General features: G+C 43.7%; 3 protein-coding genes across 3 annotated transcripts in view; all 3 read left to right on the top strand.

The window, feature by feature from the left end:
- Positions 1-22,699, top strand: part of LOC130116871 (dual specificity protein kinase CLK4-like) — a 27,974-nt gene extending 5,275 nt beyond the window's left edge. The window contains exons 6-13 of the mRNA XM_056284956.1: positions 4,046-4,162; positions 7,040-7,206; positions 7,810-7,904; positions 8,637-8,766; positions 14,278-14,360; positions 14,555-14,634; positions 14,918-15,008; positions 22,550-22,699. Coding sequence (XP_056140931.1) covers positions 4,046-4,162; positions 7,040-7,206; positions 7,810-7,904; positions 8,637-8,766; positions 14,278-14,360; positions 14,555-14,634; positions 14,918-15,008; positions 22,550-22,699 — 913 coding nt within the window. The remainder of the gene's footprint in view (positions 1-4,045; positions 4,163-7,039; positions 7,207-7,809; positions 7,905-8,636; positions 8,767-14,277; positions 14,361-14,554; positions 14,635-14,917; positions 15,009-22,549) is intronic.
- Positions 22,700-33,715: 11,016 nt separating this feature from the next.
- On the top strand, positions 33,716-49,030 carry LOC130117287 (collagen alpha-1(XXV) chain-like). The gene is made up of 12 exons (XM_056285495.1): positions 33,716-33,953; positions 34,840-34,866; positions 35,281-35,307; positions 37,549-37,665; positions 42,527-42,592; positions 44,181-44,225; positions 44,695-44,763; positions 44,871-44,897; positions 45,128-45,181; positions 45,563-45,928; positions 48,412-48,450; positions 48,564-49,030. The coding sequence occupies exons 1-10, from the start codon at positions 33,915-33,917 to the stop codon at positions 45,617-45,619; spliced, it is 528 nt and encodes a 175-aa protein (XP_056141470.1). The 5' UTR covers positions 33,716-33,914; the 3' UTR covers positions 45,620-45,928; positions 48,412-48,450; positions 48,564-49,030.
- Positions 49,031-51,398: 2,368 nt separating this feature from the next.
- On the top strand, positions 51,399-55,876 carry btg4 (B-cell translocation gene 4). The gene is made up of 4 exons (XM_056285463.1): positions 51,399-51,571; positions 53,776-53,913; positions 55,130-55,400; positions 55,661-55,876. The coding sequence occupies exons 1-4, from the start codon at positions 51,399-51,401 to the stop codon at positions 55,874-55,876; spliced, it is 798 nt and encodes a 265-aa protein (XP_056141438.1).
- The last annotated feature ends 16,213 nt before the right edge of the window (positions 55,877-72,089 follow it).

Raw genomic sequence — 72,089 nt, 5'->3', positions numbered from 1 at the left:
CTTACGTGACCGATTGTTCAGCCAATCAACAGCAGCGCTAGGTCTGCGGTTGAAACTGTTGTGGTTGCATTCCGTTGTGTTATGGCTCGCCCACCCCGCGCCGTGGCCCGCCCACCCCGCGCCGGCAGCCGGGCTTAGTCATCAGGGCTGGGCTTAAGTTTGGTGGCCTCCCACGCGCCCGTGGTCAGTTCGTCTTGTAACCTCCTTGCAGTAGCGGTTATTCTCCCCGCACGGTCCTTTTGTCTCCGAACTCACCCCAGCCCTTGGTTCATGTTTTTCCCTTGCAAAGTTTCCCCGTGGAGGTATCCTGTCGTGTTCCCGTTTGAATTACCTGCGAGTTTTTCCCCTTGGACTTTCCGTTTTTTGCTTGTCGCTCATTGCCTTCCGATGTTTGACTATTTGTGCGCGTAACGAATAAAGTACGCCAGTTTTCGGCTAACCCCATCTCTGTCTGGTGTTGTGCGCTTGGGGTCTTCCACAAACCCTAACAGTACGAACTGACCATGACGACCCCAGCCGACACAGAGAGTGTACCGGCCAGCCCGCTTCGAGCGGCTCTCATCGGACAGATCCAACTGACTAACTCGCACACCCAGCAGCTAGAGGCGGCCTCCGCCGCGGTGAGAGATCTTCAGACTCGGGTCCCGCCCCTCCAGGCCTGTGTGGGTAACCTAACGAGGCAGCAGGCGGCGTTGGCGAGCCAACAAGTAGAGATCCTGCGGCAGTTGCAAACCATCACGGCGGCTCTCACCATGCGGCCGCCGGGCCAGCCTGCCCCTGGAGTCGTGGGTAACCCGCCCCCTGGGCCCGCGGCCCCGGTTAGCCATGTGGGGCTCAACCCAATCCCCCGGGAGCCCTGCCTCTCCAGCCCACGACCGTTTGATGGCGACTTTGAGAACTGTTAGGGTTTGTGGAAGACCCCAAGTGCACGACACCAGACAGAGATGGGGTTAGCCGAAAACTGGCGTACTTTATTCGTTACGCGTACAAATAGTCAAACATCGGAAGGCAATGAGCGACAAGGAAAAATGGAAAGTCCAAGGGGAAAAACTCGCGGGTAATCCAAACGGGAACACGGCAGGATACTTCCACGGGGAAACTTTGCAAGGGAAAAACATGAACCAAGGGCTGGGGTGAGTTCGGAGACAAAAGGACCGTGCGGGGAGGTTACAAGACGAACTGACAATGGGCGCGTGGGAGGCCACCAAACTTAAGCCCAGCCCTGATGACTAAGCCCGGCCCTGACGAGCCGATTGGCTGCCGGCACGGGGTGGGCGGGCCACGGCGCGGGGTGGGCGAGCCATAACAAGTTGGTTGCTAATGCTAGTGTTTGTGTTTTTGATGTAGTTAGCTAAGGTAGCTAGCCGTGAAAGAGAATAATGTCCCAAGGAGAACTCGTGTATGATGTGGGGGCAGATTTATTAGTCACACCGTTTTCAAGACGTATGTGCGGCATTTCACTTGTTTAGCTGTGACAGCCCCGGTTTCCACGGCATCTGTTGAAAGGACATTTTCAGCACTTAAAAGAATAAGAACGTATTCCGGGAATACAAGGGACAGACACGACTCACAGCATTGGCCTCCATTGCAAAATGACATTCTGATGGATTTAAAAGCCAAAGGAGCGCTCTATGTGATCGACCGTTTCATCCAGAAAGAAAGGAGAGTGGATTTTGTCTTCAAATAGACAACACTGGTGAGTCAAATGTTTTTGGGGTTTTTGTACAGCTAGTTTGATTGTTTTTATGCTCAGCGGCCCGGCTGGGATGTGTTTGTTGAGTTTCTTGATAGCATATTTATATGCCCAGCGGGATTACTTCCAGTAAGGCTGTACGTTACACCATAAAGCCACACGATGTCGTTGTTGTGAAAGTGAAAAGTCAAATAACTTGATGATGGTGATGATTGTGATGATAACCACTTTTGCGACTAAAACATTGTAGCATGGTGATATGATGGCTGTCTTTGGGTAATTATGAGGAGGTGACATCTCACCAAAGGCCTAGGTCTGAAATGCATGGTCCGCTACTGATTCTGCAATGGTTGCTCAGCCGTCTCGCAACTCCTCACTACCACCCAGTGCCTGTCTTAACTCCTCCCTGAACGCCACACAACAGTCTTCCTTCTTCAACTTCTGCCATTTGATCCTTGGCTCTGCCTTAACTCTCTTCCTCTTCTTGGTCTCTAAAGTCATCCTACAGACCACCATCCGATGCTGCCTGACTATGTTCTCCTCTGTCACCACCTTAGAGTCTCCAATACCTTTCTGATCGTGTCTCTTACATAAGATATAGTCCACCTGTGTGCACTTGCCTCCGCTCTTATATGTCACCCTGTATATCTCCCTCTTCGTGAAATATGTATTCACCCCAGCCATTTCCATGCTTTTCGCAAAATCCATCACCATCTGTCCTTCCACATTCCTTTCCTTGACACCATACCTGCCCATCACCTCCTCATCACCTCTGTTCCCTTCAACTTGCCCATTGAAGTCTGCTCCAATCACTACTTTCTCCTTGGAGTACACTGTCCACCACTTCATCCAACTCACTCCAACATTCAGAGTTCCACACTCTTACCCTTCCTCCTCTCCCACTGCCTCTAGACATGCCTTCCCCATCTCCTTCTCCTTCGCCCAACAGTAGCATAGTTTCCCCGGCACCCTGCTGGCTAACAGTACCAGTGGTGGTCATTGGTAACCCAGGCCTCGACTGATCTAGTATGGAAATCTGATTTATAATCCGCATATTTGATTTGGCAAAGGTTTTATGCCAGATGCCTTTCCTGACACAACCCTCCCGAGCTTGGGACCTGCACTAAGAATGCACTGGCTTGTGCATCCTCAGTGGCTGGGTTTCTCTGAAGAGCTAGCCCTATTGTTCACATTCTCATATTCACTTGTAATTATTCTCAATGACAAGGTCAGTCTGTGACTGGTAGGAAAAGTCAGGCCAATGCTAATGATTTGAACATCACAACAACAGGACCTGAGGACAAACTCTTTGGCTCCCTGCTCATCGTGGTTTTTTTCAAAATTTACCGCAATCTCCATTCCCAAATTGTCTTTAAATGACCTCAGGCCAAAATCAAAACAATTATATAATTAATTACTATTATATAATACTTATACATAATTAGCAAATAATATATAGGCAGTCCCAGATTACGATCAGTTCCATTTTTGAGTCTGTTCGTAAATCGACTTTGTATGTAAGTTGGAACAGTTACGTACAATTCACATCTAGCGTCAATTAGTCAAATGTTTGTCTTAGTATATGGTATATGTTTTACCTAAAACATCATAAATATAATAGTGCAGTAAAAATAATAACTGTAACTACTGTACAGTATTTATAATTGAGAGAAAGAATGTGAGTATAGGTATAAGAAACATTTCTTACATTTCAAACTCGCCACCTGCCACTGTCCCCGGAGTGGGTCACGACTGGCGGAGGTCCCCCGTTTTACGCCTCGCTCACCAGGTAAGTGAAAAAACAATAAGAGCATTTCACCTCTCTCCGATCGCTTTATTATTTCCACCTTGTTTCAATCATGATCGTTTTCCTTTTCTTTGATGCATCACCATCACTTGCATCAGATTTACACTGTGAAGCCATGATTGCGGGGGTAAACACATAAAAACTTTAGTCAAAACACAATGCACACAACAATGTTTACGCGATCCGACTTAAAATGGCAATTATGGCGTGGTCCCTCAGGCCGACGAACCGTCTAAAATGCACAGTTGTTTTCAGCTTTGCACAAAGTAGTCTGTCCATTCATTAGTACGAACCATTGTGTGTAATGTGATTTTTTAAAATAATAGGCTTTACAAGAGGTCAGTTCGTAAGTACGGGCATCCATAAGTCGACCATTCGCAACCCGGGGACTACCTGTAGTGTAAAAACTACAAACATTTACCTGATATGCTTTAGTACAAAGACATATTTTGTCTATTTTTGTATGCGTGGGCCTGTCTTTCTGCCTGCCTGTCTTTCTTGCTGGCTGTCTATGTCGCTGTCCAACTATATGTCTGTGTATCCAGGAATATTGACCATGTAGCTGTGAAAATAATGAAGAACCTCAAGCGATATCGTGAGGTGGCCATGTCTGAGATCAGGGTCCTGGAGGAGATCAACAGCCTGGACGATGAGAACATTTTGTGAGTGACAATAAGGCCTGTCAGGTTCCTACACTATCTAAGAATTAGATTAAATCATGAGCCATACATTGATCATGGGAATTAGAAATGTAGTGTCAAACTAAAGATTCTGTGCACTGTTAAAATTCTTGGAGATTTACTTAGATATGTAAACTATGTTATTGAAACGCTATACTAAACTGTATTCCCTATATATACAATATCTGAAAACCATACTAAACTATGATCCACATATTAAAGTGTAACATGCTTTAAGTCTCTGTCTGTGAAACCTTATTCAGTCCAGAAAGATTCAGATACAGGGGGGTGAACATAGAGGGACTGCCCTCTTTCACTGAGCTGATTTTAGTTTATTTATGAGCATCAGTTTTACAGTTCTCATATAAAAACAGTGTTGAACATGGAGATGGTCATGGAGAGAGACTACGGCGCTAGAGGGACTTTTCCAAATTGTTGTAAATGTAGGCCACCTGAAACAATAAAAACAAACGTTGTCAGCACATAAGTAAAGTGATGATAATTGTTTATATTCTTAGTATGTACAGCATGGGAATATTAACTCTGACCACTGTCTAAACAGGCAGGTTGTATTTAAGTGTCATTTTCCCACACCGCTTCCAGTGTTCACGTTTACAACGGCCTCACCCAGTACTGGTGTGGGAAGATGGCAGCGCGAATTCACGTTTGCGACAGCCTCACCCAGTACTGTCCATGCAGTGTCTTTGTCCACATCTGCGTTTAAGTTTTGCCTTTGTATGATGGCTGGGAGAACTTGGTCTGCTTCATGTTGTGGGCCCAGGGACCGTGGCCCTGCCTGGAGCTGCAACTGAGGCAGTAACACTGAGGGTGGTCTGACAGGACGCGGAAGTGGGGCAGGTTAAGCTAACTGCTAGCCCATGTAGACTGGCAGTTCCAATAACACTGAGGGCGGTCTGGCGGCAGCCTCACCTGGCGTTGACTGTGGTGTTTTTGGTGTCGTCATGTGGAGTGCGGGGAGGTGTGTCAAGGGTGTCTGGCTGGGAGAGGTGGTGCTGGATCGGCTGGGGAGGCCTGTTCTGCTTCTTCCGGTGGGCCCAAAGACCACGGCCCCTGTCTGGAGCTGCGCCCGAGGAGGAAGCACCGAGCGGGGCAGGTTAAGCTAACTGCCAGCCCATACAGACTGGCAGTCCCGACAGTCATCCTAACTGGTGTTCGTTCCCTTGGACAGTGATTGTCTTTTTTTTTTTAGTTTGTAGTTTGGATATGTGTGTTAGTTTAGATATCTGTGTTAGTAAGTGTGTTCTTTAAATTATTGTAGTTTTTGGATGTTTTTTTTTGTCTTTGTGTTGCACTGCTGGGGGAAATTATATTTCATATGAAACGACAAATAAAGTGTTCCTGATTCCTGTTTCTTCCTGATTCCTCAAGTCCTTAAACACCAATCAGCCAAAACATTAAAACCACTGACAGGTGAAGTGAAAAACATTGATTATCTTGTTACAATGGCACCTGTGGGTGACCTGTGTTACCTGTGGGTGGGGTATTTCAGGCAGCAAGTGAACAGTCAATTCTTGAAGTTGATGTGTTGGAAGAAGAAAAAAGGGCAAGCATAAGGGTCTGAATGACTTTGATAAGGGCCAATTGTGATAGCTAGACGACTGAGTCAGAACATCTCCAAAACAGCAGGTCTTGTGGGGTGTTCCCAGTATGCAGTGGTCAGTACCTACCAAAATTGGTCCAAGGAAGGGCAACTGGTGGACTGGTGATGGGGTCATGGGTTTCCAAGGCTCACTGATACGTGTAGGGAGTGAAGGCTAGTCCATCTGGTCTGATCCCACAGAAGAACTACTGTAGCTAAAATTGCTGAAAAAGTTAATGCTGGCTATGATTGACAGGTGTCAGAACACACAGTGCATCACAGCTTGCTGCGTCTGGGGCTGCGTAGCTGCAGACTGGTCAGTGTGCCCATGATGACCCCTGACCACCGCTGAAAGCACCTACAATGGGCACGTGAGCATCAGAACTGGACCATGGAGCAATGGAAGAAGTTGACCTGGTCTGATGGCTCACCTGGCCATCCATATGATGTAAAAGAAATATTTTACATCATGTGGACGGCCGGGTGCGTGTGCGTCGTTTACTTTGGGAAGAGATGGCACCAGGATGCATTATGGTAAGAAGACAAGCCAGCGGATGCAGTGTGATGCTCTGGACAATGTTCTGCTGGGAAACCTTGGGTCCTGGCATTCATATGGGTGTTACTTTGATACGAACAGCCTACCTAAACATTGTTGCAGACAAAGTACACCCCTTCATGGCAACGGTATTCCCTGATGGCAGTGGCCTCTTTCAGCAGGATGATGTACCCTGCCATGCTCCAAAAATCGTTCAGGAATGGTTTGAGGAACATGACAGAGAGTTCAAGGTGTTGCCTTGCCCCCAAATTCTCCAGATCTCAATCCGATTGAGCATATGTGGGATGTGCTGGATAAACAAGTCCAATCCATGGCAGATCCACCTTGCAATTTATAGGACTTAAAGGATCTGTTGCTAATATCTTGGTGCCAGATACCACAGGACATCTTCAGAGGTCTTCTGAAGTCCAGACCTTGATGGCTTAGAGCTATTTTGGCAGCATGAGGGGGACCTACACAATATTAAGCAGGTGGTTTTAATGTTTTGGCTGATTGGTGTATGCAGACACAGTTGAGAACCAATCCTGTGCATCCAATCACAAAAGTCGTGTTTATAAGACATGTGTAACCACAGCTTTTAAGCCAAGAAAAAAGAGCACAATTCAAACTGTGTTTTCAATACCTCTACATAACAAACCTTTATTCTCCTTTCCTCTTGTACACTTTTCTTCTCATCTTGTCCCTCCCTCTCCTGTCCTCTCAGTGCATGTGTGAGGATGTTGGACTGGTTTGATCACCATGGTCACATCTGTATTGTCTTTGAGCTTCTGGGTTTTAGCATCTTTGACTTCATGAGAGAGAACAGCTTTCTGCCCTTCAGCGTGGAACAGATCAGACACATGGCCTTCCAGATATTCAGAGCCATCTGCTGTGAGTTAACCATTCGTTTCCTACCTGGCTCATTTTCTGTTTTGGCTTATTGGTGATATCATCGGTCAGTTACAGAATGGAGTGTCGCCCATTGCTTTCTAATTATTGCTTTCAAAGTTCGCAACCATGCATAACTTCAGCAGAGATAACCCATTTATCAGAAATGTTGAATACAAGCCATTTTCACACAATAGCTAGAGGGACTGAAACGGAATATGTGTAACATTGAACTTAGCCACTGCTTTAAACACTAGTCCTGTGCAGCTCAATCTGTTTTGTGATTTCTTTCAGAAAAGCCCTATCAGACTTAATGTGATTGGTTCATAGCATGCACGTTATATAGTCCATACAGCTTGCTAACACAGCATGCTGACGCCACAATGTGCTGTACATAGCTTTGACAGCATGTCCGTACTATGAGGTACTTTACATACAAGTTTATACAACATGGGCAAACATAAAAGACACAGTCATGGTACCTGATGTTCAGAGCATCTGGTTTTTTTAGTCATCAGCATTGTAATTGTATGTGTGTGTGTGTGTGTGTGTGTGTGTGTGTGTGTGTGTGTGTGTGTGTGTGTGTGTCCATGTCCTTATATCCAGTCCTGCATCGTAACAAGCTGACTCACACTGACCTGAAGCCAGAGAACATCCTGTTTGTGTGTTCTGATTATGACATGGAGTACAACACTAAGAAGGTATAACTCACACACACAATAGTACGGTTTGAAAAGATAGTGGGTGGTGTTCAGTAATATTGCTATTTTTGTTTGAGAGGGAGACAGATGAGGAGAGACGGACCGAGACAAGGAAAGGAGTGAAGCAAGGACAAAAGAAATGGAGAAAGAAATTTCAAGGATGAAAAGACATGAAAGGAAAATAGAGAAGGAACAAAAGACAAGGGGAGAAAGAAAGAAATGATAAGTAATGGAAGAAAGAAATGAAAAGGTAAAGAAGAAAAAATACAACTGAGGAGGAAAGAAAGCAACCAACTAACTAACAAATGAGAAGCGAGGAAAAAATACTTTGAGAAGTAGCAAAGAAAAACAAATGAGAAACAAACAGAAAAAGAGAAAGGACTAACCACTCTGCACAGTTTGATTTCTACTCCATGCACAACTTGTGGAGTGTGTTATTGCATACATATGGAAATCTTAATGCTGAAACAATAAGCTTAAATTCCCTTACTGTACTGTCTTTCGTCAATGAAGTCCCTTCATAGCAAGCTAGCTGCAGCGGGAAATATTAACAGTGCTAATTATTATCTATTTTAAAAATTTATGAAAAGATAAGTGTCTTCTTTTCAGGTGAAGAACACGTTTTAGGTTGGGTTTTTTTTTTTTAAGTTTAGAGTATAGCTGTGGGGGTAATGCTCTGGGTCACATGGTACATTTTAAGTCAGTTAAAAGATGTAACATGTCTCTTAACAGAAGCGGGATGACATGACATTAAGAAGTCTGGATGTGAAGGTAGTGGATTTTGGCAGTGCCACGTTTGACCATGAACACCACACTTCTTTGGTGTCAACACGACAGTACAGGGCCCCAGAAGTCGTACTTGGTATGGACATACACACATGCAAACACACACACACACACACTTGTTAACCTTTGATATTTGTTTTTTTTGTTTTTTTTTGTTTTTTTTTTTGTTTTGGGGTTTTTTTTCATTTTCTGCTTGAAAAAAGTTTGTCTAGACAGAACCTGTTAACTGTTGTATAAAAGCCATAATACACTAGAGGGTGCTCTACACTACTACTATACTCTACATCACCATAAACAACACACTATGGGCATGTAGCAGAACTTCACATTCTATGCTTGTATAATGTCATGGGGTTCTATTTCAAAGTCCTCAAAAATTAGAAAAACACAGACATAGTCAAAAAATATGATGATGGTATGATTTAGTATGCTGGCCTCCCAAGGTGGAAACAGTGAAAATATTTACAAAAAAGTACAAATAGGGGCACCCGGGTAGTGTAGCGGTCTATTCTGTTGCCTACCAACACGGCGATCGCCAGTTCGAATCCCCGTGTTACCTCAGGCTTGGTCCGGCATCCCTACAGACACAATTGGCTGTGTCTGCGGGTGGGAAGCCGGATGTGCGCATGTGTCCTGGTCGCTGCACTAGCGTCTCCTCTGGTCAGTCGGGGCGCCTGTTCGGGGGGGCGGAGGAACTGGGAGGAATAGTGTGATCCTCCCACGTGCTACGTCCCCCTGGCAAAACTCCTCACTGTCAGGTGAAAAGAAGTGGCTGGCGACTCCACATGTATCAGAGGAGGCATGTGGTAGTCTGCAGGCCTCCCCGGATCGGCACAGGGGGTGGAGCAGTAACCAGGATGTCTCGTAAGAGTGGGGCAATTGGACGGGTGCAATTGGGGAGAAAAAGGAGGATTTTTTTTTAAGTACAAAAAGATGAAAAATAGAAAAACAAAATCCTCCAAAAAATGAATATCAAAAACAAGAAACATAATCATGCAGTTCATGTGACCATAAAAGTGTGTGCGAACATACTATTTAACAGTTACGCCCCTGTTTTGTCAACCAAACTCAAACTCGTTGATGGGAGATGGTGGAGTGCATATGCAATGCACTGCAATAAATGGTAAGTGAATAAAAAGTTTGTGTGATTGTTTGCATAAATGAAAATAGAACTACCAAGTACCCTTCGTTGTACTACTGAAACGGATAAAGAAAGCAGGGTAATAGTGAGGTTTTCTAACTACAAACCCCAATTCCAATGAAGTTGGGATGTTGCGTAAAACGTGAATAAAAACAGAATACAATGATTTGCAAATCCTTTTCGACCTATATTCAATTGAATACACTACAAAGACAAGATATTTAATATTCAAACTGATAAACTTTATTGTTTTTTGCAAATATTCACTCATTTTGAATTTGATGCCTGCAACTTGTTCCAAAGAAGCTGGGACAGGGGCAACAAAAGACTGGGAAAGTTGAGGAATGCTCAAAAACACCTGTTTGGAACATTCCACAGGTGAACAGGTTATCTGGAAACAGGTGAGTGTCATGATTGGGTATAAAAGGAGCATCCCCAAAAGGCTCAGCCATTCACAAGCAAGGATGGGGCAAGGTTCACCGCTTTGTGAACAACTGCGTGAGCAAATAGTCCAACAGTTTAAGAACAACGTTGCTCAACGTACAATTGCAAGGAATTTAGGGATTTCATCATCCACAGTCCATAATATCATCAAAAGATTCAGAGAATCCAGAGAAATCTCTGCACGTAAGCGGCAAGGCCGAAAACCAACACTGAATGCCCGTGACCTTCGACCCCTCAGGCGGCACTGCATTAAAAACCGACATCATTCTGTAAAGGATATTACCACGTGGGCTCAGGAACACTTGGGAAAACCATCGTCAGTTAACACAGTTCGTCGCTACATCTACAAGTGCAAGTTAAAACTCTCCCATGCAAAGCGAAAGCCATATATCAACAACACCCAGAAACGCCGCCGGCTTCTCTGGGCCCGAGCTCATCTGAGATGGACTGACGCAAAGTGGAAAAGTGTGCTGTGGTCTGACAAGTCCACATTTCAAATTGTTTTTGGAAATCATGGACGTCGTGTCCTCCGGGCTAAAGAGGAAAAGGACCATCCAGATTGTTATCCGCGCAAAGTTCAAAAGCCAGCATCTGTGATGCTATGGGGGTGTGTTAGTGCCCATGGCATCATGGGTAGCTTGCACATCTGTGAAGGCACCATTAATGCTGAAAGGTACATACAGGTTTTTTTGCGGTTTTTGGAGCAACATATGCTGCCATCCAAGCGAGACGTCCCTGCTTATTTCAGCAAGACAATGCCAAGCCACATTCTGCACGTGTTACAACAGCGTGGCTTCGTAGTAAAAGAGTGCGGGTACTAGACTGGCCTGCCTGCAGTCCAGACCTGTCTCTCATTGAAAATGTGTGGCGCATTATGAAGCGCAAAATACGACAACGGAGGCCCTGGACTGTTAAGCCACAGAATCGTTCATCAAGCAAGAATGGAAAAGAATTTCACCTACAAAGCTTCAACAATTAGTGTCCTCAGTTCCCAAATGCTTATTGAGTGTTGTTAAAAGGAAAGGTGATGTAACACAATGGTAAACAGGCCCCTGTCCCAGCTTTTTTGGGAAGTGTTGCAGGCATCAAATTCAAAATGAGTGAATATTTGCAAAAAACAATAAAGTTCATCAGTTTGAATATTAAATATCTTGTCCTTACAGTGTATTCAATTGAATATAGGTCGAAAAGGATTTGCAAATCATTGTATTCTGTTTTTATTCACGTTTTACACAATGTCCCAACTTCATTGGAATTGAGGTTTGTACTTAGTGAGAATGGAAGGGAGTGGGAAATGTGTGGTGTGTGTGTGTGTGTGTGTGTGTGTGTGTGCACGTGCGCGCTATCTGCAGTCAGTGATGGAGCCATTCCGTCACACCATCCCTCTCCTCCCGGAGGTTGGTGATGTGTGGCGACCTGGAAAGGTAATCTGCCACCACATTGGCCTTGCCTGATCGGTGTCATATGCTGAACCTGAAGGACTGGAATGAGAGGTACAATCGGGTTAGGCGGCTATTGTAGTCCTTCATGAAGTTGATCCAAGTGAGAGCTCGGTGGTCAATTTCTGGATCAAACTCCCATCCAAGCAAGCAGTATTGCAGGCTCTCCAGCACCAACTTAATGGCCAGGCTCTCTTTTTCCACAGTGGAATACCTGGTCTCATGTGGCTGCAGTTTGCAGCTCAGGTACAGGATTGGATGTTCTTCTTCAGTGTTTCTTTGGGCCAGGACCGCTCAAAGGCCGACTGCAGATGCGTCCACCTGTACCAGAAATCTTCTGTTGAAGTCTGGACTCTTGAGGACAGGGGAATAACACAAGTAGGCTTTCAAACTGTTGAACTCTGTTTCACAGTCATCTGACCAGATTATTGGGTTCCTCTGGTCTTTTGCTGTATAGTGCTGTGAATGGGGCTGCAATAGTTGCAAACTGGGGAACAAACCATCTGTACGAGCCAGCCAATCCCAGGCAGTTTTGGATAGCTTCCACCTTATCCACTTGCGGATGCACTTCTCATCCCAGTTGGTAACCCAGGTACCGTGACTCCTGCTGTGCCCACTCACACTTGGAGAGATTGAGTGTCAACCCAGCCTTCTGGATCCTTCCCTGGATCAGTGATAGGTGTTGGACATGCTCCTTTCATTTGTTGCTGAAGATTATGATGTCATTAAGGTAAAGTGAGCTGCAGTTGCCACAACTCTGGAGGACTCTGTCCATCAGTCCCTGGAAGGTGGCTGGTGCTCCAGGCAGTCCAAATGGCATCATGATAAACTGGAAAAATCCAGCTGGTGTTCAGAACACTGTGTATGGCCAGCATTACTCCTCCAGTGGCATCTGCCAGTATGCCTTACACAGATCAAGGGTGGTGATGTACTTGGCAGCTTCGATCTTCTCCAGCAAGTCATCAATTCTTGGCATGGGGTAGGCATCCAAATTCCGAGATGGAATTGAGCTGCCTGAAATCAATGCATATCCAGAGAGAACCATCCTTCTTGAAGGTGATGGCCACTGAACTGCACCATTCTAAGGTGGAAGGCTCAATCACTCAACAAGCTTCAACATCCCCACCACTTCCTGCTGCAGCTTTTCCACCAACTGTTGTGGGACATGGTAGGGGCATTGGCTGATTAGTCATCCATCCTTTAGGCGAACAACATGCTTAATGAGGGTTGTTGTCCCTGTGCTGACAGCAAAGGGGGAAGAAATTTTATGGAAGACCTGGAGGAGCTGTGCAGCTTGCTCTGGTGCAAGATGTGCCAGCACAGGAATAACAGTCTTGGTTACGGTTTCCAGTCCCATCTCCACTTCATCTTCTATGTCCACTTCCCTCACCAGCAAAACCTTTCCTGGAGACTGGATTGCCTATTCCTTCCACTCTTTCAGTTGGTTCACATGGTAGGTCTGTTTTGGTTTCTTCTTTCATGGGTGATGGACCTCATAAGTGACCAGCCCCATCTTGCGTGTGATGATGTATGGCCCTTGCCATCTTGCCAAGAAGTTGCTGGTGGAAGAAAGGAGAAGCAACATGACATTTTGGCCTTTGGAACCTACAGTGCCAAGCCTGTTGGCCATACCAGATCATCTGGCTCTTCTGGACCTCACACAGGTTAACATCTGCTTCCCCCTGTTATCTTTCTCCCGATCCCTCAGCTTAAGCATAAACTGCACCACCCTTCTGTCACTCAGAGTGGTGGAAGGGGCCTCCCAGCCCTTTTGGAGCAGATCAAATGGCCCCTGTTCGTCCTCACCATATAGCAGCTCAAAGGGGGAGAAACCCATTGAAGCCAGGGGAACTTCTCGATAGGCGAAGAGCAAAAATGGCAGCCAGCGGTCCCATTCCACAAACTTCTGCAGCATCCTCTTCAGTGTCCAATTGAATCTTTCATCAAGACCGTCAGTCTGAGGATGGTATAGCGTGGTCTTGATTGCCGAGACGTCCAGTTGTTTATGGAAGAACTTCATCAGCCTGGAGGATAAGTTGGTCCCTTGGTCCATCAGAATCTTGTACCCCACTCCCCACTTTGAGAACAGCTGTACCAAGACATGCAGAACAGCGGTGGAAGCAGTGATGGTGCGCAGGGGAAGGGCCTCTGGTGAAAAGCAGTGTTGATCACCAGTACAGCTTTGGTGTATATGTGACTATGCCACCCATTTTTCCCAGAGGCCCAGGAAGTGGCTGCAGAAAAGCTTGGTGAGACTTGTGGGCAGTGCATGTTTTCTGACATGTGAGGCATATAGTGCAATATTTTTGAATGCCTGTGTACATGGAGGGCCAATGAAAGTGTGAACTGATGCGAAGATAGGTTTTGTGGCGGCCGAGGTGTCTGGCCCATGGAAGTGTGGATGCCAGGTGCATGACAATTTGTCTACAGCTAGCAGGCATTACAAGACGTCTGTGGTCATCATGAATGTGTGTGCGCGCGTGTGCGTGCATGCTACCCACAGTCATTGACAGCGCCGCTCTGTCACAAATGAATATTTTTCAACTTTTTTGTACAATGACAGATCTGGGCTGGAATCAGGCGTGTGATGTGTGGAGTCTGGGCTGTATCCTCATGGAGCTCTACCTAGGACTTGCCCTGTTCCAGGTGTGTACACACACACACTCATAAATAAATATATATTTGTTCTTCCATTAGAGATATGTTTAAAAATAGTTTGCAGTGTGGATTTGAGACCCCGACTTTTTGATCAACATTCTTATCTCTCAAATACCGACTTTACTGTGAAACCAAGAAAATGAGAAAAAGAGTGTTGCCTCTCTTGTCCTGATGTGTTTCAGACCCACAACAGCAAAGAACACCTTGCCATGATGGAGAGAGTCCTGGGCCCTATTCCCCCACATCTCCTCAGTAAAACAAGGTTATTAACAAGTACTGTAACTGTAATTCCCCCAATGCCCACCACCACATATGTCCAAAAATTTGACTGTAACCCTTCCACTCCAGTGTACTTAACAGGACTAGGTTGTTACTATTAGTTTCAACAAAACTAGATTTCAACTTTCGATTAAGCCGTTACTGCAACCTATCCCTTCTCACCTGCTTATTTAAACCATGTAATCCAACAGTTATAACCACACTCCACTCCTTACCAACTATAGCACCACCTCAAGGCTTATTGGTGTGTGTATGTGTTTCAGTAGGAAGCATCGGTATGTGCACAGGGAGCGTCTGGACTGGGAGGAGCACAGCTCATCTGGACATTACATCAGGAAACACTACAAACCTCTGAAGGTACAAACACAACTGCTGTTAAGGTGCAGCTGAGCATTTTAAATGTTCAGTATTAGAAGACTGTGATAGGGCGTCCAGGTAGCATAGTGGTCTATTCTGTTGCCTATCAACACAGGGATTGCCAGTTTGAATCCCCGTGTTACCTCCGGCTTGGTCGGGCATTCCCACAGACACAATTGGCCGTGTCTGCGGGTGGGAAGCCAGATGTGGGTGTGTGTCCTGGTCGCTGCACTGGCGCCTCCTCTGGTCGGTCGGGGTGCCTGTTTGGGGGGAAGAGGGAACTGGGGGGGTAGCATGATTCTCCCACGCACTACGTCCCCCTTGAGAAACTCCTCACTGTCAGGTGAAAAGAAGCGGCTGATGACTTCACATGTATCGAAGGAGGCATGTGGTAGTCTGCAGCCCTCCCCGGATGGGCAGAGGGGGTGGAGCAGTGACTGGGATGGCTCAGAAGAGTGGGGTAATTGGCCGCATACAATTTGGGAGAAAAAGGGGGGAAATTAAAAAAAAAAAAAGAAGAAGAAGAAGAAGTTTGTGGTTATGCCAGAGGAGCAGGTTATACCCAGGCGAATTTAAAGAGCAGCAGGTTTGGGAAAAGGAAATTAGGGTTCTAGATGAAAGGTTGTAAAGGTTAAGAATATTAAATTTTGCAGTGGAAAAATATGCCTATTGATATGTGAAGTGTGTGACACAATTTGAAGATGGTTTATTGGACTGTCTGCCAAATATCAATGAAATACCAAATATCAGTGAATGGTAGTAGTAATAGTATGAATCCAAGATGGCGGCGCGCTGGACGCAGCGGCTACTGTGGTTCCCTGTTCAGTGTCGTGTTTTCTTTGTTATTTATACGTTAGTTTTAAGTTTACTTACAAGTGTAGGTCATGCGCTCTCCTACAACCGTCAGGAACTTTTAAACCTCAGAGTGGATTACTCACTTCCCTCCACCATCACGGACAATTTCCCCATCGATATTATCCGCTCACTGGTCTCACAGTGGAAACGCAGGTTAGAGGCTCATCGCCTCTAATCTGCAACACACCTCACCTTCGTCATCATTTTGATATAGCCCAGACAATGTTCCGGTTATTCGTACCGGTCGTGTCCTGACGCTCTGCCTTTTCCTCCTTCTACTAGTTTCCCCTTCTCTCTCTATTCTCCCTTTAAATGGCGCCTCTTCCTCGGAGTCCTCTTTCTCCGAGGAGCTCTCTTTTTTTCTACTTCACTTATCTACCTTAGATCTAGCTCCTGTGTCTGGTCTAGGGTCGGATGCGCTTGGTATGGGTGCGGTTTCTATCTGGAATTTGCCGTCCGTAACGTTCAGTACGGGGTATAGCCCTGCTCTTGGCGGTCCCTGAGGTGCAGTAGGTTGGACGTTGGCGTCGTCAGTTTTTTTTAGGTAGACTATCTCCCTTCTGTTTTTTCTCCTCTGAATCTTTCATGCAATGGCTTATCCCCTGCCACATGATGGCATAGTTGTACAATCTTAATCTATCTTCCTCAGCCTTTCTCATGGCTTTGTTCCATTTACGTTGCGACATTAGACCGCACGTTTGTCTTTATTTACCGGCTTCTTCCCCACTCTCCTTACACTTCTTTTCCCGTTTCCACAGTATTTTACCCAGTGGTACCGCGTCTTCTAATTTTCCTCCCCCTCTTTTATGACTTCTTCTATCTTTGTCTGAACCTCAGCTTTCACTCTCTCTTTTTCTTTTCCACTGTCGTTTTTTCTTGCATTTATTATTATCTTCGTCAATACTTCTATTTGTTCCTGAAGTGATTTCCACTTCGGTTTTTCCGCCTCCTTTTCTTTCCTACAGTGGCTTGCAAAAGTATTCATACCCCTTGAACTTTTCCACATTTTGTCACGTTACGACCAGAAACATAAATATATTTTATTGGAATTTTATGTGAAAGACCAACACAAAGTGGCACACAATTGTGAAGTACAAAGAAAATCATACATGATTTCAAATTTTTTTTACAAATAAAAAACTGAAAAGTGCGGTGTGCAAAAGTATTCAGCCCCCTTTTCTCTGAGTGCAACCAATTGCCTTCAGAATTTGCCTGATGATTGCTGAATGATCGAATGTTGATTTAATGACTAAATAGAGTTAACTTGTGTGTAATCTAATCTCAGTACAAATACAGCTGTTCTGTGAAGGCCTCAGAGGTTTGTTAAGAGAATATTGGGGAGCAAACAGCATCATGAAGTCCAAGGAACACACCAGACAGGTCAGGGATAAAGTTGTGGAGAAGTTTAAAGCGGGGTTAGGCTATAAAAAGATTTCCCAAGCTTTGAACATCTCACGGAGCACTGTTCAATCCATCATCCGGAAATGGAAAGAGTATGGCACAACTGCAAACCTACCAAGACACGGCCGTCCACCTAAACTTACAGGCCGAACAAGGAGAGCACTGATCAGAGATGCACCCAAGAGGCCCATGGTGACTCTTGACAAACTGCAGAGATCCACAGCTCAGGCAGGGGAATCTGTCCACAGGACAACTATTGGTCGTGCACTGCACAAATCTGGCCTTTATGGATGAGTGGCAAGAAGAAAGCCATTGTTAAAAGAAAACCATAAGAAGTCCCATTTGCAGTTTGCCAGAAGCCATGTGGGGGACACAGCAAACATGTGGAAGAAGGTGCTCTGGTCAGATGAGACCAAAATTGAACTTTTTGGCCTAAATGCAAACGCTATGTGTGGCGGAAAACTAACACTGCACATCACTCTGAACACACCATCCCCACTGTCAAACATGGTGGTGGCAGCATCATGCTCTGGGGGTGCTTCTCTTCAGCAGGGACAGGGAAGATGGTCAGAGTTGATGGGAAGATGGATGGAGCCAAATACAGGGCAATCTTGGAAGAAAACCTGTTGGAGTCTGCAAAAGACTTGAGACTGGGGCGGAGGTTCACCTTCCAGCAGGACAACGACCCTAAACATAAAGCCAGGGCTACAATGGAATGGTTTAAAACAAAACATATTCATGTGTTAGAATGGCCCAGTCAAAGTCCAGACCTAAATCCAATTGAGAATCTGTGGCAAGATCTGAAAACTGCCGTTCACTTACGCTCTCCATCTAATCTGACTGAGCTTGAGCTGTTTTGCAAAGAAGAATGGGCAAAAATTTCAGTCTCTAGATGTGCAAAGCTGGTAGAGACATACCCCAAAAGATTTGCAGCTGTAATTGCAGCAAATGGCAGTTCCATGAAGTATTGGCTCAGGGGGCTGAATACTTTTGCACACCGCACTTTTCAGTATTTTGTTTGTAAAATTTTTTTAAAATCATGTATAATTTTCTTTCTACTTCACAATTGTGTGCCACTTTGTGTTGGTCTTTCACATAAAATTCCAATAAAATATATTTATGTTTGTGGTCGAAACGTGACTAAATGTGGAAAAGTTCAAGGGGTATGAATACTTTTGCAAGTCACTGTATCTTCCATTTTTCTCATTATGACTTATCACTGGGGACTCTAACCCCTTTTTAGCCCTTCTAGGCTTCCTAGTTTTTTTCTTTGGGGGTCCTCAATTCCCCGGGAGCGTTATCCCAGCCTTATCCTCACTCCCTCGTCAGGGGGTGAGTGGGTTTGCCACAACCTAGGAACTAATGGGGGACTCTAACCCCCTTTTTCTTTATCACTAGGGACTCTAACCCCTTTTTTCCGCAGGGATTCTAACCCTTTTTTTCTTTCCCTCTCTTTTTTTTTATTCCCCCCCCCCTTTCTTTTTTTTTTCTTTTTCTTGGTCTGCCCACTTCCCCTCCTTATGAGCTCATATCATTTTGGCATTTTGGTCAATATGCAGAGTTCGATAAAACAGGTTCTGCTTACCTTTTTATTGTAGGTCGACCTTGAGCTCTCAGAAAGTCAGCGGGCGGCCTTAATGTCCAATTCTAGATTTTTCTTCACATCCCGGACAAAGCCCCCATAAATTGTCGGGGTATCGTTTGCTATCCCCTCATCTGAGTCCGTTAATGTGAAGAAAAGACAGTCGAAACGTTTCTGGAGATAATTCCGCAGTTTATTATTTTGACAGATATCTGGAGACACAAACAGCCAATCCTCCCTATGTGTCTGTCTTTCTTTGTGTGTGAGCTTCTTTATATGCTAAACCTCCCTTGTTCATTCGTCACACATGGCCTTGAGCTTTCTTACCAACTTGTTTTACTTCTCTACAATATCCCTTCTGTCCGCATAACCCCCCCACCCCACCCCCTCTGTTAGCTATCCCCCTTTTGGGTAGGGAGAGTTCATCCTGTTTTGACATGTCGTGTCTACCTCGAGGGTCTCTCTGTTCCAGACTTCTTACCTTCTCTCACTGGCCTTGGTTACACAAGCATTACTATCTACGTGTAGCAAGTAATACAATTCACATAATGACATTTAGTTAACCCACCATCGTTTGATATATATGGTTTATGGTTCCAATAATATTTTAAGTATACACTGTCCTCTCAGAAAAGGCTGCAGAACTGCTGTCTGCTGATGTTTACAGAGACTTGGCTCAACAGCAACATAGCCGACTTGGCAGTCGAGCTAGCAGGCCGCACAGCCTTCCGTGCCGACAGGACAGCGGACTCAGGCAAGATCCGCGGAGGAGGTTTGAGTACTTAGTATGTCAATAACTCTTGGTGCAACAATATAAAGATCGTCGAAAGGCATTGCTCTGCTGATCTCGAGCTCCTTGTGATTCAGTGCAGGCCTTTTTACCTGCCCAGGGAGCTAACAGCCATTACCATTGCCGCTGTATACATCCCCCCACATGCTAATGCTAAGGTAGCACTTAAGCAGCTACAATGTGCCATCAGCAGACAACAGACCAAACACCCGGACAATGCCTTTATTATAGGTGGTGACTTTAATCAGGCTAACCTCAGGGCTGTATTGCCCAAATTCCATCAGCATGTCTCCTGCCCCACCAGGGGACAAAACACCCTGGACCATCTCTATACAAACATCAAGGACTCATACAAAGCTACTCCCTGCCCTCATCTGGGGCATTCTGACCACCTCTGCCTGTTCCTGGTCCCAGCCTACAAACCCCTAATAAAACAGATCAAGCCAGCAGTAAAGACAATCACTGTCCGGCCAGAAGGAGCAGTCTCTGAACTCCAGGACTGTTTTGAAAACACAGACTGGAGTATTTTTGCACATTCAGCTACCCATGGCTCCCATATAGACATTAATGAACAGACATCTGCCATACTAGCCTACATTAACTTTTGCAGTGAGAGTGTCACAACAAAAAAATTAGTCCGCACCTTTCCGAACCAGAAACCCTGGATAACCAGTGAGGTCCGGCAGCTGCTGAAAGTCCGGGATGCAGCATTCAAGTCAGGTAACTGTGAGGCCTACAGCGCAGCCAGATCCAACCTCAAAAAGGGCATCAGAACAGCCAAACATAAATATTCCCTACGAATAGAGAACCACTTTCACTATAACTCTGATACTCGGCGAATGTGGCATGGCATTCAATCTATCACAGACTACAGAAGCTCTAATCGCAGTCCCGCTGTCCATGTTGCCTCCCTGCCAGACAAGCTAAATCATTTCTATGCCCGCTTTGACAAGGACAATACTGACCCAGCCACAAAAATCCCCAGCCACCCAGAAAACCAGGTGCTCACTCTATCAGTCGCAGAGGTCAGAGAATCACTGCACAGAGTGAACACACGGAAGGCTGCCGGGCCAGACGGCATACCGGGTTGGGTCTACCGGGAATGTGCCGACCAGCTGGCTGAGGTCTTCACACCTGTATTTAACCTCTCACTGTCCCAATCTAAAGTCCCGGCATGCTTTAAGACCACCTCTATCATTCCTGTCTCCAAGAAACCAACATCCACATGTCTGAATGACTACCGACCCATAGCACTCACCCCCATTGCCATGAAGTGCTTTGAACGACTGGTTCTGGCTCACATCAAAAACATTATCCCCCACATTCGACCCACATCAGTTCGCCTACCGTCCCAAAAGGTCTACTGAGGATGCCATTGCCACTGCCCTACACATTGCTCTGACCCACCTTGAACTTAACAACACATACATCTGGATGCTGTTTATAGATTACAGCTCTGCCTTCAACACTATCATCTCCGCAAAACTAACCATCAAACTCCTCTCCCTTGGCCTCAACCCCTCCCTCTGTAACTGGATCCTGGACTTCCTGACCAACCCTGACCAATAGACCTCAGTCTGTTAGGTTAGGTGACCACACCTCCTCCACCCTGACCCTCAGCACAGGTGCCCCTCAAGGCTGTGTTCTGAGCCCCCTCCTTCTCTCCCTCTTCACCCACGACTGCCTGCCAACTCAACCCTCAAATGTTATAGTTAAGTTTGCAGATGACACCACAGTCATTGGCCGTATCACCAACAATGACGAGATGGCCTACAGAGACGAGATTGAGCACCTCACATCATGGTGTACTACCAACAATCTTGTCCTTAATGTGCAGAAGACGAAGGAGCTGATTGTGGACTTCAGGAGGACTACAAGCTGCAGCCACTCCCCCATACACATCAATGGGGTGGAAGTGGAGCGTGTTTCCAGCTTTAAATTCCTTGGAGTCCACATCAGCGAGGATTTTTCGTGGACATTAAACACCCATGCCCTTGCGAAAAAGGCCCAACAACGCCTGCATTTCCTGAGGAGGCTGAGGAACGCCTGTCTACCCCCCAAAATTCTCACCAACTTCTATCACTGCACCATAGAGAGCATCCTGACCATCTGCATCTCAGTGTGGTACGGCAACTGCACCTCAGTAGACCAGAAAGCTCTGCAGCGGATCGTCAAGGCAGCCCAGCATATCACCGGTACCCAGCTCCCAGCCATAAAAGACATTTATCACAAACGCTGCCTTCGAAGGGGTCTGAGCATCAGCAGAGATCCCACCCACCCCAACCATGGACTGTTCTCCCCCCTGCGCTCTGGGAGGCGCTACAGGAGCCTCAGAGCCCGCACAACCAGGCTCAAAAACAGCTTCTTTCCACAAGCTGTTGCCCACCTGAACCTGGCTACCCACTGAATGTCTGTAGATATTTTAAATATTTTGTACTCCAGCTTTTTTTTTCTCTTTTTTTTTTACCTTATTTTTAGCTTTTGGTCCTCGTGTGTATATCTTATACTGTGTTTGCTGTGTTTCTCTGTGTCTGTCTTGCACTGTTTGGTGAAGCCATTTTTAACATGTGCCTGCACATTGTTTTTAATGACAATAAAATTGAATTGAATTGAATTGAATTAATAGTTGTAGTAGTTGTAGTAGTATTTTTGACAGTAGAAGTAATAGTGTTAGAAAGAGTTCTAGTTGTAGAAGTCATTGAAGTAGTAGTAGCAGTAAAATTAACAGTTGTAAATTTACTAGGAGTACCTCAGTATTAGCAGTTGCAGTACTAGTAGTAGCAGGAAGTAATTATTCATAGTATTAGAAGCCTTCACTTTGTTAATTTGTTATTTTTCAAAATAAGGTTAACTGTGGAAAAACCCCAAGATAAGCCCAGAGTGACTAACTACCCCCCCCCTTCCTCTGTACAGCTGTATATGCAGAGTAAAAGCATGGAGCACCAGCAGCTCTTTGACCTGATTGGCAGCATGATGGAGTATGATGTCACCAGGCGCATCACCCTGGAAGAAGCTCTTTGGCACCCCTTCTTCAGCCCACTCAGGAAGCAGAGACGCACATGACTGACTCTCTCTCTCTCTCTCTCTCTCTCTCTCTCTCTCTCTCTCTCTCTCTCTCTCTCTCTCTCTCTCTCTCTCTCTCTCTCTCTCTCTCTCTGTCTCACACACACACCTCTCATCTATCACTCTCTCTCTCCCCTCTCGTCTATCTATCTATCTATCTCTCTCTCTCTCTCTCTCTCTCTCTCTCTCTCTCTCTCTCTCTCTCTCTCTCTCTCTCTCTCTCTCTCTCTCCTCTCTCTCTCTCTCTCTCTCTCTCACACACACACACACACACACACACACACACACACACACACACACACTGCCACTATAGTCTTTAGACTATCAGTCATACAGGCAGGTGACCTAGTATGTGTCTGTTAGGCTAAGTCTAACATTTACCTCAGGGTGAAGCAAACAGCTCACCAATGTTTTAACATCTACCTTTTGATGAAGGCCTTTAGCTAAAGCACCTTACATTAAAACTTGACTAGACATAGATTTAGTTTTAATGGTCCCACTGGGGAATGACCCCCCGACCCTGGAAGAGTTAGCTCCTTGCTCTACCTAGCAAGCTACGAGGAAAGGGAATGAAACTCTACCAAGCCTTCAAATATGTCAACTGAGCTGTGTGTGTGTGTGTGTGTGTGTGCATGCGTGCGTGCGCGCGCGTGTGTGTGTTAAACAGTGTTTTACACACAAACACCTGAAGGTTTTTGGTGTATTTCTGACAAGCCAGGCATAGTCAGTCAACTATAGAGAAATGGATTGCAGGTTTTTTCTCAGGGTCACAGTCGTGGAAACACGAGAATGTTCTTTTCCTCTGATTTTTTGTTGGTTTTTTTGTTTTTTTTGGGGGGGCGGGGTTTGTTGTTGTTTTTGTTTTATTGGGGGGGGGTTGTGTGTGTGTGCTGTCCTGTTCTCCTTGATAACTAAAGGATTCCACATCTTTTATTTTGGAATGAGGGCATTTTATTTATTAAATGGTTTTTTTAAAATTGATAATAAACCTGTTTGGTAAGTTTGCTAATTGTTTTTTTTTTTCTTAATATTGTTCAGCAAACATGTATATTTATACTTCCATGTTTGTAGATTATCTGTTTTGACACATTCGTCATTAGCTTTACTAAGTGTAATGTTAGTATTAGCGTATATGATATTGATATTAGTATAATGTAGTGTATTTCAGAGGGGTCCATTTTTGAAAACGAATTTGCTGTGTCGACTATTTTCTAATAATATTGTCTGATTTGATTTAAGATCAGGCTAAGGATCAATAAAGCATGAAGCTTGACCAGCAGCATATATCGGTTAACTGGTATGCTGCTGGTGTGGATGACCTCCAGGGGATTCATAGACGGAGACTAGATGATTGACTTCATAAATCATCAGGGCCCCTGTTTCACTTTGTTGGCCAAGTTGGGAGTTTGGCTCTACTTCAAACTCAGATCTACAGCTCATGCTGAAAATGACAGCTTTTCTTTTCTTTTCTTTCTATTTTTATTTTTATTTTTGTTTTGAAAAAATAGTTGCAAGTATTGTAATATGGGCCCTCCTCTCCTCACCCCGAGCCAAAAATTATAATGGCAGCTTTTGCTTGAATATTGACAAAGATTGACACTCTGAACATGTGTAGTAATGTATATTTTCACGCACCTTTCTGTGAGCAACATCCACTAATCCAGCAGCTCTACTTTCAGATATCCTGAGGTCGGAGGAGGGGAAAGGCTGACCTGATGGTTGTTTGGTTATCTCTATACTGTGTCCCTTCAGGGGTTTGTGGGGTGGCGGGCGGTGCTGGGAAGAGGAAGGGGGAAACTGAGGTTGTCCGCTATGGTGATTTTGGGGGTCAACAGTTGAGGGAGTGAATCTTCACATTGCTCTTCGACAGTAATACACGTGTATTGACTTTATTTCCCGTTCAACAATTGAGGAAGACAGGCGGACAAAAAATAATAAGAAATAAACCCACCTTATCACTTCTCCTGGGAAAGGGGCCGGGACATGGCGAGGGGGGGGACTAAGACGAGTCCAGATGTCATTGTTTACATTTCAGACTCGGTGAGATGAGCAGTTTAGCAGAAACGGAGCCCAAGTCTCTGAGCACTGCAAGCAGACCTCTGTGTCGTTTTGCATTCTACCTCGTATTACTATCGATCGTCTCCGCAGCATTTGGCTTGTTGGTCAACATGAAAACGGCTCCCCTGGAAGAACGGGTCCGTGTGCTGGAGGCTGAGGTGCTGACGGCGCTGTCCGGAGACCGAGCGGCGCTGCGCAGTGGAGTCACAACGGAGAGTGTGGAGGTGAGGCCTCAACAGTCTGTTTCAAACCCTTCACATTATCTCATTCATACCTGTCCACTAAGATGACAAACAAGCCAATAACCACTCAACAAATAAAGGTAAGTAAATCACTGCTTGGTGCGACTGGTGAGATTTTAAGCCCTTATGCGAAGGTTTTATTCCATTGAACATTTTATTGTCATTTCTTTTATCCCGCGGACGATTTAAAATGAGTGCAATAGTGGTCAATCTGCAAAGAGGAGTGGATTTTACCAGAATCAGTACGTTTTCATTTTGTGTTGCTTTCCTATCTACTTGTATGTTTTGTGAAACTTGTCTGGGGAATTTGAAGCCAGATGTGGGTGAATATGGGTAGTTTATAGGAAAATATCTCCTGTCTTAACATCAATTTGTTCATTGTCCCTGTTACCATGATGGATAATAGCGGTTTGGTAGAGTATTTTTGCACATACGGTCAGAGGTGCAACATATCCAAAATCAAAACAAGAAACACTTTTTCTTTTGTTTTTCACAAACGAAATATCTTAAATGGTCACCTCACAGCAAGATGGTCCTGGGTTTGAGCTCCGGGGTTGTCCAGCCTTGGGAGTCATCCCAGGTCGTCCTCTGTGTGGAGTTTGCATGTTCTCCCCATGCCTGCGTGGATTTCCTCCGGTTTCCTCCCACAGTCCAAAGACGTGTAGGTCAGGTGAATCGGCCATACTAAATTGTCCCTAGGTGTGTGTGTGCATGTGTGTGTGCATGTGTGTGTGTGTGATGGCCTGGTGGCCTGTCCAGGATGTCTGCCCGCCTGCCGCCCAATGACTGCTGGGGTAGGCTCCAGCATCCCCGCAACCTGAGAGCAGGATAAGCGGTGTGGATAATGGATGGATGGAAATATCTTAAATGACTGTAATTGAAGGAAAAGTGGATCTCATATAGATCTGCATCTTCAGTCTACAAACGTAGCTACTTTTTCTTTGCAGTATTCCAAAACACCTGACTGGTGTTCAGCAGTAGTCAACCGCTGTACACCAGTCAGTGCAAAAGCCTCATGACTCAATGAATCTGTCATTCATACAATCATCAGTCAGCTTATAAATCAAACAATCACTGGTTGACTTGACATTGTCTCCTGTCCAGAGGCGGGCTGAATTTCTCCCGAGGCTACGGACAGTCAGAGACCTGGTCTCCCACTGCTCCTGTCCTCCAGGTGAGACTGGACCCTCCCTTCCGAACTCCTCTACACCCCCTCATCTAGTCCTCACCTTGACTCTTCTCCTCTGCTTTCCTTCATCATAGTGCACCTCCTCTAACAAACACTGGCTTTCCCCTATATCTAGAGCCTCTTTTGTTGCTAATTAACCATGGATGGGCAGCACGATGGCCCAGTGGTTAGCACTGTTGCCTCACAACAAGAAGGTCCTAGGTTCAAACCCCAGGCCATCCCAGGGCCTTTCTGTGTGGAGTTTGCATGTTCTCCCTGTATCTGTGGGTTTCCTCCCACCATCAATGATGTGTGTTAGGCTTAACATACGTGTGTTAGCCTCGACTCCTGTCTGTGCCCCTGACTGAGGCATGGCAAGAAGAACTGGAGTTGGTTCCTGGATGCTGCACTGCGGCTGCCCACTTCTCCTAGCTACACGGATAGGATGGGTTAAATGTAGAGGACGAATTTCACCATGGGGATTAATAAAGTACTATATCTTCTTCAATTTGCCCTGGGTCTAGGTTCAAAGGTGTGTGTGTGTGTGTGTGTGTGTGTGTGTGTGTGTGTGTGTGTGTGTGTGTGTGTGTGTGAGTGTGTAAGTGTGAGAGCACGTATATGTATCTTCTGCATTACTCTATCACCATTTCCCTTTTCCATTGGCTCAACAGAGGCTCTTGTCAGAGCCCAGCAGTAACTACACCCTTCTATGTGACTCCAGCTCTGTCTCTACAGGACATTATCCTGTAGACAGGTGCTGCTCCTCTACATTTACTCATCTCTGTCGCTCTCTTAGCTAAAGAGGGGCTTTCTTATGATACAGATCCAGGTTGATTAAACCCTCGCTCTGTGTTCCTCTGGGGCTGAAAAAGAGAAGCCACAGCAGCTGGTAAATGTCTGTTACCCATCAGGAGTGTCTACCATGTCCTTCAATGCAGCACCTTGACCTTTGGCTTCCACTGAGGGAATGATGGAATGACCTTTCAACCCTCCTTTACCTCCACCTGCACTGAGACAAAGAATAAAACCTCATTGTTTGTTTAGCAAGGGACGGTTTCCACAGCACGCTATGGGATGTGATATAACAATGACTGGGTTGTAAGCGTGTCGCTCTGCCATCCAGGCTGAGGTTATTCTATGCTGCAGCCTTATGGAGGCTAAATGTGTTTTTTATTACAAATAAACTTTCAGAAGGTGAACGTCCCTGTGAGTCCAGATGTGCTGTCCTGGAATGCATGGCAGGGTTAGAATGCTGCTGCCCTGGTCAGCATGACCAACAAAACAGACCAGACACAAGTAAACACTGTGTTTGAAACTATCAGGCCAGGTGGGGATGGGGGGGGGGTAGACTACATCAGTGGTTGTTTATGGAGTGGGTCGCACACAAGAGGATACTCCCAAGTTTAGAAATAAAGTACTGAATTTTAGATTTTTAATTTTATTTAGCAGGCTCTCATTTCAATATGAAGGTCTCTCTCTCTCTCTCTCTCTCTCTCTCTCTCTCTCTCTCTCGCTCTCTCTCTCACACACACACACACACACACTTTTTTTCGTTTCCTTCCTCTTCTCTATAGTTTCCTTGGTCCTTTACATCAGTCCAGAAACCACTAATTGTAAATTGATTCATGATGACAGACAGACAGACAGACAGAACATGGCCCTAACACCCCCGGCGTTTGAGGCACCGTTCCCTTTGTGAACTCAATGCAGTTGTTCATAGTGTCTGCTCACTGGGCTGAGCAGAGCTTCTGAATTTATGGGTGTTTTTGTGTTTAGGGGTAATGGAGAGTTGGTTATAGGGGTGGGGTCCAGGTCCTTTCCCTGGGAGTTATCTGTGGTCTGGCCACACCAGAGCAAACATCCTATGGGGACGACCTGTCATACAGAATCTACTGGGAAACTTGCACGACAGCCTTCTCACGCTGCTCGGGACATCGGAGCTGATAGCTCAGTAGTCTGACAGACATGGTCTGAGAAAAACAGGACATTTAGCACACAGCTAACCCCCAGCAGACTGATTTAGTAACATAGCACATACTGACACTCGTCCTACAAGGAAAAAGAGACCTCTAACGGCCTGACATGGTACCACAGTACATCCTGACACGTGGTATGGGGACAACAGGACTTATGACACACTAACATAGTTGTACTACGTCACATACTGGGTCACTTGTGACAGAGAAGCAGCACTCTACATATACATGCATACTGTGTATAATAAACTATTCAATTTCACAACGGGTATCATAGATATTGCATCTAATCCAAATGAAAGACTACACAGATTTCCATAATGATGTCAATTTCAAGGAACAACAACTGAAGACAAGTTTCTTCCCTGCTCTGCTTTTTTTTCTTCCCCCTGTTGTCTTCGATCTCCTTTGCATCTCCTCCCCCTCTTACCCTCCCTCCTATCTTCTCCCCGCTTTCTTCACCGATCCTCTCATTTACATCTCTCTCCCTCTCTTCCTACTCCCATCACCTGTGGAGTGGTCTGTCTTAGCCACAGTTTAAACAAGGTCACATCCGTACTCCATTTCTGATTGCTGCCTCTTCACAGCCTCAGTGACAGCTGGAGGAATGACAATCTAAACACTAGCTTCCTGTCAGCGATAAAACCAAACTAGCAGCAAACAAAATCCTATCTCACATTGACGGAAAGAGGCGCAGACACTCCACTTCCCCTCAGTCAAATCTGCTTAAGGGCAAAGTAATTGGTGATGCTACAGAAAGCCAGATGGTGGTACGCCTTAAGTGGATTGTAGATAATTTATTGTTGAGGTATTGAAATGATGAAGAGCACAAGAATATTCTTTGAACTGATAAATCGAGCCGTGTTAGCCACAGACTGGTTCATTAGCCAAAGATAGGCTTTGAAGACCCTCACGTGATGACAAGTTCTGTCCCTGTACTTACTGTGAGGGCCCCATCACATCATCATGATCCATGAATGAATGTCTTGGACTCTTCTTTTTTCTACAGGACCCCCAGGAAAAAGAGGGAGGATGGGCAGAAAAGGAGACTCGGGTAACTCTCTCTCTCTCTCTCTTCATCTCATCATCTGTCTCTGTCTCTTCATCTCATCACCTCTCTCTCTGTCTCTCACTCTCGTCATCTCATTGCCTCTCTCTGTCTGTCTCTCTGTCTCTGTCTCTGTCTCTCTGTCACACCGCCACTTTCTCTCCATCTAATTGCCTCTCTCTCTTCTCTCTCTCTCTGTCTCTCTCACTCCCTCTGTCTTCATCTCATCACCTCTCTCTATGTCTCTCTTTACCTTTCCCTCTTTTTTCATCATCACCTCTCTCGCATTCTCTAAGCATTGAACACTACTGCTCTTGGAAGTTCATCAACTCCATATGAAGGAGTTATTATCTAAATTGAATCAAACTATTAAAGATTCGAGAGCTGCTTACTTCTCTGACTTGATTGAGAGTAATAAACATCACCCTAGGTTTCTGTTTAGTACTATCAATCAGCTTGTGAATCCCTCTCTTCCTCCCATTTCCACCTGTTCTGCTAATGACTGTGAAAATTTCTTGTCTTTCTTTGTTGACAAGATCGATGGTCTAAGGTCCCATTTTACCCCCACTCCCCCCCTGCCCCTTTCAGCCATCCGATTTTAATGTCGGAATTTGCTCCCGTATCTCTTCAGTTCCTTGTTAATACTGTAGACTTTATGTGTCCCTCCTCCAGTCCCTGTCATATAGTTCCAGCAAAATTTTTAAAATCCATCCTCCCGGGCTTAGGTTCCAGCCTGCTCTCTATCATCAACTGTTCACTCACACCTGGGTGTATACCTGACTACTTTAAAATTGCCTGTGTTCAGCCCCTCCTCAAAAAACCCTCTCTTGATCCAGCAAGGGTAGAGAATTATAGACAAATTTCCAAACTTTCTTTCTTGTCCAAAATCCTTGAAAAAAAAACTGTTGCAGACCAAATCCTGCAGCTGACTAAGGGTCATAGCATTTTTGATAAATTTCAATCCAGCATAGTACTGAGACTACATTACTAAGAGTGTCCAATGACATTCTTATGCATGCTGATAAAGGTGAATACTCTATTCTCCTAGATTTAACTGCTGCCTTTGATACCATCGATCATGCCATCTTACTTGATAGGTTGGAGAACTGGGTTGGCATTTCTGGTACAGTGTTAAATTGGTTTCGCTTTAATCTGACTAATAGATATTTTAATGTTTGCATTAATAATCTTGTATCCTTGTCAGCTCCCCTACTATGTGGATTCCCTCAGGGGTCTGTCCTTAGGCCAATCCTCTTCTCTTTATACATACTTCCTCTGGGTCATTTGTTTAGTCACTTTCAAGACATGTCATACCACTGTTATGCCGATGATAGTCAGATCTATTTCGCTGCCAAACCCGGCAACCTGAATCAACTGTCCTCCCTCCATGATTGCTTAGCTGCCACCAAAGACTGGATGTCCCTTAATTTCCTACATGTAAACCCTGACAAAACTGAAGTTCTCTTAATTGGTTCTGGGAACTTTGCCACTGCAGTTGATCAGTTTTATTGGCCCACTTCATTCAAACATCAAACCTACCGCAAAAAAATCTTGGTATCAACCCTGACCAGAATATGTCTTTCAATCACAATGTTACTAAGCTTGCCAATCCCGTTTTCTTCAGCTAAGAAATATTGCAAAAATCTGAAATATTTTGTCTTTTAAGGATATCGAAACATTAATTCATACTTTCATTTCTAGATTACTGTAACTCCCTCTACTCTGGCCTCAAGCTAGCTACTTTAAATCATCTACAGTTGGTTCAGAATGTAGCTGCTAGACTACTAACTAGAATTAGCCATAGGTCCCATATTACCCCTATTCTTGCATCCCTCCATTAGCTTCCCATGAAGTTCAGAATAATCTATAAGATCTTATTGATTACATTTAAAGCACTGCATGATCTTGCCCCCATTTATATTTCTGATCTTCTAATTCCTCATTCCTCTTCCCGACCACTCCTATCATCAAACCTTGGACATTTATCCATCCCTCACGCCAACTGCAAAACAAAAGGTGACCGCGCCTTTGCAGTTTTAGCCCCAAACCTCTGGAATAATCTCCCCCAATCCGTTAGATTCGCTGAATCATTGGACTGTTTTAAGCAGCTTTTAAAAACCCATCTTGTCGGACAAGCCTTTATATAGATTCCCACCCCTGACTTCTGTTTTGTTTCGCTTTTAGCTTGGTCTGTTACTCCCTGTGCCATGTTTTATATTCATTCAGTTTATTTTATGCATTTATTCACATTTTGTGTATTGAGTGTAAAGCACTTTGTAACTGTGTGTTTTTAAAGGTGCTATAAAAATGAAATTTTGCTTGCTTGCTTACTGCTCCACCAGAACAAACCGCAGTGTGTTTTTGACATGAATGGACTTTAGAGTTTAAAGCTGACTTTATATAAGACTAACCAGGGGAGTCCTAAACAGGAACTGATCATCTGCCTCTTCTATTCTCTCTTACAGGAACTCCAGTAAGTACTTTCGCTCTGTGGATTTAGATGTGTTTCTGGAGAGTCATTTCTGTGCCACGATTGTTTGGCCGTGTAAAGATTTCAGTTTTACAAAAAAAAAGATGTTACTTCAATACAGCTCACAGTTCCTTTTCAGAGTCCTGCTAATGGGGATTTGACATTGGAATGTGATTTGTGTGATAATGTCCAACTCACACAGGGAACTCCAGGACGGGATGGCTTTCCAGTAAGTATACACATGCTTACAAAGATACACACACACTCACACACACAGGAACCATCTGTTTGTGTGTGTGTGAGACATGCATACACACACAAACAGATAGTTCGTGGGTGTGCATGCTTCTGTGTTGATGTGGGGAAACTGGCACACACACACACACACACACACACACACACACAAACTCATGGGAACTATCTGTTTATGTGTGTATGCCAGTGTCCCACACAATCATATACGCATGCACACACTTACGCACATCCATGAACTATCTGTTTGTGTGTGTGTGTGTGTGTGTGTGTGTGTGTGTGTGTGTGTGTGCGTGCCAGTTTCCCACATAAATACAGAAGCATGCAAACACACAAATTATCTGTTTGCGCGAGCGCGCGTGTGCGTGTGTGTGGGGGGGACATGCATACACACGCAAACAGATAGTTTGTGTGTTTGCATGCGTCTGTGTTTATGTGAGAAACTGGCACACGCACACACAGATAGTTTGTATGTGTGCATAAGTGCGTGTATGTGTGATTGTGTGGGACACTGGTAAACACACACACACACACACAGACAGTTCGTGTGTGTGTGCATGCGTCTGTGTTTATGTGGGAAACTGGCGCACGCGCACACACACACACACACACACACACACACACACACAAAGCATGAGTGATAAAATACACAAAGCCAGGGACTGGAGACTGTAATGTCATAAAGAATCACAGGTTCTTCATGAACGTTAGCCTCGGTACAGATGTTATGACTCTTCAGTAATTTCATTAAGGGTTCCTTCTACTTCCTTGTCTGACAGGTAGATGCAGAATAAGGATGTTTTTGCTAATTATTCTTATTATTTTCCACATGTTCTTTTAAACTATTTAAGTTCTGTTATTTGTTTTCCCAGCTCAGTATTGATCACAGCATGTATGGGGTCACATTCCTTATGCTGATTGTAAATACGTGTGATTCTCAAGTAATTATTTCAAAATGTGTACATGTCTGTCTCCTGCCTCATGTCCACACTCGGGTCTTTATTTCCTTGCCATGTTACACCTACACCTTGTTGTAGGGCGATAGGTGACCAGTAATCCCTGTTAACACTTCTCAACACCTTTCTTGGGATCCGTACAGCCACAAACCGTCCTCACACTAGGGTTTTTACCAAGTGACAGAGATTAAACTTATCTATTTGCCTGTATTTCAATACATATGCGTCTCATCTGCAACACTGCTGACTGATGTTACCAGACTGGAGTGTCCCTGTAATTACAGAGAAACAGAGTACCACCTAGGAGCCATGGATGGCCACACCAACATGTTTTCATCTTGGAGATTTGACATTTTCCACACCATATATAATAAGGCAGGACAATAAGGACAGAAAATAAAGATCAAAGTACAACTTTGATCACCAAATAATCAAGAATCAGGAACAATTTATTGTCATTTCTTTCATGTACTTGTGCACCCAAAAGAAAGGAAATTCTGTTTCCCCCAGCCCACAGCAGTGCGACAAAAAAGACAAAAACACACAACCAACATTTCCCAAAAATGACACCACCAAAAAACATTTAAAGCAAAAACAAAAACAAAACACACGCACGCACACACAAACACACACACACACACACACACACACACACACACACACACACACACAAACAGTTAACAACACAGTCCACTTAGTGCAACACAGTCCAAATGTGTCATTGTCCAAAGAACGAACGCCAGCCAGGATGACTGTCGCAACTGCCAGTGTGCGTGGGCTAGCAGTTAGCTTAGCCTGCCCTGCTTCCGCATCCTGTCAGACCGCCCTCAGTGTTTCATCCTCGGACGCAGCTCCGGTAGGGCCGTAGTGCCTGGACGTATTGGACGCAGCAGACCAGGCTCCCCCAGCCGATCCAACGCCAGCTCTCCCAGGCATCAAATGAACACAAAACAAACTTAGACACAGACATGGACAAAGGCACTTTATGGACGGTACTGTGTGAGGCTGTCGCGTCCCACACCGGTACGGTGAGGCCGCTGCAAACATGAATTCGCGCCGCCATCTTCGACACATCCAGAAAAGAGTAATAAATTGATTGTAAATAATAATGAAATTATACAACAAATGGAAACAAAGATTACATATGGATAAACAAATTCACAGGCTCTACAAAGTTAGAAATACACTATTGAGGCACTGTGTCTTGGGGAATGTGAGTTGGTAAGTTGCGAGTCCATTGCCAGGTGCATGGGTCATCCTGAGGGTTGTGAATGTTGGGGTGAATTATGAATCTAACAATTTTTTGACAAATCTAAAAGTTGCATTGTTGCTGCTTTTGTAAAATGTGTTCATGTGTGCTTAATAATCCAGGTAAGGAAATCACAGAAAGTTGAATCAGTTCATCTGGACACAACGTTTATTGAGAGAAACGTTTCATCTTTCATCTAAGTGACTTCTTCAGACTGCATGTATCCCCACACCTATAAATATATGTGCCACTGTGATGTTTACAAGGGTGCAGATACCTGCAGTCAGTTGAGACTGAAGAAGTCACTTAAATGAATGATGAAACGTTTCTCTCTCAATAAACGTTGTATCCAGATGAACTGATTCAACTTTCATAGGGCAGCATGGCTCAGGAGGTAAAGCGGGTCGTCTAGTAATCGGAAGGTCGCTGGTTTGATCCCTGGCTCCTGCAGAGAGTGTGTCAAAGTGTCCTTGAGCAAGACACTGAACCCTTAACTGCTCCTGATGAGCAGGTTGGCACCTTGCATGGCAGCCTCCACCATCAGTGTATGACTGTGTTTGTGTGAATGGGTGAATGTGAGGCATATACTGTAAAGTGCTTTGAGTGGTCAGTAATCTAGAAAAGCGCTATATAAATGCAGTCCATTTACAATTTCTGTGGTTTGTAGAATGTGGTTTGAGCAGGGATTAAATCTGAAGGATGTTTTTCAAATATGTTCCAGGGCTCCACAGGACTGGATGGAATACCTGTGAGTATTAACGGGCCTTTTTATATTTTACATTTCCAACCGATGATTATGAACAAGGAAGTAAACTGCTGCTGCTCTGTGAATTACCGATTGCTCTTGCTGACAAAGGATCTATGCTACCAAAGCAAGGCTTCTTGCTCAGGTGACACAGAATAGTAGACCTTTAACCTTCAGTTCATGTGTGTATTATGAATGAAAAATGTGAGTGTGCAAGTATGTTAAAACGAATATACATATCAACAATAAATAGCATTTAATATACTGTATAGCTTATAGCATGCTGTAAAGCGCATGATACAGTATGTACTATATAGCACACAGCTTATACTGTATAGTATATCATTTATTGACCACAACAGAGTCATTGCTTGCAGTTGATGTTAACTTTTGCCTTAATTCTTGCTGTCCAATCAGGGACCCCAAGGGCCCAAAGGAAACAAGGTACAGTCAAATGCATCTTTATCACTCATATGAACAGCCTGTAGGCATGTTAATCTGTTCAGGGGCATGTTTCTATTCTTTTCTACTCTATTCTGTTCTATAATAATCATTATAATTGTGGTTGCATTAAATCTATTAAACCCCATAATAAGGACCTATGCTCCCTATGAGGGGAGCATGGGTCATTCCTTTGGTTCCTTTAAGCTTGAGCTTTACAACCATCCCCTATGAGCTTAAGTCGCTCTCTAGTTTGGCACTCCTGGAGTAGGAGCAATCAGAGCCTAGCCCAGCACAAATTCTCCTGGACCTGCCTCTGACACCATTCATCAGTCCCCTATATAGGCTACCACTTGTCACAAACCGTTCTTATATACAAACAATTCATGGATTGAGTTATACCGTGATGGTTAGAAAGCACCAGTTTTATTGATCACTAGTTTTATTGACCAACAAAAAAATGTCCTCTGATTACTGGATAAAGCTCTCTTGTCCCAGTCTAACTGAAACTGGTTAATGACCAATGCAACATGGCTATGACTCAGTGGCAGCTACTGACCAAAAGTTTTGGTGAAGCAAAATATGGGAAGCAAAAATAGCAGCAATGGTTTCAATCAGATCATTTTGTATGGTCTTAGACATCCCAGAAAACACAGTGGTCGATTTCAAATGAGCAGTCAGAACATCATCATTGTGGGAAAACACTTCTACCATCTCTCTGTAGTTTCATTGATTATCGGACTTTTCACTCTCATCATGCCCCCTAAATGCCTGCTCCTGACAACCCAGTAATGACACCGAATCAATCAACCGTTTCAGAATGTCACGGTTTTTCCAGACTGTGTCGTTATGCTATGCCAACTGGAGATGCTATCCTTCATCAATCAGAGTATCAATACTCACATTTCCCCAACAGACTTAATTGCACGGCTATTACAGGCTGCACTGACATGCGCCTTTGATTTTTCATGAAGCTTAACAGATGGATCCTCAAATTCATCTCTTGCAAACTTTGAAGAACACCCATCTCCTGCAGCAGCGATACAAGCGGTTTGTTAGCATACTCTCCGTTAGCCACTCCACCTTGTCATACCTAGAACACTTAAAACTCCGACTTACCGAGCCCACTCTCTGCACCTGTTTGATGGGGGCCTTTGGTCTCCCCTGTGTCTTCCCTCCTAGTTTTTCCTCACAGGAGAAAGTGTGAAAAGATTCCTGTAGGATTCGGTCCACGATGTTTGCATCCATCATAATTCTTCTTTGCAAAAATTGCGGAAGACAGGACAGGAGCTAGCTAAGCTAGTAGCTAGCTAGCTAAGCTAATTAGAACAACTAACGTCAGCCTACAGTACAGGGCTACTACACGAGTTCAAGATCAAAAATACAAATATAAAGTTGAACAATAAAGATCTGCACAAATTAATTAATTATTATAATTACAATATATATACAAGAACTACCAAAAACTACTATAGTAGTCAATAATTTATCTTGGGCTAATCTCTTTTTCTTATCTTTCATATCTATCTTTTACTGTGCTTCGAATACCAAAAGGTATGATGAAGGTTGGTGAACAAGTCAAGCATAGGATCAGAAAGGCTGAACTGGTGTTCTCTGATTGGTTAAATGGGTGTCGATCATTTTCAGGTTGAGGAAACGCTAGGTGAAGCGCTGCTTCACTGTGTGGGCATTAAAAGGCGTCATAAACCATAAGTGTCCAATCAACAACGTGTAAGGAACTATTTCAACTTAAATTCACTTATATTGGGTTAGTGAAGCAGAACGCTCCTGTGTCACCTGAAGAGGATGCTGTGTTACACAGTACTCACGACACATTTTTTTAACAGTGACACTATTTTTTGTTTGAGTCAGAGGAAATAGTCATTCTAATAAAATGTTGGCATCTAAATAAAGATGTTTTAAGTGATATGTGTGTTGTTTTTTTTTGTTCGTTTTTGGTGAAGCACTGCTTTACCTGTTGTCGTACAGAAACCTCCTCTGCTATGACTAATCTTGTACCCCTTGCAGGTGTGTTGCTGATGTGACAAGAGCTTTTCCAAACTACAACCCGCTGCCACACACCCACACCACCCTCCTGAGGCCAGGTAGTAATCTGTCTGATTTCCCCCAGTAACTAATAAAGTCACTCCTTGTGTGTGTGTGTGTGTGTGTGTGTGTGTGTGTGTGTGTGTGTGTGTGTGTGTGTGTGTGTGTGTGTGTGTGTGTGTGTGTGTGTGTGTGTAGGGGGAACAGGGTCAGGCTGGGCTTACTGGACCCCTAGGACCTCCAGGTACTCCGGGTCCCAGAGGGCCCCCAGGGGACATAGGAAAAGACGGGCCCCGGGGACCTCCCGGGGAACAGGTCAGAGCATCTTTATATCCGTCTGTCCGTCTGTCTCGTTTGTATGATATAGTTTTACCGACTAAATATAGGGCATTCAGAAAGTGCTCTTACCCTTCAGTTAACATAAATAGAATATTAAATAACCAAGCGCGATCTTTTCATTGGTGCCAGCCCAATACTCATTCAGTGAGGAGCCTAACTACTGGATTCAATAAGTAAGTAAGAGTTTATTTCTATAGCACCATTTTAAAACAGTTACAAAGTTTTGCACAAGATATACTATATATATACACTACCGTTCAAAAGTTTGGGATCACCCAAACAATTTTGTGTTTTCCATGAAAAGTCACACTTATTCACCACCATATGTTGTGAAATGAATAGAAAATAGAGTCAAGACATTGACAAGGTTAGAAATAATGATTTGTATTTGAAATAAGATTTTTTTTACATCAAACTTTGCTTTCGTCAAAGAATCCTCCATTTGCAGCAATTACAGCATTGCAGACCTTTGGCATTCTAGCTGTTAATTTGTTGAGGTAATCTGGAGAAATTGCACCCCACGCTTCCAGAAGCAGCTCCCACAAGTTGGATTGGTTGGATGGGCACTTCTTTGAGCAGATTGAGTTTCTGGAGCATCACATTTGTGGGGTCAATTAAACGCTCAAAATGGCCAGAAAAAGAGAACTTTCATCTGAAACTCGACAGTCTATTCTTGTTCTTAGAAATGAAGGCTATTCCATGCGAGAAATTGCTAAGAAATTGAAGATTTCCTACACCGGTGTGTACTACTCCCTTCAAAGGACAGCACAAACGGGCTCTAACCAGAGTAGAAAAAGAAGTGGGAGGCCGCGTTGCACAACTGAGCAAGAAGATAAGTACATTAGAGTCTCTAGTTTGAGAAACAGACGCCTCACAGGTCCCCAACTGGCATCTTCATTAAATAGTACCCGCAAAACACCAGTGTCAACATCTACAGTGAAGAGGCGGCTGCGGGATTCTGGGCTTCAGGGCGCGATATTATGAACCCTACATAGGCCTCGCCAAAATCCCGTTTCTGGCTTTGTCACGTGTGCGCCACCGTAGCAACGCGAAAATATGTTGTTATGGGGTTAGCGCTCATCAAGGAAACGCTGTACACCCACAATTTAACCTGTCTAAGTTATCCACAATCAACATTAACGTTTTTAACTCAATCTTTGCTTGCTCCACGTTTGAGCATAGGATACTTCACCCCTTATCATGACTACAAACAAAACGAGCTCCTATATTGTAGTAATATGACTTTTACAAGTCTTACACATTAGCGCCACCTTCAGCTCTTGCACATTAGCGCCACCCTCAGGAAGATGACATATTTGACTCTGTCGTGATGTACTACTCAATGTAACCTTTTAGCTGGGGTTCATTCTGATTCTTTGTCTCATCAAGCCTCAAATGCATCACAATTATAATACCAATAACGTATCCAAGGAGCAGAGGCAGACCTTGTAACCTAAAATTGTTAGGTTAGTCAACTTAAGGCTATTCTTTCCCTCACAATCCTAATTTCAACCCCATGGTTCACTTTTTAGACGATTCATAAGTTCAAATTGAAGGTAGCTAACGTTAGCTTTGCTTCGCACCAAGTTGATAGTTGATTGTTTCCTTAGCAACGCAGCGGAAATCCGGCGTCCGTTCGCGGAAATCCGGCGTCCGTTCGCGAGATTTGGGACAGGGTACGGGATTTTGGCGAGGGCTATGTAGGGTTCATAATATCGCCTTCAGGGCAGAGTGGCAAAGAAAAAGCCATATCTGAGACTGACCAATAAAAGAAAAAGATTAAGATGGGCAAAAGAACACAGACATTGGACAGAGGAAGACTGGAAAAAAGTGTTGTGGACGGATGAATCCAAGTTTGAGGTGTTTGGATCACAAAGAAGAACGTTTGTGAGACGCAGAACAAATGAAAAGATGCTGGAAGAATGCCTGACGCCATCTGTTAAGCATGGTGGAGGTAATGTGATGGTCTGGGGTTGCTTTGGTGCTGGTAAGGTGGGAGATTTGTACAGGGTAAAAGGGATTCTGAATAAGGAAGGCTATCACTCCATTTTGCAACGCCATGCCATACCCAGTGGACAGCGCTTGATTGGAGCCAATTTCATCCTACAACAGGACAATGACCCTAAACACACCTCCAAATTGTGCAAGAACTATTTAGAGCAGAAGCAGGCAGCTGGTATTCTATCGGTAATGGAGTGGCCAGCGCAGTCACCAGATCTGAACCCCATTGAGCTGTTGTGGGAGCAGCTTGACCGTATGGTACGCAAGAAGTGCCAGTCCAACCAATCCAACTTGTGGGAGCTGCTTCTGGAAGCGTGGGGTGCAATTTCTCCAGATTACCTCAACAAATTAACAGCTAGAATGCCAAAGGTCTGCAATGCTGTAATTGCTGCAAATGGAGGATTCTTTGACGAAAGCAAAGTTTGATGTAAAAAAAATCTTATTTCAAATACAAATCATTATTTCTAACCTTGTCAATGTCTTGACTCTATTTTCTATTCATTTCACAACATATGGTGGTGAATAAGTGTGACTTTTCATGGAAAACACAAAATTGTTTGGGTGATCCCAAACTTTTGAACGGTAGTGTATATATATATATATATATATATATATATATATATATATACTGAGAAAATAAACAACATACACATACAGTTATATACAGAAAAAAAATACAGCCCCATTACAAGGAAGGCAAGTCAGTAGAGATGGGTTTTGAGAAGTTTTTAAAGCTGTTTACAGACTCATCTGATCTAACAGAGGGTGGGGCCCTTACAGCAAAGGCAGAGTCGCCCTAGGATTTATGGAGGGAGCGGGGTATAAATAGACCCTGGTCAGAAGATCTGAGTGGTCTAGAGTTGGATTAAGGATACAAAAGTTCGGAAATGTATAAAGGAGCAAGATCATGTAGGGCCTCGCATGTAATAAGCAGTATCTTGAAGTCTATTCTATAACTTACTGAGAGCCAATGAAGGGATGCAAGGATTAGTGTGATGTGGGAATAAGATTTTTATTAGTTAGCAGCCTGGCTGCAGCATTTTGCGCAAGTTGTAAGCAGAACAGGGCTGCTAGGGTGAGATAGGAGAAAAGAGCAGTAGTCAAGGCATGAAAAAATTAGGGTATGGATTAGTAATTCAAGATCCATGGTTGATAGCATTGATTTGATTTTTGCTATTTTTTGGAGTTGGAAAAAGCAGGTTTGAGCAAGCTTGTTTATGTGTAGGTCGAAATTCTGATTTTGGTCAAAGAGTACACCCAGATTTCAGGAAGGAACAGGAGCACTTTATTTGTCATTTCACTTCATGCACTTGCGTACATGAAATGTAACGAAATGCCGTTTCCTGCAGCCCACAGCAGTACAACACAAAGACAAAAAAACATCCAAAAACTTCAAGAACATACATATCCAAATGAACACATATAATCAAAACTAAACACAAAATCACTGTCCAAGGGAACGAACGCCAGCCAGGATGAATGTCAGAACTACCGGTCTGCATGGGCTAGCAGTTAGATTAGCCCAGCCTGATTCCGCATCCTATCAGAGCACACCAATGTTACACCCTTGAGGAGGGTTTAACATTGGTGGCCAGAGGGTCAATACAAGGTGTCACCTCTGAAACAAACTTATTAAGACGAATAAAGATAACCTTAGCTTTGTCTGAATTTAGCTGAAGGAAATTAAGTGACATCTATTCCTTAATAGCAGCTAGACAGTCATGAAGGGTACTCATATTACCCATATCATTTGGCTTAACGTATAAATAGAGTTGCATGTCATCGACTTACCGGTGATGTCTCATGCAATTGAACTGGCCAAGCAGATTGCCTAGAGGTAACGTGTAGATTGAAAAAAGGATGGGACCAAGGCTGGAACCCTGCGGAACTCCACAGAGTATAGGGGCAGGAGAGGACTCAGTAGTAGCATATGTCCACTGGGATTAAATTAATAATTATCAGTAAGCATAATCAATCAATAGACCATCTATATTCAATCACAAAAATGTATACCAAAAGACATTGGTTTATACAGCTTAACAGTTATAGGTACATCAAATCACTGTCACTATGACCAAAGGCCTGAGATGGGGTCTCTCCACACCCAAAAGTTGGAGGGGACTTCACTGGTCACATTGTCAGTCTTTTCTCTGAACCTCCTGCTATTTTTTTTCCGTCTTGAACATCCCTGGTGGCCTGTTCAGGGTGTCTCTCCGCCCGCTTCCCAATGACTGCTGGGGTAGACTCCAGCATCCCCGCGACCCTGACAGCAGGATAAGCGGTTTGGATAATGGATGGATGGATGGATTGATGAGGGATGAAAATGTCCTTTGTCTAAGTCCAACTATGGAGGAATAGCTCAGCAAAATCTCTGATTACCTTTTTGCTTGCTGTCTTTATTTTGATTATGTTATTGATGTATAAACATGCATAATTTATGTGTTGTTATTATAATATACTTGAAAACCTCTAAAATCGTACAGTATGTCCATTTATTCAGAGTTCCTGCAGGGGCCAATATGGTTGTTTGATTAACACAAGCAATTTCTAAACCAAGTGAAAGATGAAGAAAGCCAGCCACATTATTTTGTCATTGTATTCTTACAATGAATTTGTTCTCTGCATTTAACCCATCCTATTGTTTAAGAGCAGTGGACAGCTGCAGTGCCCGGGGACCAACTCCAGTTCTTTTTCCTATTGCCTTGAAGCAACTTATGTCCTCTTTGCTGCAGTTAAAAACACTCCGGTAAATTATCACTCTTTTCTCTCTTTTCTCTCTTTCTCTCTCTTGCTCTCTCTGTCTCTCTCTCTGTTGCCAATGTGTTCTGTCTTGAAGGGTCTCTCTGGAGAGAAAGGCGTGCCAGGGTCCCTGGGCAACTCAGCTTTTGATAAACTACTACAGGTGAGACTTAAATTGATTGAATGGGATGCTGGCATGCATGCGTGCACACACACACACACACACACACACACACACACACACACACACACACACATACACACTCAAACACCAATGGCGGTGTCAACCATGCAGGTTTTGGGGGGGGGGGGTTTCTCTCTCCTTTATTCTATATAAAAAACATGCAAAATACAACACACATATACCCAACAAATAGGGAAATAAAAAACATTTCACAAACTCTACAGAATCAAAGATTACAACACAGGTCCATGCAAGGGAATAATCAGCTCATTTCAAGCAGTCAAGCAGTTAGGGGTTAGATGTTTTGCTGAAGAACACTCTGATATTTTTGCTGGGAGGAGCAGAGGATCGAACGAACCTGTAGGATAAACTACTACAGGTGAGACTTAAATTGATTGAATGGAGCACTGGCATGTGTGTGTGTGCACACACACACTCACTCACTGCTGAAAGGACAGGGTGTTCATTATGAGCATGAACGTTTCCTCTTTATTTACATGGTTTTTTACAATGGCTCTGTGGTTAAACTGTAAATTCATGTCAGTAAGTCAGAGGTGAGACCATCTGCTGTACCCCTGCTGCTCTATGACACTAAGAAGTATTTGACTTTGAAAATTTTACATTAAAATATGATTAAGATAAATAGAACAAAAACTTTTTTCCATTAATCATTTCTTATTCAAGAGCAATTTCAAATACATTTAAAAATTTGGGGGGATATATGGCCATTGTGTTATCAGCTATGAATTTTGTCACATAACCTACAAAAACACTGGGCCTCATTCATCAATCGTTCATACATACAAATGTGTTCTTATGCACCCATGGGATTTTTTTAGCCCTGAAGTTTGTCTCAGAGACCAGTGTAGAACTGGGGTAACCCCTGAATTTAGACACCAAATGGCTAACACTGGTGTCTTTGCGAGGCTGGGTGATTGCTCTTTGCAAGAGGCAGACAATAGATGTTAGGGGGAAGGAATTACAAATAACCATCAGGCTTTGCTTCTGACTGTCAGACAGTGTTGAGCGCTAAAGAAATTCCATGGGTGTGTAAGAACAAATTTGTACATATACCAACGATTGATGAATGAGACCCATTGTCAGGTGTTTATGTAGAATTACTGTAGCTCAGTCAAGATAGAGTGATAGGACTATGGCCGGACTCGATGAAGCAGCAATCATTGGCAACGCTGTCTTCGGGAGGGGGGCGGAGTCGGCTTGTGTTCGTCATGTGAATGCGTCTCTGTGTGTGTCGGAAAAACAGTGGTTCGGCTTGGATTCGCCTTGTCACGAAAGTGGGGAGGCGCTTTCCTTCGAGACTGCCGGCCGGAGAGATGCAGTTGGCGAACGCATGCAATACGAGGGTGGGTGTTTGAATTAAAATAGGGATCAATTGGCCACTAAATTGGGAGAAAAAAGGGAAAAATCAGAAATAAATTTTTTTTTAAAAAAAGATAGAGTGATAGACAGGCAGTTAGGCAGACAGAGAGACAGGTAGACAGATAGTCATTTTTCAAGTGGTATATTTGACAGGATTATCAAATTCATGACTCTGCTGTGTCCTTAGGGGCCTCCTGGTCCACCTGGCCCTCATGGAGAACCAGGGTCAAAGGTAAGAACTCCTTTCTGTAAAGCAGTTGATCAGTCTTCTGAAATAAATGTTGATTCTTTTCCAGTCAAACATGGTTTTCATTTTGCTTGCTTTCTTCTGCTAGCACAGTCAACTTATAATCAATTCACCAGTGGGGTCAAAATTCAATGGGGAGTTATGACAGCCCTAGCGAAACTGCTAGCCGGCAGCTAGCGGTTTTCAGATTTGGTTTTAAAGAAATTGATTTGTTTTTATTGTTTATGGAAGTTTATGGATGTGGTGAGGGAAGACATGCAGGTGGCTGGTGTGACAGAGGAAGACGGTGTGACAGAGGAAGACGCAGAAGACAGGAAGAAATGGAAACGGATGATCCGCTGTGGCGACCCCTAGTGGGAGCAGCCGAAAGTAGTTGTAGTAGTAGTAGTAGATTTGTTTTTAATGCCATGTGCTTGATGCTCTGTGTATGTGTGTGTGTGTACACATGTTTCAGGGTGAACCAGGTGAATCAATAAGAGGGGGAAAGGGAGAGACAGGAGAGAGAGGAACTCCAGGAACAAAGGTGAATTTTTCTCTTTCCTTAATTTTTTTGGATGTATTCTAATAAAATAAATGAACTCAGATAGGTGCAGACAATTTACACGTCTTAATATTTTTCATGTCTTACAGGGAGAACAAGGACTGCCTGGGATCGATGTGAGTAACTCTGTTCCTCTTGAGAAGAATGGAGAAGGAAATATTAGGTCTTCTACCAGAAATCGTGTTCTATTGATTACAATAATACATCTTCATCTCTTTGTCTGTTGCTCTCTCCCTCTGTATCCTTCTGTCTATCTTTTGCCAATGTCTTTCTGTATGTCTGTCTCTCTATCCACATATCTGTCTGACTGTCTCTTCCTTTCTTTGTGTCTCTGTCTGTCTCTCAGGGTCTTCCTGGTCTGGTTGGGGAGAAGGGAGAGACTGGAGACAGAGGAGACAAGGTTGGCAGCGTCATTCACAGCACTGCATTGGGAGAAGATTGGCTTATAGAGCCACTTTTGAAGATAGCCATTCCTGACCCTGAATGCTTTAGACATCAACCAATGGCTAATTTTAAAGCAATGGAGATTCTGTGACTTTGTTAGATTGTTTGTTTTTACATGATCTTGCTTCAGGTATTAACACTTTTTTAATGTAAAGAGAATTACATTAGTTGGCAGCTAGAGGCTCAGTGTGTAAAAGGATCAAGGATTGATGGCAGCTGCTAGGATTGGACCTCAAGGTCATCCAGAAGATAGGTTTTTGAAATTGTATGTAATACTACTGTTTCTTTAGATATTTATCTTATCTTTTTTATTTGCCTATCTTCATCATTACCACAGGAAATCCTGACTAGCCCATTTCCACTGGCCCAGCCAGCTGCCTATTTACATCACTGACACTCCTAGGGTAGCAGTAGAGGAGGAGGAGGAAACTTGCTGGGCAGTGGAGATTGGCAACCCATTCTGCATCATGCAACACAATAAGACCCAGAGTCACAATGCATAACAGTTATTCAGAATAAAGCAACATTGTCAAGACAACTGAAAAGGTGTCCTTTGTAGAAATGGCCCAACATAAACCAGCTCCTCATCGGAGTTTGACAGGCTCTCTTTCCTCAGGGAGAGAGGGGTCTGGTTGGAAAGAGGGGGCTTAAAGGCCAGAAGGGAGACGAGGGTTCACCGGGATTGGATCAGCCTTGCCCTGTGGTACGTGACCTCCTTCCTGTCAACTTCCTAATGCATGCTTAGGTCAACGAATGGTGGACCTGATGAGGACAGTGTCTGACAGTATGACACAAGTTGGAGGAAGCTAATGATAAATGGTAAACCCATACTGACCATGAATCAGATTACATTCAAAAAGTATGAGAATTAAATGTGCATTGTCTCATATTATGAAAGCTAATGGATAGAAATGGGTGATTGTAAGTGACATAGAGGTGCCAGGATATATAGGTAAATTGAACATTGCCATGAATTGGATCTGCAGCAAGAGTTAAGGAAAAGGAATGAATCAGTACTGATACAAATAATGTATTTCCAGAGGATGACAAAAAGGAACTGGTTGCTATGCTAGCTTGCATTGTAATCAAGATTCTAGTGAGTTATCGTCAATTTTGGAAAATACATATCAATTTTCTTTTGTATATAACTATCAAATGGCATATATCTGTTGGTAACAGTTTTATAAACATTACTGATTTGTGTGTGTTTCCATATAAAGCATTATAGATGCAAAAAAAACCCGCTCACAGTATGCATCTCTACAGGGGAGGGTGGACAATGAAACACAAAGATGATATCAGGGCTCTAGATTTAAACTGTTCCATCTGTCTTGAGATGTTTGAAATTAAAAATTGCAAAAATATTTAATAATGACAAGTAAAACAAATAATGGGTCTGTTTGATATAAGTGATCCAGCACACCTATCAGCATTGCCAGACAGACAGACAGCACTAGCAATTGTCATTAGTACTGTCAATGCTGGCTCTTTGGTACAGATACATTCAACAGACCAATTGTTATTAGCTGCAGCTGTGTTTATCCTGTTATGCTTACATCACAGAGTACCAAGACCAACCTGCCATGTTTTTAACCTATAGATTTTATGGCTCCCTATAGGTGTAGGCTATGGTGGCGTCCCCATAGCCTAAGTAAAGGGCTCCGCTGTAGCCTATTGGTGACCTCCTCAAAAATGTAACTGCACATTGAGACTAAAGAGGCTACACAGGCAGTTGTACCAATTGTACCAATAGGTTTACTATTCCCCAGTGAGATAGGGCTTTCTCTCAGTGGAGAGAGGGTAGTGGTTATTTTAGGATTTTAGTTGGTTCTGTAGTTCATCCTCCGCTGCCCCTTTATATTGAAGCTTTTGTGTTGTGGTACTATGTTAGTATTAGAGGTCCTGTTGTGCCTGTACCATGTGTGTCACTATGGGTTGGCACTACTAAAACATTGCACTTGTAATTCACAGAAAGTTGAATCAGTTCATCTGGACATGTTTATTGAGAAAGAAACATTTCATCACTCATCTGAGTGATGAAATGGTATCCTCATTGCCGTGACTATTAACTAGAGTTTGAATGGGCATCCAGGTAGTGTGGCGGTCTATTCCATTGCCTACCAACATGGGTATTGCCAGTTCGAATCTATGTGTTACCTCTGGCTTGGTCAGGCGCCCCTACAGACACAATTGGCCGTGTATGCGGGTGACAAGCTGGATGTGGGTATGTGTCCCGGTCGCTGCACTAGCACCTCCTCTGGTCGGTCAGGGCGCCTGCCCCGGGGGGAGAGGGGCAACTGGGGGGAATAGTGTGATCTTCCTACGCGCTACATCCCCCTGGCAAAACTCCTCACTGTCAGGTGAAAAGAAGCGGCTAGCGACTCCACATGCATCGGAGGAGGCATGTGGTAGTCTGCAGCCCTCCCCGGATCGGCAGAGGGGGTGGAGCAGCGATCTGGATGGCTCAGAAGAGTGGGGTAATTGGCCGAATACAATTGGGGAGAAAAATAGGGAATTTTTTTTTAAAAAAAACAAAAAAACAACAAAAAAAACCTAGTTTCAATGGCAATGTGTACTAATCACAGAGGATAGGGGAATAGTACACACAGTACACACATAGTACATATTGCCATTGAAACTAGTTAATGGTCAAGGCAATTTGCATATGAAACCAAACGTTGTTTTCAGTTGTTATGCCACTGTATTGTTTATAAGGGTGGGGATACCTGCATTCAGTTGAGACTGAAGAGGTCTTTTAGATTAATGGTGAAACGTATCTGTCAATAAACATTGTATCCAGATGAACTGATTCAGCTTGCTTTGATTTTCTTACCTGGATTATTAAGCATGCATAAAGACACTGCACTTGGAAATTAATGTCAGATAACAGCTTTAATCTTTGGATCTTATCACATTGAACCATTTCTGCAATGTGTTAATTCAGCAGCTCCTTTCCCTATAATGACTTTTCAGCTCCCAGTCTGTAGGTTGTCAAACTCTGCAGGAAAATGTTTTTGAATACATTTCCCTCTGGTATGTGATGTCATGTGACACACTGATTACCTTTCCACCTGTCTGACTGTCCGCTTTCCTGTTCTTTGTTCTGTGCCCCCCTCTATCTCTGACTGCCACTTCTAACCTGAATTGTGTCTGTTTTCTGTCTGGGTCTGTCCGTTTGTTTCCCAGGGCAGGGATGGTTTCCCCCTTCCGGGCTGTTGGCATGAGGTGGGTACGGTCTGTCTCGTGTACAACCAGGAGACTCAGTAAAGAGGACAGAAATATTTAGGACCCACCGTCTTTACCTTTAGATAACTTAATTCTCTCTCTCTGCTTTTCAGTGACGAGGGCTCAGTCTGTGAAGATCTACAAATCTGTACAAAGCAGTACTTTTTTTGCCTTAAAAAATGTCCTCTTCACCACCTAATTTTCCCACATGGATTAAAGACATTATGCAGTTTTTGAAACTTGAGAAAATCAGATACACCCGTCAAGGCTCTATACAAAAATTTATGAAGATCTGGACCCCCCCTTTTTTGTCTATTACAAGAGTTTACAAATCCCACTCAATAAAGAAGATTAGAGTTAGATTGAGGTGGCAGAGAACCCCCCCCCCCCATTTTTTTCTCTCTTTTTTTTATTGTTGTCTGTTTATTTTCCTTTTTCTTTTTTCTATATGTATGTGTGTATTATGAATAATGTGTATGGCAAGATACATGTGCAATCTGTGTACTAATCTATGTATATGGATTAGGTGCAATGCATTTATGGTTATTTACTTCCGTATATATTCATGTGTATGTGCATAAAAATGTGTTGTGAAAATCAATAAAAACTGTTAAAGAGAAAAAATGTCCTATTTTTTTCAATTTCTACTTATTTGACATAAATGTTTTGTTTTGAGGGGAATTATCGAACACTGTAGTCTGAGCAGTCTCTTTCGCACACACTGGTTTTGTCATTACGGTGGTTTTGTGAGATATATATGTCTAATAATGGTACTTTTTTTTGGAATAAATTTGTCTGTGGGTCCTTAAGTTTATGAAGTTTATGACACGGCTAATTGTGTCTGTAGGGACGCCCGACCAAGCCGGAGGTAACACGGGGATTCGAACAGCGATCCTCGTATTAGTAGGCAACGAAGTTATCGTAGGGTAGAGTGCCGCACGCAGTCGTCTTTTTTTTCTCCTTTTTGTGATCTCCCCTGAAAATGTGCTTGAACCGACGACTGAATTTCATTATACATAGCCTCAGCAAGTTAGAGTATGGACATTTTTTTGATTCTGAAAAGTGTAATGTTTAATCAAAATATCATCTGTGAGCTTACGAGACGAAGGTCTGTCGAGTTTTAAGTATTTGGAACTCCGACTGGTTTGTTTGAACTACCAGATAGAATTTGGGAGATTGTGATGGCGAGCCCAGCCCAGTGAGACTGGACGATCATAGGATCTGTCCCAGGAAACATCTGACAAGCCTGAATCATTCATCCAGACACCAGATAAGAACCCATACACACTAGCATATTTCCTCTACCAGGGTAGAAATAGTCATCGTTGAAGTATATCCAATACACTCACGGATCAGGAACTGAACTCTTGGACCAACACATACACTCAAGGACAAGGAACTGAGCTTTTCTTTCATCTCAAACTGCTGACGCTCACTGAGGGTTGTGATTTGAACGAGGTTTTCTTTAGTTTGTTATTTTATTTACTTTAAAGAGCTCTATTTTGTTTTATTTCAATTCTTTTATGTAAAAGTCAGCGTTGTGTATATTTTGCTGTTGTGAGGCAATAAAATTGTCAACTGTTCAACTACACATCAACTCCTCTCGTGAGTTAGTCAAGGCAAACTCCTCACCGACCCTAGTTAGATGTTAACGCCTTTACTGCTACCCCTAGTTTGCACTGGAGGCACTACACACACACACACACACACACATATATATATATATATATATATATATATATAGTAGCGAATTCGGGGGGCAGCCCGGGAACCGCCACAGCCAGGACGCGAACCCGTGTCTCCCACTCCGCAAGCGACAACGTTAACTAAAGGGTCCGACCCGATAGTCAAGGACCAACGTGTCTACGTATCCATGCACGTTACACTACCCACCTTCTTCGGGAAGCACGTCCCCGCGCTTCAGCATATCAGCTCCCTCACGCCTCTGGGCGCACGCGCTTCCGATGACCTCACCGTACCACTTCTGACACCAATGTAGCGAATTTGGGGGGCAGCCCGGGCACCGCCACAGCCGGGACGCGAACCCGTATCTTCTGCATCGCAAGCGACAACGTTAACCAGTCGACTAAAGGGCCCGACCCGTTAGTCAAGAACCAACGTGTCTACTTATCCATGCACGTTACAATATATATATATATATATATATATATATATATATATATATATATATATATATATATATATATCGCGCGCGTAAGTTAATTACTGAGTATTTTTCAAATGTATTAATTTAGTTATTCATCCGTGATTTATTTTTTGTTGTCATGGGGTGCATTCTCATCCAGGAACAAATATTCAAGAGGCCTCTCCACGCCTGCCCCACTCCTCAACCCCACTGCCCATTTAATTCAACAAGGTACAGGTGTGTGCTCCTCAGCCAGCCTGCGAAGTCTCCTGACTGTCAGACACTCAACTCAGCAGCTGCCTGATAACACTACTTTGGGAAGGATTGAGGAATCAAGAGTTTTGACTTTTAGTTCATTTGAGGTTTAGACGAGGTTTGGAGCAGGTGCTATGGATTGATTTGTTTGTTTGTTTGTTTATTTATTTATTTATTTGTCAGGCGCGAGTAAGAGCCGCTGTCAAGATATCTCTGGAGTCTCCGCAGACCTCCAGGAGCAAATGTGTTTGCTGAGGTTGTCTTGCTTTCATGTTAGGCGTTGTTTTATTTTGTAGTAGCGTTTGCTTTTCAACAACAAAAACAAAACGAAAACAAACAAACAAAAAACATTTAGGACATCATAGAAATACTTAGGCAAGTCCACGTCGCTTTGTCTTTAGCCTGTAATGCGTTAGAATATTTGGGGGGGGGAGTAATTAGCATCTCAAAACAAGAGTTGTGTTTGTGTGTGGGAAGTATTGTTGAAGGGTTTGGGTCAGGACTTTTGGGGAGGTGGGCGTTGGTGTGTTTGTGTGTGTGTGTGGCCATGAGAGAGGAGATAGCTGCGACAGTGTTTTTTGTAGCTCGGTTAACTAAGCGCTACGGCTGTCTTGATAATGACAGCAGAGACCGTTTTGCTGGGGCGCTCACATCTACTTTGTTTGAGAGTTACAAAAACCACTGGGACCCTCTAACGCCCAGCAAGGGACAGGCCTACAGGTGAGGATGCATGTCTACTACATAACAATCTGGTTGTATCCTGCATGGACTGATAAAACCAGCACAACACGACAGAGTATTGTATATTCGGGATGTGTATCAAAACAAGTTTAAGTAGTGGACCTGTGTCGCACTTGCACTGCCCTAGCGTCAGCTTTGGTTGGGCTGTAGTCGGCCTACCCATGGGTCTTTTCTCAAAAACTGGACCTTTTTTTATTCCATATGTAACGTGTCTTACACACAGGGCCGGCGGCCAACCGGGCAATTGCACAGGACGCCAGACCACTAGAGGGCGCCGCACCTTGACGGGTTTTGCAAAAATTAAGAGATGAAATGAGTTTCGAGATAAAATGAAGAAAGACAATTTATTATTGTCGTTGCACAGTTGTTTTGGTGACAATGAAATTTGTCATGTGGATTTAACCCATCCTATTGCGTTGGAGCAGTGGGCAGCTGCAGCGCCCAGAGACCAACTCCACTTCTTCTTTCCATTGCCTTGCTCAGGGGCACGTAGGCGTATTAACCCGAACATACATGTCTTTTTGAAAACGGCTGTCAAGAGCTATCTCAGCGATGTGTGGATTCACCCGTTGACATGCTTAGGTACATCTACCGGGAAAATGTTTTGGATTTTTTCCCAAATCTTACCGTTGCCCTGACCCTATTGTTAACTGTACCGGTAACACAGGCACTGAGAGAGTTTTTCGCGTCTCAAACTTGTAACTACCTGCGATCCACAACGTCACAAGATCGTCTGAGCGGATTGGCCGGAATTTCATTTGAGCACAAAATCTGTCGCAAACTGGATCACTCCAAGATAATGGAGCTCGCAGCAGCCAAGCCAAGAAAGGCGAACGATATTATTTTTCCCCCGATAGAAAGAAGAAATATCAAGACTATTTGTTATTACTCCTATGTCAGGTGAGGCATTCACTAATGTAACATCTGTACTCGTCTTTTAAAACTATAACAAGTTCGATGCAATTTATTTTCGACGTTCTCTTGCCAAGAGAGCTGGTCTGCATTGCATGTACCGGTATGCGTTACATGAGTTTCTCAATGACGACGTTTAGAAAACGAACATCTCATCCCATCGGCCTTGTAGTTCTTCTGCCATCCACTGATGTCAATGGATGCCGGAAGTATGCCAGTTTGCTACAGCAGGTTACGGCAAAGACAACACTGGCAAGTTTTTGTACACATTATAAAGATGCCACCGCTACAATTAATGCATGGAAATGAGGTTAAAATCGGTTACAAAGATAAATATATCACTTAAGGGAATAAACATGACAAAACAGATCATTTAAAATGTAATTGCAGAAATACAAACCTCTTAAATTACAGATGATTTTATATGACCCTGTGATGGACTGGCGGCCTGTCCATGGTGTCTCTCCGCCTGCCGTCCAATGACTGCTGGGATAGGCTCCAGCATCCCCGCGACCCAGAGAGCAGGATAAGCGGTTTGGATAATGGATGGGTGGTACGTCAAAAATGCGGGTCATTAGTTGATAAAAAAATGCATTTCTTTTTTAAATATAACGTACTGGGCGGCGTATCCCTATTTTGCCCAGTGTGCTGGGTTGTTTTCCCCGGCCCTGCCTATACAAACATGCCCCTTGACCTGCTGTGGCTACGAATACACGATACTTTACTCAAAAGCTTTTAATTTGGCTCGAATTACCAAGTAATGGCTATTTCTTGGCTTGGACGTGTATTGTAATGGCTTGTCTTTTGTACCTAAAGTAACCATTACTCAATTTCAGTGAATATGCTTTAGTTAGACATTTTTAACCTTCGTGTTTTGGGGTGGGTGGGACGACCCACATGACAGCCCCAATCCACCCCCCCCCATGTCTACACACTACCAGAAACTATAACACCACTAATAAGGAATCCCATTCCCAATCCTTTTTATTACAAATTGTGGGAGCCTAAATACGAAGAGGGGGGGTTAAGATAACTGGAATTGAAACCTTTTCTGTTTTTAGTTTTGTGGATTGCAATGGTGAAGTATGGAAATGTGCTGCTGATGTAGAAATATTTTTTGCTGGAATGTTGAATGTTCCTTTTTAAAATCCCAAAGTGGATTTTTTATTTTAGTATCGAGTGTTTGGTGCATTCGATGTTACCGCACTGGGATTCAAGGATTCTGAACGGATGGGTTTACTCGGTCGCTTTATCCATTGTGGGTTTTTCAGGTGTCTGCGTATGAACAGAGTCCAGTTGAGAGACCCAGTGTTGGAGGAGGCCTGTGTCAAGAGCGCGGTGCGTTATGAAGACCTTGGCCTGCCCAGAGAGCTGACGGTCTGGGTGGACCCTGGAGAGGTGTCCTGCAGGTGAGATACCAGAAACATTTTCAAAGTAAGGACTCCGGTTCAACTAACAAACTTCTTAACCCCATTCAATATGAATTGCAGTTGCAGTCCATACAAGCAAGGCTGGCGTATCAAAATCTGTAGGAACTGAATCGAATATCCTGCATTGTTTGTCAAAATAAATTAAAGAATGAATGATGCTGGGCGTCCAGGTGGCATGGCGGTCTATCCCGTTGCCTACCAGCATGGGGATCGCCGGTTCATTCCCTGTGTTACCTCCAGCTTGGTCGGGCGTCCCTACAGACACAATTGGGTTGGGGAGCCGGATGTGGGGGTGTGTCCTGGTCGCTGCATTAGCGCCTCCTCTGGTCAGTCGGGGCACCTGTTCAAGGGGGGGGGTTGGGGGGAATAGCTTGATCCTCCCACGTGCTACGTCCTCCTGGCGAAACTCCTCACTGTCAGGTGAAAAGAAGCAGCTGGCGACTCCACATGTATCAGAGGAGGCATGTGGTAGTCTGCAGTCCTTCCCGCATCGGCAGAGGGGGTGGAACAGGGATCGGGATGGCTCAGAAGAGTGGGGTAATTGGCCAGATACAGTTGGGGAGAAAAGGGGGGGTCCAAAAAATAATGATAATTCTAATAAAATTTCAGACTGGTGATAAGTATGTAGACCATATGCTCCAGGTTTCAGTTTTCCAATGGATAATTACATCAGTTTTAGGATATGTGCACCATAATGTCTTAATTCATTAAACCTGTTATTGCTCCCTGCTTCGTCGTTTTGCAGTTGCATTCTGTCAGTGCTGCCATTACTGTTGTTGCCCTCATAAAACTCCATCTTAGTGACCCACACCTATTAGTTATACAAAGACTAAATATTGAGACAATTGTCAGATGGTCACTAGATAAGAGGTATAGCATTCAAGGAGTTAATACCAAACGCCCTGGGAATCCAAAGGAATTGAATCGAGTGCAAATGGACTTGGTGTATATCCGTGAAGACATTTCGCCTCTCATCCAAGAGGCTTCATCAGTTCGTGCCTTTCTGACTAGACCAAGCTAGTCTGAGCTTGGTCTGGTCAGAAAAGCACGAACTGATGAAGCCTCTTGGATGAGAAGCGAAATGTCTTCACGGATATATACCAAGTCCAGTTGGATGACCTGGATGAATGAGAACATTCACAGACAGCACTGGTAACATAATCCACCCACACCTCCAATGTATCCTCCTCTCCAGGTACGGTGAGCATAGCGCTCCTTTCTGTGTGTCGATAGTGGATAGCGATAGCTGTCGCCGCAGAGATCGGGAGTTTTCCCGGCGTATCCAGGATGCTGTGGAGCGAGCCAGTACGGATATCCAATCGGGAGCTTCCTCAGACGATGACGAGGACACCAGCGTGAGTAGCAGCGGCAGCAGCCTACCAGCTCCGTGTCCTGCTCCCGCCCCAGTCCCCAACCCAGAGCCCAAAACCATCCCAACAGTCAGCAACCCCAACAGTGTCTACCAGGTATAGACTATAGCGGGAGATGCTGACAGACAAACGTTAGTTTTTGATTCAGTTTTATGTGCTTTTTTTCTTTTAGTCTGCTTTGTTTTGTTGTTTTGTTGGGGTTTTTTTTATCTGTGAGATCAGAAGGGGTGTTTTGGGAATATGAACAAGCATGCACATAGCTGTAACCTTACCTATGTTGCTTATGGTTTCCCATTTCACCCCCTGGTTAACTGTGTGTCCTCTCTTGCCTTCTTACCCTCTTTTCTTTTCCTCAGTTCAGTGACTTTTCTCCATGCGCCCCCCAAATCTGGGTAACGTACCAGAACAGGAAGCCCTTTGTTGGGGATGGATTGCCATCACATGCACCCCCACCTGCAGGTCACAGCACTCAGTTCTCTGGCTCCAAAGCCTTCAAGCCGTACCGCCCTGCCTTCTCGTTCACTGGACCCCGTGTTGACAAGTACCACTGGGTCAGTAAGACCCGCTCTTAGAGGCATATGGCCTGGAAAATCAGACATTCTGGTTGCTTTTAACAAAAGGGCAGCCTTCATCAAGTCAAAACTTTGACCTAATGAAGAATGATTTTTTTTATAGTACGGGAGGTGTGTGGGGGGGGGGGGCTCTGAACAGCTGGTGAAGACGGGCTTTTCAGGACCTGTATTATATTTTAAAGGATGCAAGTTAAAGAATTTTTGTGAAAATGATTTAAGGTAATGCTTTTTAAGCATGTTTTTTTTTAAGTTTTCAGCATGTTTTTTTTTAATAAAACGTCCCTTCTAAATGTATTTTGAAAACTAAAATTAATGTGTAGAGGATGTGAATAAAGAAACTGCAAATGATTATCGATGAACTGAGCCACGGTTGTCTTTGTGCTTGTTCTATTCCAGCTGATGTTGGTCCCCTCAGAGCTGTTCCCCTACTGGGTGTCTGTAGCAAACAAGGCATGGTGATTTGGACTTCGGAATTTAATTTTTTGCTCACTTTTTTCCATCCTCGCTCTGTTTTATACAGTGCTTGACATATTGTCCAAAGAGATCGCCAATTTAAGACTAAACTTTTTTTTTTAAAGGGGACTTGACTATATAGTTTATTACTTATTGGTGTTTCTCAACATGACAGTGATGCAAAGGAATAATTTGCAATAGAGAGAATTATTCAATACCTAAATCCAGCACCAGGGGAAAGGATGGCTGCGTGTGGAAAGTTTCCCCATAAACATGCGGGCACTGGTACCAGCACCCTTTATAAAAGCAATCATCTACCCTGCATAAGTGTACTTGTGCAAGATACTGGATCCTTTAAAAGTGCCAGCTGCGTCGTTTTTTTTTCTGTGACTGATCCTGACCTTACTGCAGAGATTGATGGAGAACCACAGATGTTATAAAGCTCTTAAGAATCCACATGGGGACTACAGTTACAGTCTGAAGCAATTCACTCGTTGTAAATTGGCACACAAAAAAAATGCTGATCAGAAAACTGAGCCTCTTGACAAAGATGGCTGATTCAACTCTTACAAGGTCTGCAACTTTAACAGGTTTACTCAAAGTAACTCGGTACCTTGAGTAGATGAGACCAGGTTATATTTTACTTTTGGCTAAAACACCTCATTGGTCAAAGGCCAAAACTGGCACCTTATCTGGGAGATGAAATGGGTTGCACATAGGGGAAACTGTGTGGTGGTGGTTGCATTGGTGATGAAGCTGGTGGTTATTTTACAATAATTGACTGTTAATGATCTCTTTAATCTCAAAGTACAGTAAATGTACAGAATTACTCTTTGTAGTACCACAGTGGTACACAGTGCAGGGATGAGACCTCACATGTAGTAACACAATACATGGCACACATAATACAGGGACAACAACCTGTCCAACAGACTAACGTATAGTAGCCTACTCTTGGTCTTATAGTCACACTGCAGTGACAGAGTTGCCCAGTACAGCCACATCCTTCCACTGTGGCAATTAAGTACCTCCACAAGAGGAAAAACGGGGTTAAGTGACATTTTTAAGGGCTGCGAGGGGAAGGGAAGTGTCAATCCTCTATATATTCTAAAATAAAAGTAGTTAGTCATCCTCAGTCTACCATTGTCTCATATTATGCAGCAACTAATTTCTACCTTACAACTCTGGCTGAGATGTGTTTATTTATATATATATATATATATATATATATATATATATATATATATATATATATATATATACAGTGCATCCGGAAAGTATTCACACCCCTTCACTTTCCCCATATTTTGTTATGTTACAGCCTTATTCCAAAATTGATTAAATTCCTTTTTTTCTCATCAATCTACACACAATACCCCATAATGACAAAATGAAAAGGGTTTTGTAGAATTTTTTGCAAATTCATTAAAAATAAAAAACTGAAATATTGCATGTACATAAGTATTCACACCCTTTGCTATGACACTAAAAATTGAGCTCAGGTTCATCCTGTTTCCACTGATCATCCTTTGAGATGTTTCTACATCTTGATTGGAGTCCATCCGTAGTAAATTCAATTGATTGGACATGATTTGGAAAGGCACACACCTGTCTATATAAGGTCCCACTGTTGACAGTGCACATCAGGGCAGAAACCAAGCCATGAAGTCAAAGGAATTGTCTGTGGACCTCTGAGACAGGATCGTATCGAGGCACAGATCTGGGGAAGGGTACAAAACAATATCTACAGCTTTGAAGGTCCCGAAGAGCACAGTGGTCTCCATCATTTGTAAATGGAAGAAATTTGGATCCACTAGGACTCTTCCTAGAGCTGGCCGCCGAGCCAAACTGAGCAATTGGGGGAGAAGGCCTTGGTCAGGGAGGTGACCAAGAACCCGATGGTCACTCTGACAGAGCTCCAGCGTTCCTCTGTGGAGATGGGAGAACCTTCCAGAAGTACAACCATCTCTGCAACACTCCACCAATCAGGCCTTTATGGTAGAGTGGCCAGACGGAAGCTTCTGCTCAGTAAAAGGCACATGACAGCCCGCTTGGAGTTTGCCAGAAAGCACCTAAAGGACTCTCAGACCATGAGAAACAAGATTCTCTGGTCTGATGAAACCAAGATTGAACTCTTTGGCCTGAATGCCAAACGTCACGTCTGGAGGAAACCAGGCACCTCCACCACCTTACTAATACCATCCCTACAGTGAAGCATGGCGATGGCAGCATCATGCTGTGGGTATGTTCTTCAGCGACAGGAACTGGGAGACTAGTCAGGATCGAGGGAAAGATGAATGGAGCAAAGTACAGAGAGATCCTTGATGAAAACCTGCTCCAGAGCGCTCAGGACCTCAAACTGGGGCGAAGGTTTACCTTTCAACACGACAATGACCCTAAGCACACAGCCAAGACAAGAAAGGAGTGGCTTCGGGACAAGTCTGTGAATGTCCTTGAGTGGCCCAGACTTGAACCCCATTGAACGTCTCTGGAAAGACCTGAAAATAGCTGTGCAGCGACGCTCCCCATCTAACCTTACAGAGCTCGAGAGGATCTGCAGAGAAGAATGGGAGGAATACCCCAAATATGGGTGTGCCAAGCTTGTAGCTTCATACCCAAGAAGACTTGAGGCTGTAATCGCTGCCAAGGGTGCTTCAACCAAGTACTGAGTAAAGGGTGTGAATACTTATGTACATGCAATATTTCAGTTTTTTATTTTTAATAAATTTGCAAAAATTTCTACAAAACCTTTTTCTCTTTGTCATGATGGGGTATTGTATGTAGATTGATGGGGGGGGATGAATTTAATCTATTTTGGAATAAGGCTGTAACATAACAAAATGTGGGGAAAGTGAAGGGGTGTGAATACTTTCCGGATGCACTGTATATTGTAGCGAATTCGGGGGTCAGTCTGGCAGACCGTCACCACAGCCGGGACGCGAACCCGTGTCTCCCACTCCGCAAGCGACAACGTTAACCAGTCGACTAAAATGTGGGATCCGCTGGTCAAGGAACAACGTGTCTACTTATCCATGCACGTTACAATATATATATATATATATATAGAGAGAGAGAGAGAGAGAGAGAGAGAGAGAGAGAGAGAGAGAGAGAGAGAGAGAGAGAGAGAGAGAGAGAGAGAGAGCCGGGTGGGGATTGATTTCTAAAGTAAAAAACCACCAGAGGGCGCTGTACCTTGTGCAGCCTCCCCCAGCGCGAGCTAGAACAGCGGAGATTAAACCGGAAGTTCCGTTTTTTCGCTACCTTCCTCAAGTACTCTGGAGTGATCGGCTGTGTTTCTAAGAACTTGTAAAAGAGGTAACGTTCTATGTTAAAATGGTATCTAATGCAGAAAATATCGAAAGATTCATGTTAATAATGCTGTGTTAGATGTAATATGTGAGATCTGTTGCCGATTCTAATGTTATACTGTGTGATGTTCACAGATTTATTGTTGGAGCGTTTCCATGTGTAAAGGATAGCCAAGCAGAGTTTAGGCATCCATCACACCATGTGGGGGAGGACCATGTAAAACGCTATACTTGTGAGTGTTAACTCAGCTAATCACATTCATTAGCTACAGATGTTGTGTTTGGTGGCAACTAACTTTGTGCTTTTCATTTGTTTTATTTATTTTCGTGTAACAGGGAGGACCCTGCAGTTGTTTATTGTGCAGTTATTTTATTTGGTTATTTTCTTTGATTTGATTAGGCACTTGTATGCTAGGTAGTTTCCACAGGCTAGCTGCACAAGAAATTAGGCATTTTATAGGCTAACAGCCTGAGATTTATGTTGAGCAGTATCATTGTTGAAACTCTAAATTTATTAATGTAAACTACTAATAAGACACGTTAGTCCCTAGCTAACGGGTTTGACCCTTCAGCCGAGCGGTTAGTGATGTCGCCTTGTGGTGCAGTACAGCCCGTACTGAATCCCGCACCGGGCAAGAAAATAACCAGTTACATTGGTGGCAGCGGTGGGATCCGGATGTGTGCAGATCCTCAGAAGTCTCTTCGGAGCGCGGGAATAACAAAGCGCGAGGGCGCGCTTCCGGGGAGGGTGACGACTGTAAAGTACTAATAACACACGTTAGTCCTTAGCTAACGGGTCTGATCCTTTAGCCGAGCAGTTAGTGATGTCGCCTTGTGGTGCAGTACACCCCGTATCGAATCCCGCACCGGGCAAGAAAATAACCGGTTACATTAACGTCATTTTTCTAAATCATAAAATTGATCGGAATAAAGAACCCTTTTTTATGTTGTCTTGGGATATCTAATTTTACCAGGCTACACACACACACACACACACACACACACACACACATATATATATATATATATATATTGTAACGTGCATGGATAAGAAGACACGCTGGCCACTGGCTCGTGGTTCTTATTCTTTAGTCGAGCGGTTAGCAATGCCTCCTGCGGTGCGGGCGATACGGGTTCGCTTCCCGGCCGCGGCAGTTCCTGTGGTTGCGTTGTCCCCCGAATTCGTTACATTGGTGTCAAGTGGGATGGAGCGACCATAAGGCCATCGGAAGCGTATATACTATATATATATATATATTATTACACACACACGCATGCGCGGTGGCATTGTTTGGGCGTGCGGGTAGCGTAGTTGTCTATTCCTCGTGTTACCTCCGGCTTGGCCGGGCGTCGCTACAGAAACAGTTGACCGATCTGTACGGGGACGCCTCAGACGTCAGTCAGACGTGACCGCTTCCATTGGGGACGCTCCCGGGTTCTGTATTCAGTTTGCCGTGACTACAAAGGTAACCGGTTGTTTAATTCGACGAAGATTCACGTGAGCTCCAACAAGCGCGCCAACGTTGATCTGGATCATATTGGGTGTGTTTTACTTCTCATGTGTTGACAATACACATCCAGTTGTATTTATAATCACTTACTGTGGGTCTTTTATCTTTTCTTTGATGCATATTCTGTTCTCATTGTATGTTTATATAAATATATATAGGTGCAATGTTCTAGCTCTGGTGTTTTGTTTGGGGTTTTTTTCCATTAAGAATGTTTTTGACTTATCGTCAGGCCATCCTTGCTGCATCATTTTGATGAGAAGCTGCAGTGTTTCATCCTCTTTTGTGGCAGATCGTATATCATGTAGCCTGTCTGCTGCGGTAGGTAAGTGTTGTGCCATGTTGACAGTCTCTAGTTCTGCATCCGGTGCACTCTCAGGAAGATAAGCTCTGCTCAGAGTGTCTGCTAGCAGCATGTCTCTACCTGGCACATATACTACATCTAGATCATACTTTTGTATGCGCAGCATCATTCCCTGCAGCCTTTTGAGTGCACTTAGTAGAGGTTTTCTCACTATTGTTTCCAACGGCTTGTGATCACTTTGCACCGTCACTTTTCGGCCGTATGTGTACTGGTGAAATCTTTCCATGCTAAAAACCATTGCTAAGAACTCCTTTTCTATTTGTGCATACCCACGCTCTGTTTGAGTGAGTGCTCTGCTTGCAAATGCTATTGGCTTACCCATCTGCATGAGCGCTGCGCCTAAGCCTGTGTCTGAAGCGTCACACTGCACTGTGAGTTCCTCATCTGGGTTGTAATATTTCAGTACTGGGACCTTTGCTATAGTCTCTTTCAATTTGAGGAAAGCCTCCTCGTGCTGTGCTGTCCAGTTCCACTTCCTGTTTTTGTGTGTCAAATCTCTCAACACTATGCACTGGTCTGAGAGGTAGGGACAAAACTTGGCTAGATAATTTACCATACCTAGCAGCCTTTGCACTCCTTTCACATCAGTCGGTGCCGGCAGTAGTCCATGGGCCAGACGATATTTCGGTACACTCAAGGTGGCAAAACTTACTTATAATTTTTGAAAGGATCCATGTCTGTAGATGATATTTTGGTATGATAACCATTCCTGAGTGGCAGCTGTATCACAGTTATCAGCTCATGAAGTTAACCACCCGCTAAACTAAATTGCATTTTAGACGCTGGTGCATATCCTGGTTTAGCCTCATGGTCAGGACATTTTTCAATGTTCTATAATATTGTCTTTGGTATCATTTAAAGGGGACCTTCTTAGCTTTCATTCAAGCCCTGTTGTGGATATTTCTCACAAATATAGAGGTCACTTGAGCTCTTCAACTCGTCAATAACACACATCTTTCTGCAATTTTCGCCTAAACTATATACTTTCTTTTAGCCCTGTGGCATCTAGGAATATCAGGGACACAAAACACAAAAACTGGAATACTCACAGGACTGTAAAGATTCAGGAAATGTATAATATACCCATACTATTTCATTGTGTGAGGTGATTGTGAGCCTTAAATGAGAACTAGACCAAAGCCAGTTAGGTCACAAACTGGTCTCTATACATTTGTTTAAATACACAATCAAAATACATGATAAAAAGGAATACCATAGTGAGGTAATGAACTATTTTAATATTTTAAACAACATTGACATTTACATATACTTAGTCAATGATACATGTAATCCCATATCATTAGTGGGTATATGTAATGGTAATGGGTAGGGTAATGGGTATATGTGAATATGGTTACATTATTGTTATCAAGCTCTGGGTAACCAAGTCCAGAATCAACATCCTGTGCATCAATAGACTACTACCACAGTAATACCATCAGAATCATCACACTGTCATTCATGAAACTGCTCGTTTCTCTCATCATCCTACTCCCCAAGTTCAAAGTCCAGTTCTGGACCATCCTGCTGTTTTTGGTTACTGCAGGTCTGTAACCTGCACATGTCTGTGCATGGAAGTCCATTTGACAGGCACATGCAGCTTGGCATTTTGCATGAATGCACACACTTGCATGTTAGCATTTCCAAGACCACATCTGGTGCAGGTGGGGAGCGCATCCAGTAAATGGCCAGCTTGCCTTCATCGTCTGTCCATCCATACTCAGTAGGGCTTGGCACCACAGGGTTAGCCTGCAGACAGCACTTCCATATTGCTGCCTGATAGTTGGCTCGTTGAACATGCATAAAGAGACAGTCTCTACATGGTGGCAGCTGGCTGGACTCAACCTCTCCCCTTTTGGTGCAGAAGAGCTGGTAACGCAGTTTGTTCACCTCAGCAGTGCTGCTATTAGCAACATACATCCGACAGGTGAACTGCTCAATTTTCTGGAACAGCTCATCACTCACATTCCATGTCTGTCCCAGTTGACTAAAAGTCTCTTGGCAGGAAGTGTGCTTTCTCACTATCTTCAGGGCATTCAGCTTCCCTCGACCAGCGAATGCACTGACAGTGTCGCAGCCTGTGAAGGCATGTAAGCCAATTAGGCTGTCACAGATGCTGTCTCCAAGTGAACTTGCCAGTTTGGTGATGTCGACAAACCGTGTGCGGTTCTGAGTCCCACACTTCTGGTAGATGGGACAGGTGATGTCCTTCTGGAAGCCAAGACAAAGCACCATGACATCAGTGTCCTCAGCTGTGATGATAACTGACTTTGAGCCCGCATTTGCTGCATGCAATGCATGCAGGAGCAGACGGGTGTCAGCTTCTTCATGTGTGGAGTGCAGTTCTGCTGCTTCCTCACACCCATCTTCTGTCAACTTGTAGCAGGTTTCCTCACAGGTCATGTACAACACCTTGCCATGCAGCATAGCTCTGTATCGTGGGAGTTTCCACTCTTCCACCAGAAACTTGATGAGACTGGTCTTGTTGGAGGAACTGCACAGAAATTTTCTCCACTGCTGGACGTGGTGTCCCCCTGCAAGATTCTTGTACTGGAGAGTGATGTCTCCACCCCGGTTCAGTCGTTCAGCATCTTTGATCGAAGTCTGGTGATAGACATCAAAAACAACATCAATCCTCCCACTCTGTGCTCCCTCATGGAGGACCTGGGTCAAGGCTGACTCTGCCACCTGTGCAAAGGTTTTGTTGTTGCCATTCATTTTTTGGACCAGGCTCATCCCATCAATGATGGAAGTAGATGGGATTGGGATGTCTTCTGCAGGAGATACATTCTTTTCAAGCTCTCTGGCAAGTGCAGCCTTGATTGTTTTTCGTAAGGACCCATCAGCATTTGCCAGTGCCCATGGTAGTGGGCCCGATGGGTAGGCAAGGACATCCTTCAGATTCACCTTCCTGCTTTCAGCCACCAGGATCATGTGACTGAAAAGGTTTCTATCTGCCTTCAGAACCACATCCTGTGCTTTCTTTCCATGAGCTTGTTTTGTGCTGACATTGGAGAATGTTTTCAGACTTTGCTTGGTCATCTTGTCGTGGAATTTCACAGGTGGTGGGTCTGCATCTAACCTTGTTTGCAGGAAAGCTTGGTAGGCCTCTTCTCCTTTCTCAAGAGCTCTCAAGAGATCTATGGTCACATCAGGTGGAGCCATGTTGCCAGTGGAGAGGCTAACCAAATCAATCTCATCAGGGGACATAGGATTGAGCCAGTTATTCTCCATAAGGTCCATGAGAGACTGGACATCTGCTTCATCTCTCTTGATCCTTGGACTCTGTAGATCTGGATGAGACCATTTGCACCTGCCTTGACCTGTCAGGTCTCTCAGCTGTCTGAGGTACATGCTTCTATACTCAGCTGTGAGATAATATTTGGTCACAGCTCCTGGCTTCAAGCTGAATACCTTTGTCCCTCCAGCTGTTTGGGTGTCTTTGTTCACCGTTTCTTCTATAGCTTGGTCAACAGGGATTCGGCCAAAGGGATTGGTGGAGCCCAGTTGGACTGAGAAGCCTCCTTCCATGAATTCTGTGTACACATCTGGGTGTGTGATGGGCAGCTCAGACATCTGGGCGTAGTAGTAGGGGAGGTAGCGTGCATAATTCATCCTGTCATAAGCAAAGCACCATGGGATCATTGCTCGAATGCTAGCCAAGTGTAGCATCCAGTCTCCCTCTCTGGATGCTCGGATGAGCCCCAACAAGATTTCAACCATGTCCAAATAGGACATCCAGAAGTTCGAGAGGCGGCCGTTTCCACCTCTAAGGAACTCACGGTAGACTTCAAATAGATCCATGATACGTGTACAAGAGCTGTTCTCGAGGACCTCCTTCAAAGCATGTTGTGAGACTTCTTTCCCAAGGCTGTCAATGGTCTTCAGTGTCTCATTCAGGTGAACCATGTCATTCCTGTGAGTTTCTTCCAACCAGGACAGGAAACCATTCAAGGTCAGTCGCATGAGAGCCTCATACAGGAGCTTGTGTAGTCGCACTGCCCTGTTGTACTTGCGGCCATCCATAACACCAGCAATTGAGCCTTCTGCAATCATGCCAGACTCAATGCAGAGCTCTTTGAGTCCAGCATCTTGGAAACGCTTTCCTATTATTGCCAGCAGTGTGCAGATGGTGTGGAATACCCCAAGCCTAACGATGATATCATGGAACTTGTCATGGTGTTTCCATGTGATCTCGACAGCCTTCGCATACAGGGCTTGGTCAAAGACACAGACAATCTTCAAAGTAGTGGGAGAAGACCAGAACGGATTCATTCAAGGGAGACAGGGTTTTCATAACGTTAGACGAGTGCTCAATATTTTATACAGTCAGAGGGAATCATTTGGGAAAATATCTGGTTATAAAGTTAATTACTCCAAATCATCTATAATGTTACTGAATGAAACAGAGAGGAAGAATGGTCTTGTTTATGCTTCTACCTTCAACCCAACAGACACATTTACATATCTGGGAATAAAAATTGTCCCTGAGGTGAATAAGATTGCTCAGTCAAATTATGAGCCCATCCTGGACGCTAGTATTGCTTCGATAGAGCGTTGGACATCCTTACCTATTTCAATGATCGGCAGGATTAATATACTAAAGATGAATATACTTCCCAAATTTCTTTATTTGTTCCAGAATATCCCCCTACCCCCTCCTTCATCTTTGTTCACGAAAATCAAGAAACTGTTTACCAACTTTATTTGGCAAAATAAACATCCTAGATTACGTCTATCTTTACTTTATCTACCATATGATCGAGGAGGCCTGAAATGTCCAAATATCCAATGGTATTACTGGGCAGCACAATTAAGGTCGATTATGTTTTACTTCTCATCTGGAAGTCCCCCAGCTTGGATTGATCTGGAAGCCTGCTCTGTTAAACCAGGCTTACCATTGCACCTGTATTTGTATTCAGCAGACCGTAAATATCTGAAGAAAAATACAGACAACCCTATAATATTGAATATGATTGATGTTTGGTTCGATGCTTGTAAGTATTTGAATATAAATATGTCCCGGTCACGCTTCAGTCCTATTTGGGGTAATGCCAATTTCAAACCAGGGCAAAATGATAGGGGATTTAAATTATGGGCTGAAAAGGGGTTAAGGAAAGTGCAAGACATGTACAGGGAGGAGGATGAAGTATTCATGTCCTTTGAGGAAATATCTACCAAGTATGACATTCCAAGGAATCATTTTTTCAAATATCTTCAGCTAAGGAGTTTTATATCATCCTGTCAAAGCCATTCATTAGACATTCCTACTATTTCTATATTAGAAGTTGCAGTCACAAAACACTGTTATGATAAAGGTTTAATTTCAACTATGTATGACTTATTTGTATCTGGATCTGATGAATCATCAGAGACAAAACTGAGATTATGGGAGGGAGATATAGAGGAGGAAATATCTTTAGAAGAATGGAGTGAGGCATGTAAAGAGGCCCAGAGACAGACAGTTAGCAGCAACCTAAAGCTTCTACAGTATAAATGGCTGATGCGTACATATATAACTCCTGTTAAATTGCACAAGTTTAATGACAATATTCCTGATACCTGTATTAAGTGTAGTGAGGCAAGGGGGACGCTGTTTCACTGTATATGGGAATGTGTGGAAGTGAAAACCTTCTGGCAAGATGTTGTTGATATGATTGATCAAATTTTGTCAAAGAAATTACCATTGAGTCCAAAGCTTTTTATTCTTGGTTTATATCCTACCACCCCACATTTACATAGCAATGAGTTCAGATTTATAGATATGTGTATATTACAAGCAAAACGTGTAATTGCTCTTAATTAGAAAAGTGTTGATGGACCAAGAATTGGCATGTGGGTTAAGGAAATGGCCTCAAACATGTCAATGGAAAAGATAATGTATATTGTTAGACGTAAACAAAGTGTTTTTGATAAAATCTGGGGATTGTTTCTGTACTTCCTAAGACGTAATACTAATGTTGGTAACTTGCTTAATCAAGAACAAGCTCTGGGGGAGTAGAACAACTCTATCTGACTGTTTATATGCGTAAAAGCAACTGAAAAAAAACCACACCCTCTAATCAGTCTGTGAAAGAAATTATTGTTATTATTATTTTATTTTATTATTTTTATTAATTGAATTTTTATCTTTATTATCTTCTTTAACCCTGCTTTGAATTGTATTACTTGTTATAGGGACAGGGTTATGGGGGGGGGGGGTAGGGTGAAAATGTTTGCTGCACTGAGCTATTACTTATTTTGATGTAATTTGCAAACAAAATTCAATAAATATATTGCTTAAAAAAAAAAGTTGTGAATATGCCAGGATGGATGTTAGCTGGAAGGGCAATGCCACTCCCTGATGATGAGAGTTTCTGGAGACACAGGGCAGTGTTGATCTCTTCCATCTGTGAATAGGACACACTGTGACCAAGTCGGTTGAGGATGTTTATCAACTCTACATTTCCTGTCAACGATTTGACACTGAATGGCAGAACAATGTGCTTGGAAGGCTTGGTATTTCCACATGTCACTGCATATACTATGTCATGGCCAAATGACTGCAGAAGGCACTGCACTCTCTGGGATGCATGATCAGGATCATTTGAGCCTGTGAGTAGAGCGTACAGGAAGATAATGAGCGACTCTGGAATGGTAGGACATTCTGCTTCTGGTTTGACTTCAGGCGGCCAGGTTTGAGGAACATCTTGACTTTTAATGTCTGCTCTCAATTTGATGGCTGCTTTGGCTATAACATCTTGTGCACTGACACTTTTCAGGGTCTGCAGCTCCCTTTTGAGAGACTGATTTTCTTTGGCAAGTTCCCTCATGGACAAGTTATCGGGATAGAGGAGGAATTTTCCTTTCTCATTAGGGAATATCTGCAAGGCTCCAGCAAACTCACTCTCCAGGTTTTGCCTTATGTGCTTCTTGGTTGATTCCTTGACTTGGGCAATGCCTTGGGAGTTCATTGAAGCTACCAGTCTAGAAGAGAGATCAGTCATTGTCATCACTTGAGGATTGCCAAAAAGCTCCATCCTGATGAAGAGGAACAGCTCATTGTATGCCTTATTCACAGCAGCTTCATACTGGGCTGCAGCATCATCATCTTCATTGCTGGCAACCTCTCCTTTGGAAACCTCTTCTTTGGTGTAAAGTCTATAGCATGACCTGTGGTAGTGCCCTTCAGCTGCTACAAGGTCTCTACTCACAATGGCAAGGATTCTGCTGTCCCTTTTCTTTGTGGCTGCACTCCTGATCTTTGCATCAGCTCGCAGTTCTCGACACTGCACCAGTACTTCTCTCGTATTCTGTCTCTTGGAATATTTGCTGTTTTTCTGACAAAATATGCACTCTGCATAATAAGTCCTAGATGTACTTGGAGCATGTCGAGCTACTCTCTTAGATTGTTTCTCTTCAGCAGAGACACAACTTTTCTTTTCTTTTGCAAGGAGGCCATCAAGAATTTGCTTCATAGTGAAGATACTGCGACACTTTCTGTGGTAGTAGATTGCTGGAATCTGTCCCTCAGGAATGTCTTTTGCCAGTTTCAAAACTGGTGCATGATTTCGTATCTGAGCTGCCCTGAGCAGAGTTCTCCATGAGTCGACACTTTGTAGTGAAACCAGCTTATCTGTATCATCAGAACAGTGGATAATGCACTCCACCCGTGGGCGCTTTGGTATTGGGTAAAAACTTGCTTGTTCACCAGTGGCCATATTCAGTCAGTTTTCACCTGCCACATACAAACAAATACATGTAACTTAGGTGTATGAACACTACTAAAACAAAGTTTACTTTGCTTCACCAGCGTCATATTACCATTATTTATCTTACATAGCCACAAATAGATACATTACCTAGTTGCTATGCAACAGCTGTATTTTGTCCACATGAGGCCGCTATAAATCAACACAAGATGAAAGTTCCTCGCAGCCACTTTAACTAATCATATTAACATATACATTAAAAGAACATGCTAACATTATGGGAAATTAGCTTACAATCTTCTCCAGAGTGAGACAAGAAGATAGATACCAGTTTCCTCTATATGTGTTCAGTAGAAAGCTATCTGGCTGCACGTTAGCCTAGCTTAGCACAATGAATGGAAGTACACAGTACTGGTTATCCTTGGTTGTTGGCCAACTAAGAACTGTCCCAGAGTTTAAGCTAGGCTAATCAGTACCAGGGGTGTTGAAATGCTATATTTGTAAAAATCTGGGCAAATACACAATCGTGAGAGGCACAGAAACAGGTTTCCTGAAAGAAAAATGAAATAGCTGCTCATTTGGAAAGGTTATCATGTATTATTTTACTTCTGTTAGTGTACCAAATAAAATGGCACCAGTGAAGTTGTGTCACCTTGGGTGATATCGATATCTGGTCTGACTCATGGACTAACTGGCTTTGGTCTAGTTAGTTTCTTAGTAATAATGCCCTTCTAATTTAAGGTTCACAATCACCTCACACAATGAAATAGTATGGGTATATTATACATTTCCTGAATCTTTACAGTCCTGTGAGTAGTCCAGTTTTTGTGTTTTGTGTCCCTGATATTCCTAGATGCCACAGGGCTAAAAGAAAGTATATAGTTTAGGCGAACATTGCAGAAAGATGTGTGTTATTGACGGGTTGAAGAGCTCAAGTGACCTCTATATTTGTGAGAAATATCCACAACAGGGCTTGAATGAAAGCTAAGAAGGTCCCCTTTAAAATGATACCAAAGACAATATTATAGAACATTGAAAAATGTCCTGACCATGAGGCTAAACCAGGATATGCACCAGCGTCTAAAATGCAATTTACTTTAGGGGGTGGTTAACTTCATGAGCTGATAACTGTGATACAGCTGCCACTCAGGAATGGTTATCATACCAAAATATCATCTACAGACATGGATCCTTTCAAAAATTAGAAGTAAGTTTTGCCACCTTGAGTGTACCGAAATAGGAAATTTTGGGCTCTGGCCCATGGACTAAAGCACTTTCTCTGGATCCGCCCTGAGTCCATCAGCCGTCAGGCAGTGTCCAATGTATGTGGTCTCCTTTTGTCTCAGCTTGAATTTGTCTTTGTTCAGCTTGATGTTCTTTTGTCTGCATCTTTCAAGAAACAGTCTCAGTTTTCCATCATGGTCACGCTCAGCTTCCTCCTGTGTTTCTCCTTGGCCTGTGATCAGTACATCGTCAGCTATAATGTACAAGCCCGGTACACCGTCCAGCGCTTGTGTGAGCTTTCTCTGAAAGATTTCTGGGGCTGGACTTATCCCCATTGGCATCCTCAGCCACCTGTAACGTCCGAATGGAGTGGCAAATGTTGTTAAATAGCTGGACTCCTCCTCCAGCTGCACATGCCAGAATCCACTCTTGACATCACACACTGTGAACACTTTTGCTTTTGACAAGTCCGGTAAAATGTCCTCAGTGGTTGGCAGTGGGAAGTAACTACGCTTTAGAGCTTTGTTCAAAGGCTTGGGATTGATACACACTCTTGGTTTCCCACTTGGTTTCTGTACCACCAACATTGCACTGATCCAATCTGTACTGCATTCCACCGGTGTTATGATCCCTCTTTGCTGTAGGTCCTGTAGCTCGTCCTTCAGTGGTTTCATCATGGCGACTGGGACCCGCCTCTTTGGCAGCTGTACTGGTTTCACTGTGCTGTCCACCTCTATTTTGTATTTTCCCTCGAGGCAGCCATCGCCAATGAACACATCAGCATACACATCTTTAATTTGTCCCATTATCCACTGTCCTGTTGTTGTTTCTGTTGTGACAATACTGTCTATTGTCATGATGTTTTCTTATTGCACTTTCATCAATTTCATGGCCTCACTGGCTCTCCTACCCAGCAGAGGCACTGTACCAGCTGCATTCACCACCTGGAACTCTAAGCGATATAGCTTGTTGTTTCTCGGGTTTCTTATTTTCACTTTACATTTTCCCAGTGGTTTTAATTTGGTTTTATTGTACATTACTAGTACACTCTTCGTGTGTTCTAATTTGGCATCTGGATTCAGCAGGTTAACTGGGATGATATTGCAACTGGCACCACAGTCTATTTGGAATTTGATCATGTCCTTGCCTAGAAGCATGCCAGCATAGAGAAGCTTGAGTTTTCTTCATTTTCTCAGTTTCTTTTACATCCTCTACAGTCTCTGTATGCACATCTTTCCCTGTGTCAGTCTCTACTGCATCCACAGTTTTTGTCTCAGTTTCAGTGACACAGGCGATAATATCTTCATATTCATCACTCTCAGATTCAGTTGTTATTTTACTCATATTTCTTTTTCCTTTGTTCCGGTTTTACTCTGCATTTTGCTGCAAAGTGGTTCTCTCTTCCACACTTTGTGCACTTCTTCCCAAACGCTGGGCACTTTTGTTTACTTTTCTCATGCGTTTTTCCACAATATCTGCACTCCACAGTGTTGCTCGTCTGTTTCCGATACTGTGCTCCTTGCACTGCATGTACCTCTTCCACCATCGATCCCGAGATGGTTTTCACATTGTCCTTTGAGAGCTCAGCGGCTCTGCACAGCTGCAAACATGTGTCCAGTGTCAAGTTTTTCTCTCTACGATTGTGTTGTTACCTCCACACACAAT

Source organism: Lampris incognitus, chromosome 8, assembly GCF_029633865.1.
Source record: "Lampris incognitus isolate fLamInc1 chromosome 8, fLamInc1.hap2, whole genome shotgun sequence".
In the NCBI taxonomy this organism is placed as follows: Eukaryota; Metazoa; Chordata; class Actinopteri; order Lampriformes; family Lampridae; genus Lampris; species Lampris incognitus.
This window is presented reverse-complemented; position numbering and strand designations above follow the sequence as displayed.

Coding starts and splice junctions, on each gene's coding strand:
- LOC130117287 (XM_056285495.1), top strand. CDS start 33,915: ATGAATTCGCGCCGCCATCTTCGACACATCCAGAAAAGA. Junction 34,867..35,280: donor CAGGACTGGATGGAATACCT/GTGAGTATTAAC, acceptor CTGTCCAATCAG/GGACCCCAAGGGCCCAAAGG. Junction 37,666..42,526: donor GGGGACCTCCCGGGGAACAG/GTCAGAGCATCT, acceptor TCTGTCTTGAAG/GGTCTCTCTGGAGAGAAAGG.
- btg4 (XM_056285463.1), top strand. CDS start 51,399: ATGAGAGAGGAGATAGCTGCGACAGTGTTTTTTGTAGCTCGGTTAACT. Junction 51,572..53,775: donor AGCAAGGGACAGGCCTACAG/GTGAGGATGCAT, acceptor TGGGTTTTTCAG/GTGTCTGCGTATGAACAGAG. Junction 53,914..55,129: donor CCTGGAGAGGTGTCCTGCAG/GTGAGATACCAG, acceptor CCTCCTCTCCAG/GTACGGTGAGCATAGCGCTC.